The following is a 62337-nucleotide window of genomic DNA, read 5'->3' as shown; positions in this document are numbered from 1 at the left end:
ATGGAAATCAATGGAGATAATCCTGATTTAGGCCAATTGCTGAAAGCAGAAGGTGGCCCCATCTGTAGATACTAAAAGTAGCTTTGATTTTTTCCTCATGGCCAATGATGTCCAGCATCCCCTAGGGATTCTTAATCACAATGGCAGTGTGTTACCTTACAACTAATCAGTTCCCCATGAATCCTGGAAACATATTAATTTGACTCATCTTTCAAGCACCATAAGGCCAGAATGGTGTTTTACACTGTTATGAAGGAAAAGAACACACACAACAGCAAGAAATGAACAGAAGGATCTGAAATCTGCAAATACAAATAATCATGATACCTTTGTATATAGGTTATTGATTATACCTGCAGCTGTATGAAAATGGCAAAAGCAGTTTTAACTATCACTCTAACTACTGTTCATTCCAATTCCAAACTATTAATGAGCTTTAAAGAAAAGTTCAATAAAAGGTTCAACAAAGAGAAATTTTTGGGGAGCAATGCTTTTCATGTTAGAAATTCTCAGGCAGTCATGTTTGCTCATTCATGAACATGGTTATTCATAATTTGTTATCTTAGCTGCTTATGTCACCATACACTAGCTTAGAAGTTTAATATCAAATCTGAAGCTTGAACCCTAGAAGAGAAACAAAGTAGTTTTGCAGTTTGAGTTCTGTCCTCACTGTTAAGAAGGATAAGATATTTTTGCAGTAATTTATAAGAAGACCACAAGTATTTTTTGAGTTTAAATGGACATAGGAACTTAAGGATCCTTTACAAAGGGATCTTACTATCTCTGTGCAGCTGTGTGCCAACTTTTAGCCCCATTCCCCCTTTTCAATGTGTTTCAGTTGGTATTTTCTGAATTGATAAGGTGAATATGGAACCCATTTCAGCTAGATCTAGACTCCTAAAGGTGTTTCATATATATATTCTGCTCTTAGATGACCTTTACTTGAAAAAATATATCTACAGACCAACTTCTCCCATTTTAAGCAAGATAAGAAGTTTTTTGATGTAGCTTAGCTGGAGAAAAAAGCAGACTAGGTCATGTACTTCTAGATGGTAATAACTACATGAGATCAATTCCAGTTATATGTTTACCACCATGGTAATGGTGGTCTCACCAGGAGCCTGTAAGCATGATTGCAATGTAATTTACTTCCCAGCACAAATGTTGTTTTGCTTTTCATGTTCAAAAAATATAAATATTTTAAATAATGAAACCATTTCTGATGTGAAAAACAGTTTTTAAATTCTTTGTGTAATCTGTAAGAATTAATCCAGACAGTTATAAATAGATTCTGTTGCATAGCAAGTTTTTTTGCTAGATCATGTTGACATCAAACTTATATTTTTCCCTCCAGTAAAACTGATTCAAGCTGTAACAAAGACATGTGAGGCCAAGCCACCAGCTGAGGCAAAGGGGCTCAATTGTTTAAAATGAAAGAGTTAAGTTCATTTGCACCACCTAAGGTTTAGACTCTTATGGTATAATGTTGTTTGATTCTTCTCTTCTATGGTTCATAGGAAAAATAAAGCAATGTCAAAATGATTAAGTGTAAACAGTCTTGCATTTGATCATCTTTGTGCTTCCTTATAATTACAGAGTTAAGCCTGACAATAGTCTCTCTATAATTTCTTTATTGACATGTTAAATTTGCACAGTAAATATTTCTTCCCATCACATTTTTTCCCCTTTTCCAACAAGCTCTCAAAGCAACCATTCCAAACTAAATAGCAATTGAACTGGACTCTTATTATGCTGTACATACTAATTCTGCTCCCAGCTATTATTTTTTTTTAAAGCATGAAATTCCCAGATTACAAAGCCTGCTGCATCATGTGAACTCATCTTTGAAATAAGTCCTAACTGTAGATTTCGAAGCTCAATCTGACTTGAAACTGCACTTCCTCATCAAAGATAAATGTTTAGGGCTAGTGTTCTTGTTTGATCCAAGAAATAAGTCCAAGGTCTCAGTCTTCTTGAGTAAAATCTTGATTTAATTCAAGCCAGTAGCAAAATTCCTGTTGTTTGTTAACAAGGTCAGGACTCCAGCACCAGATTTCAGCTCCCTGAAGTTCAGGTGCAGAGGGAGTTCTGAATCCACATTCTGAATTCCAATTGCTCTGTTTGTCAAAAAAAAAAAAAAAAAAAAAAAAAAAGAAAAAAAGAATAAAGCCAGTTCATAAAAAACACCTTTCAAAGAAGGACTTACACAACCTTTGGTGCCAAATGGTATGCCTGAAACTTGGAGTTAAAAGAAAGACCCCTGTTGAATGCAAGAGGCTTTGGATTAGATCCTGTTACCACATAGCTACAAATTGCAAAAGAAAATTAATCACACATAACACATTCCATTCCATAATTTAGACCATCTTTTTGCTTTTGCTTTAATTTCATAATTTTTTCTAGCATAGTTTCCTGTGTGTATCAGCAACATCTTTTTGCAGCCCTGTTGAAGATACATCTACAGAGAAGTTCAAATCTGTCTGCTACTTTGAGATCAGTCACTGAACATGAGTTTGAATCATTCTTTCCCCAGAGAGTCTAGAATTCTAAACCAAACCTAGAAATCTCAAGAATACTGAGGTTTTATTTCTTTTGTAGAAAAAAAAAAAAAAAGGCAAGCAGAGGGAGCTTTGTTTCCTCACCATCCCCATAGTTTTTTGAAAATACTGATATAACAACAATTGCTAATTTAATTTTCTTTTAAGGCTTCAAACATGAGAAGAATTTTTTCCCATGCAGTTATTAGAAACAGATGATGATGAATATTATTATTTCTCTTTTCTTAAATCCCTTTATCCTATCACATGGAAGTTTTTAGATAATGCAATGAGTTTTGATATATTGTTGATGTGATCAGAAGGAAATGATAATGATAAAATGTCACCAGTATGGTTTCACAGAACTTTCACCTATTTGATAACATATAAAAGGCCATGTAAAGAGAAATCCCTGATGATCAGCTTTAATTATTCTCTCTTTGGTAAAGTCAAAAATTATACAGCAAAATTCACAACTGCACTAGGACAAAAAAGAAAAAAAATAGAACTAACCACAGAAAGTGTGGTGTGGCAGATGTGAAATAACCTGTTACAGTCCCAAAATGTGATCCATCCTTTATATCTCATTTCATGTTAGAGAGGACTGTGCCAAGGAAGTCATGGAAGTGTCATGGTTTCATGTCCGTGCTCTACTGTGTGTTCATTGAGTCTCCCTCTTCAAATGCCAGTTGCTACATCACTCAGATCAAGGCAACTATACTTTGGAAAGAAAAAGTGATAAACATAGCTTTGGAACACATGACATTCAAATCGGTGGGTAAAATAGATCTAGTTTTATGTATTAAAAGAATGAAAGGGGAAAACTAGTCCGACACTCCAATGAAAACAATGGCAGCAAATTTGATACTCAAAGAGAAATGGTAACTGCAAGGTGTGTGTGTTTTCTTCACTTTCTCATCTATCCAAAATAGCTAATAAAAAATGCTAAGTCTGATTTTCATCATGGCTCAACCTCACAACCAAAACATTACATAGAGGTAGGCTGTGTAGTATTTTCTTCTGTAGTTAGTGAAAAGAAACAGGTAAATCATCTCTTAATTTCAGCTATATCTCCCATGAGACTGTGCAATGGAAAAGGGACTTGGGAACAGGGGTGCTTTTGATAATTATTTCCACAAAGAATTCTTTCATTTTGTCTTGCAGACACAGAGTTCCTGAAGACACAACAGGTAAGGCAAGGAAAAGATATTAAACTATTACAGTCTGGATAGGGTTATAGGTCATCCTATAAAATATCACATTCTATATAAAAGAAATCTTCAGAGAAAAAAATAAAACTGCACAAGATAGTGTTTGGAGCTGGAGACCTGTGAGTCTCAAGTGAAATTGCTTCCTCAGTTACTCAGCTGAACAGTGGACTTAAATTAAGACTTTAATTTATCAATTTAACAATTGCAGGAGTTACCTATAAGATAAGGACTATGATTTTTGAGGTAGTTTCCATAACAAGGTGAGAACTGTGTGCCCCAACTCCAGAATCTGAGTGAATTGTCCCGGTTTTGTCAAGAAACACAAAGCCTGGGAAGAGGAGAGGAAACACCTTGAATCTAGACTAGATGAGTTTTAGGAGTCCGCTCCATCCCAGGACAGTCTCTGATCCTCTTTAGTCTAAAAAATAAACTCTCACTGATGCATGGGAAATGTTAAAGCATTTGGGGTTGGGATAAAATCATGCTCTGTAGGAATTTAGATACAACTGACATGTGGAAATCTTTACTGTTTTTGAGGGTTTCTTTTCTTATTTTGGTCTTATGCTGTGATTTTATTTTGTGTTAAAATAAGTAAAAAGTTTCTTCTAAGGGCATTGCTTTTGAACCAGACATCTTTTAGTTTATAAACTCAAACTCAATGGCTATAATTTCAATGGATGTATTAGCTGATGTAATTCTTTGTCTTTCTGTCTAAATCAGGTGGAAAAAATCTCAGATTTGTCTGCTTGTTTCTCAGGACACCTTTCAGTAGAGGGTACTAAAATGATTGAATGTTAGACACCTAATCCAAGAAAAGATAAATCCCAATCCAAAATACTCTAACATGAGTCAGAGATAAATACTGCTCCCTTCCCCATATCAGCCTTAATAAAAGTGGAGGAATTTGCTCCTTCTCAAAACAAAGAAAGCTTTGAATCACATGCCATGAATTACTGCTTGAATCTGGGAGGAGGGAAATTTGTAGCAACACAGGCATGAGCTGATGTCTGTGGAGAGTCCTTGGTGGGTGAAGGCTGCATCTTTTTTGGTGATCAATAAGCAATAACAATTTTCTCTCAGGTGTTCTTTAAAACTGTGTTTTCATGACCATGTTAACCCATTTCCTCTTCCTTTTGCTAGTGTGGATAAGGACCAGATTGCATTTTTCCTGTTACATTTGTGCAGCCTCAGTCTCTATATAAACTGAGTCTTTTCCCTTAAAATCCTATGTGACACCATAGTAAAAATTAAGGAATACCATAAACAAAGGAAAAACACGGAACTTCTGTGACTAAACTGGATTCTTTTCTGTCTATGAGGATCCAAGGATTTGCAAGGTCTGGCCACTATATATATAGATATTTATAACATCCAGAGAAACAGAGTTTAATGTAAATATCTCTTAATGCAGATGGTTACATTGCCCTTGGCTCCATATATAATCAATATAATTTGACAGGTATATCTACGTCCTATTCCATTCTAAGATAAAAAAATAAAGATAAATGAATTAGACTTAAAGACAACTATTTCTTTTAATTGAATTATAAGGGAGATCAGGGGGAATTTAGGCTTCATGTGAACACCATCTTATCTTCATTTGACCAGAAAAATTCCACTTTTCTCTTTAGAGGAATATTTCTATTCATTGAAAGTTTAAGCTTTGGAAACACCTCTTCCTAAGAATAATAGGAGTTAAACTCCTAAATGGATTAAACAAGAGGATTGAAAACTTTATGAATAACATATTATCATATAGAAGTCATGCAGTAGAAGGCATATAATCTCAATGGTTTTTCATAAACATATTCATAAATCATCAACAGATGTATAAGAATAACTTTACTAAAGAATTCTGCCATTGATTTATTTTTCCTTTATATATATTTTGAAGAGTTTTAGCACAGCTGAAAATTGTGTCTCTTTCTTTTGGATCAGCTCTATTTAGAACATACTAACAATGGTTCAAGTTGCAGCTTGATAATAATTTGAGACAACCCATTTTAGGCTGAGAATGCTCTTGGAAATTCTTCATGAAGCCCGGTTATTCTAGCCTGGGAATTAGGAAACCATTTTTTCCAGTGTGTATTCTTGCACAGAATGAAGAGTCCAAGGGCTGAAAAAACCTAAAACTTCACAATGAAATTAAATGAAAAGCACCCACCCGGTTTTAAATCAAGGTCATGGGAATCCATGATCCGTGTTCTGGACAACTTCCATGAAGTATTATATCTTTAATAATGATTTGATTCAAAGATGGGTCCCGAACAGTTTAAAAAAGCCTTCCCCACAACAACAACAACAGCAAAAGTACAAACAAAAAAACCCCAACAACAAATACATAATCAAAAAAATCCAACCAATGAACCAGAAAACCTCTCCAAAAAACTTCAACAGAAAACCATGTCTTTTTGATTTTTATCTGATTTAAAAGTGGTAGCAGTTCTGAAATACTTGGGGAAAGACAGGTAAACTGCACTAAGGCTGTAAAGTGTAATTATATTCAAAAACTTTAAGCTGGAGTTGTATGTTTTGAGGATTAGAGCATCACATTAATTATGGTTGAAATAGCAAGAAAACTTCCCTTTCCAGTTTTCAGAATGAAGACACATGTTCAGTTGAGTGACAAGAGGACTAAGGTTAATATTCATTCTAGAAACACCTTGTTAAACACCAACAACAATGGACAAAAATTTAGCATCTTTATTTTCTCCCATATAGATATGATTTGCATGAGCAAGAGATGAAAACATAAGTGAACAGTTATGGGTTTATTCTGACAATATCTAAATTTATACATTTATTTCATGCTAGATCTTCCTGATACTCTTGCATGTGCAACTGTAAATAGACATGAGTGGGTGTGTTGCTGACTACAGATGGAATAACTTAAAAATGTCCAAGGTAATTTTATTTTAAAAAACAGTAAAAAAATAAAATCACTTGCATTCCTGGTCCCAGCCTGAAGCACATTTTTACAGCTGAAAATAGGGGCTTATAATAAAAATGCTGACACAACCTTAACTATCGAGGTACTAGCAGGCAATGCTATAATAAATAATGTGGGAAATATTTTACACTTCAAGGCAATTACATGTTCAGCCACCTTTAGGATTTCTGGGCAATGAAGGGTAGGGATTAGGTGTACTTGACAAGTGTAAAAGACCCATGACTCATGACTGCTAGAAGGCACAAATGAATTACAAAAGCTGAGAGAAAGCTTTGTAATCAGTAAGCATAAGTAATTTTCATTTATTTATTTAGGGATAGATAAGGATCAGGTAGATGTAAAGATACACACTCCAGGTTTCATTCAGCGTGTTTTTTTCAAGATGTGGTAAAAGTTGAGTTAAATCTATTGTCCTAACTCACCTTTATGTATTTTTTGTCTCTCATTTGTGCATTTATGCTACACAAATACAACTTTTAAATGGAAGTTTATACCTGCAGAAGAACAGGACCAAATAGCACCAGTTAGATCATTGAGTAGACTCTGTTTCAGAAGAGCTGAAGAGATTTTAGTAGAGTTTAGATTCACAAAAACCTTTAACAGCCTTGTCAAACTTTATCCACCAGAAATACTCTCAATAACTTATTTGTACACAAAGTACAAGATAAATGTTCCAGGTCTGAAAAATACCTGAGGTGGCAAACATAGAAGCATAGAATCATTAGTGTTGGAAAAGACCTCCAAGATCATCAAGACCAAATTTCTGCATTTGATGCTGCATTCTCTCCAGTTCTGGACTTTGAAGAAATTATGAGTTTCAATAGGCATAAAGACAGGAAATATTGGAACTGCAGATTAAGTACACCTTAAAAGTGAACATCCAAGTCAGTGAGACAGAATCAATTTTTGGTCATTGGGAAGAGGTAGCACATCATGACCTTTGAGAAATACCTTTGACTTCACATGCTATTTTTCAGTGAGAAAAAATTACTTTGTGGAGGTATGTTCCTGTTTCTCTCTGCTTGTTGGGAAGGAAGGTGGAGGCCACACTTCAGACCTGTACATGCCAAGGTTCAGTGGGCCAAGGACCACTCTCCTGGTCTCTTGGTTTATCTGAATTGGCCAGCTGCAGTACAATGATCAAATCATTTTTATGACATCACTGAAACAGGATCTGCAGTCTGAATCTCACAGCAAACAGTTCTTACCTGGGTGGGTAAACCCAAGGTGGCAAACCCACAAGGAGACCAAACTGTTCTGATCTGTCACTTACAGCACCTCTACAACCTTCCCAGAAGTTTTTAAATGCTGAATATTACGGTTTCCAAGAATCTGGTTGAGGAGTGTGTTTTTTCAGAGCTGTTTTTCTGATGTCTGCTTTTTAGAAACAGACTCAAGAATTTCTCATCCTGAGCAAAACCCAAAACACAGCACCACCCTCCTGCCCATTTTGCCTCAAACTGGTAACAGATCTTTAAATCTTGTCTACATCTTAGGCCTAGCATGCCTAAGGTCATGTTTGAGTTCATGAGCTTTATTTCTTCTATACACACCAAATCCGGCAGAACATTAATTTTTAATGGTTTCCCCCTCTACTTATCCGTTTCCACTCTCTTATTTCTGATTTTCATCAGTCTTGGCTATAAGATATACAGTAGATCATGAGGATCAAACATCAAGCAAGCGACTTCTAAAAAAAATAAGTTTGTCTGTCTTTTCCACAAAAAAAGAAAAGAAGAATAATTTAACAGCCTGTAATTTAGAGTACTCCCACAATGAAGGAGGACCAGGGGATGGAGTGGACATTCTGGTCTGTGAAGGTCAACAGGAGCTGTGTAACTGAATATAGTGTTCAGAGTGTTCAATGCTCTCAAATTTTGTTATTTAGGGAATCCTGCCACAATTCAATATTTTTGCATTACTCCTTTTAACTCCAAGTGATTTAACGCTCATTCACTCTCACAATAGAACAGCTACAGTGCAAAATGATGAATATTCAACTTCCACATCAGAACCTGGTATGAATACCAAGATAGATACACACTTTTCAGTATATATCAGGGTTGGGTAGCAGCACGATAGCTTAAGACACTTAAAATAACGTGACACCAATTTATTATCATTAGAAATAAAGCCTTTGGAAAAGACCCTAAGCATTATGTTAGCATTGATATGTCAATCCTGTATTTGAAGGATGGCAAGTCTGAATCCCAGCACAGCCTTAATTAACAGAAAATAATTAGCATCATTTTCCCAGCTGTGAATTTGAGATTTTTTTTTTCCAACAGAATCCATTGATTGATAATTAAGGAGGAGTTAGTTGTAATAAAACTCCCAGTATTGCAATTTCTAATTGGCCTTTAAGGACATTTTACAGTTACAGTTACTTTGTTCCAGGCATTTTCTGGCTTTTTTTTTTTAACCAGATTTAATAAGGAATCCTTACTCAGTGAGGTAAAAAAGATGCAGATGAATAAAAAAACTCCACTGTACTGTTACATTTATGAATTTAAAACCTCTCATATAATACAGTCCATTTGATTTGTTTGGGTAATAATTGATGCTAAGTGAACATAAAAAGCTTTGAAGTTTACTTTGAACAACCTAAGATTTATCCAAGCACTTTAGTCTTTGATTAAACTGCATTATCCCAGAGATTTATGTAAATGCTTAACTTGATGAGTAGTGAATGCTCCTGTTTGCTTCGGTGGGATGGAGCATCATATGTATAGTTAAGCAGATATATGTATATCCTTCAAGGAATGCTGCCCTAGGCTGGAAATCTTATAGGAATGGATTCAGCTCAGGACATGCCTGCTTGTTTCATATTTCCACCCAGTCCACAAATACTGCTCAGGCAATGTCCCCCAAGGCACTCAGATTTTAATCCTACAAGTAGAATTGATTTAAAAGCATCCATTTAATGATTTTTGTAATATCTGTACATTGACATAATTTTGAATTATTTTCCTCAGCTATCTGAAAATTTCAAATGTTGGATGAAGCCATTCAGTGTTTTCTCCATTTCTTTCCCCTCCCTAATTTCTGTTTATTCTCCCACTTGCAAAGAAATATTGAACTGACCAAAAAAAAAAAAAAAAGAAAAAGAAAAAGAAAAAAATCATCTTGTGTATCTAAATACAATAAAAGAAAAAGATATTTTATTTAAATTTCTTTATATACAAAGGTGATATTTTAAGAACAATCTTTGTAAAGAAGAAGTGTCAGATTTTTATGTAGCAGAAAATCAAGGTCTGAACATGCAAACAGAATGTTTCCTAACAAGAAACTTTCATATGTGAAACCAAAGTGGAGATCCAAACTCACCCCTAATGTTCTGAAAGTAGATCTGAATAATCAGACCTGGACCTTCATTGGTGTAATTTGTGGCCAGTACACAATGACTTAAGCTTGCTTAATTCAGACAAATAATTAATGCTTCATTAATGCCTTAATGCATAAATTACTACTGGCAGAAAAAGAGCCACATGATGAGGACTTGTGGTGTTGTTTCCACTGGTTATTCCTGTCTCTTTCTTGCCCTGTAATTTTTTTTTATATGTCTATGCCAATGAAAAAACATCTCTGTATGCTCAGAGTGTCCTGACTATCTTTAGAATCCAGCTCAGCTCAGTTTCTCCATCTTGGGAATGCAATCAGGCTGCCTTTCTGCCTGTCTGAGGAGGATGTCAGATCACTTTGCTGTGACTGCCTTAGATCTTGGCTGGACTAATGCAGCTTTCTCTCTTTGGAGATCATCCAGATAAAATCTACAGTGCTTACAAATTTATTCCAAGTGCATCCGCTGCATTTTGTTAACATGGGCTGGAATGTCCTCCCTAATTTCAGTCACAGAGATCACTGGGATGATTCTTATTTTAAAAGAACCAGCAGAGCTGGACATTGCTACTGCTTCTGCTCAAGAGCCCTTGGTTCTTCCTCTCTCACAGTGCATAAGCACCACTTCAACCACCAGAGGAACAAGAATTACTAAAAATTCATGGGTAGCCTTAGCTGGTACTGGAGCTGCTGGACTGGTTGACATCAGATCAAGGAGGCAAGAATGAATTGGATGGGAAGGGACCTTAAAGACCAACTGCAGCACCCCTGCCATCAACAAGGACATGTTCAACTAGATCAGACTGTTCCAAGCTCCATCCAACCTGGCCTTGAACACTTCCAGGGATGGGGCAGACACAGCTTCTCTGGGCACCCTGGGCCAGGGCCTTACCAGGGAAGAATGTTTTCCCAATATCCAATCTAAACCTGTTGTAGGTCAGTTTGAAGACCTTCTTCCTGTCACTGCACCCCCTTGTCAAAAATCCCTCTCAAATTATTCAAAGTGACACCATATAGAGATGTAAAAGCCCCAACCTAGTTTTACAGATTATCTACACATAAAGAATAGGAACAATTATTCCCACCAACCTTCTAAAACTAGTAGGATCATACCTGTTTGGTTTTGTCTCTTACTGACAGGAATACACTATATTTTCCTAGGCCAGCAGGCTGCTGGAAACAACAAACCCCACACTCCACATCCCACTTTGGCCAGCCTGGAAAGCTGCTGCCACCACAGAGGGAGGGATGAGGGAGCAGAAGGTTGCAGCTCCTGCTTATAGAGAGGACTGACACACGGACAGCAGTCCCCACCTCCCTTTCCCACCTCCCTGGAGGCAACTCGGGCATCAGCTGAAGGAGCACGTGTGTCTGCATCCACAGGGATGCCTGGTGTGGGACACAGCTGGGATAACCACGCATGTCACGGGTGATGCGAGCAGAGCGTGGCTGTCCTTTGCTGCTAAAGAGAAGGATCTGCAAACATCACACGGGGATTTCTCATCGGTGTTTCAGGAGAGAAGTTATCCCAGCTGACCTCAGCCTTCTAAGAGAGGGCTGTCAGGTCTCAGTTAGTCAAAGAGAGGGCTGAGCATGCTGGAGAGCTGTTTGTTGTACTTATTTTAAAGCTATTTTAAGACCAAATCTACACTGACTGCCTTAACAACTTGAATGACACGTTTTGAAACATTATCCTAATTTTCTGACATTATTTTCCCCCTCATATTTGAAAATGACTTGAAAATAATTTCAATCCTGACTAAGTATTGCTTTCTTCAGTGGATTTAACATTCTGTTAAAGAACTTACTGTTTCCTAAACACATTTATCCTTTTGGAAACCTTAACCAAAACACCATTAACCTCCCATCAAATCCTTCTTCAACTAAAAGGTCATATTAAATCCTGGGGTGTGAGAAGGTTAGACCTGCTTGCCAACAGCACTAAGAATCACTTTTATCAGCCTGTCAGTGATTCCTTTCTAGTGGAGAAAGTCTTTCTTCTTAAAATATGTAATTTCAGAGAAATCAAGGTAGGAGGATATTTCAGCACCTTGCTTAGATCATTCTCTTGCCCCAAACAGGATCAGCTACAGTTAAGTGATTCCTGTTAGATGCTTATCTGACTTGTTCTTAAAAACTTGTTAAGCTTCAACAACCCCTCAGGACAATCTGTTTCAGGTCTGCAGTCAGCATATTTTATCTGAGACCTCTCATGAATCTCCCTGGCTTGGCTTTAAGTCTCTTAATTTTCCACTCCTCAGAAAATATCATAGAAACGTGGAATACTTTGGGTTGGAATGGATCTTAAAGATCTGGTTCCAACTACTTGCTGTATAAAGAACAGTTCATTTCCCTCCTTTGCAGAAATGCTTTTACCTCTTCAAAGACAGTCGCTGTGTCTCTGCATAAATTTTTAGTCCATTTTAGACTAAATAAATCCAGTTAAAGATTTCTCCTTAAAGAACAGCACTGTTTGATATGGAGATATTGATAAGGATTGAACAAGAAGCAGTGTGTCCAAGGTGCTGCATACCAACCCAGAAGAGACATTTAGGATCCAAAACACACACTGGCTGGGATGACCTTATTGATTTAGGACAGCAGCAACAGCTTTCACAGGAAACGGCTGAGAAAAGAGGAGCAAAAACTTGGATACTTTGGATACAGTGTTTGGAAAATGCCCATATCAATATATTGCATTTTCACATTTTATAAATTCCAATAGATTTTACATTGAGGTGAACGGGGGAGGAAATTATAAAAATATGCAACAGGAGAACTGGTATATTACCATGAGGTATAATTAAAAGCTGAAGCTGTAATCTAAAGGACATTTCACAAAACATTGATCAAGGTTTTCAAGTACAGGTGCCAAAAATCCAGCTCCAATATTAATATTTAGACAATAAATATTATTAATATAAAGGAGGTCTGACTTCTGAAAGAGGCAATATTTTTGTCAGGTCCATTTAAATTGGGTGGGCATAATTTCTAAAATTGTCCATAGGTCGGGGAAGACAAATATGGATGGAAATGCTAAATTCTGCTTTTGAGAATCTCACCTTAGAGCAGTAGAACATTTGCTGCCTAGATGGAAGTATGAGATCTGTGCTGCTGGCACCCTTCCAAGGGATTTCAATACCAGGTTTTAACAAGCATCAAGCATTTTTTCTTACCTAAACTGTAATGGGAAAATGGTGTGTAAGTAGGTATACCAAGGAATTTCTTCTTTTTATTTCCATATAATATTTTCCCCATTTTCCAACGGAAATGTCAGAGTCTCACAGGTATGTGCAGTGTCCCATTCTTCCAGCATGCTCTTCCATTTCCATGCCATTAGTGCTGAACTGAGGACAAGATGTCAGAGTCTGAGCTCAGAGCCATTTCACTTCACCATGCAGTGATGTAGCACATACATTCCCTACAGAAGCTGGCACTGGGAATCTCCAGGAATCTGAAAATAAGGAACTTCAGCTCTGTAGGATGAGGGAAGAATGAATCTGTCCTGAAATCATTACTCTGCAGGAACCCAGAACAAGTTCAAACCACAACTGATCAGCATGAGCCAAAGGACAGCATAGACAAGGGAAAGGTTCACGAGAGCAACAGGGTTTTGCCAGTGATGACTTTCCCACAGAACCAGTTGGAAACTCAAAGCTTGATTAAAAGTGGTCCATTTTCTTATTTCTGTGATGTTTGGTTTGTGGAGGAAAATTTCTTAACTAAATCACTAAAATGAGAGATGGGCTATAAACCTCTTATCTCTTTTCCTTCCACGCCTGGATAGTTTAAAATCTCTATTACAACCCTGATTGTCAAAATTAAATTTTCTGTTGACCTCACTTTCTGATTTTTTTAAAACAGATTTTTTTCCTTACAGAAAATACTTACTGTGTATTGCTTGGCTGTACAGAAGATCAAGACTTAAAATCTTACTTGGCCACAGGATCCTTTTGCAAGCCAAGGTACTTTTGTCTTTCAGATAATTTCTTTCTCTTCTAAAGATTAATCATGAAAATATGTAGTTTGTAAACCCTTCAGCTGCTGCCAAGATGAGGTCCACGCAGGAAGATCAATCTCTTTTGACCAAGGAAAATGTTGCTGAGGAGAAAATATGCTGATTCATTTCTCTTTATTGCTGCATGGTGGCTCTGGTGTAGTAATGATGCTCTGGAATGCAGAGATGAGAAGCTAAGGTTAATGGGTTGTGAAAATCCATAAGAACCAAAGTACAAAATTTTGTCATCAGCAAATGGGGTGTTTTATAATCACCAAGCAATCTTTTAAACTTAAAAAACTATATTCATCACATGAACCTACCTGAATAATATTTATTAGAAAAAGCAGTAAACTTAACATGCTGGACCCATGGGCACTGATTGAATATAATGATTAAATCTGAAGCTATTGCCAAAGTAAAAGTGTTCAGATGTGATTTTAGAGGAGTTTAGAAGATTTTTATTAATGGTCCCCTTACTGCTTACCCTTTTGGTTTCCAACAGCAATTTCTTTTAATCACTGGACTTAATATACTCCAAGGTGCTGAATTCCATGTCAGCTGTAAACAGACAGCAAAACATTTACATGTTGGCTTCCTTCAGTGCCTCATATTCAATTCAAGGAGTGAACAATGAAGCAGCACTGCTGTGCAAGATCCAAATTGTGCTGCTGGCAAGAAGATTCTCAAATAACTGTGGATCTCTCGGGAGAAGGAATATTATACTATGGAATAGAGAGTATTTGCCATACAGCAAGCTGGTCTATAGCTTTTTTTTCCCCTCTTCTTTCATTGTGTTTATTTATTTGTTTGTACTGTCACAGATGTCATGTGAAGCCAAGAAATGCAATAAGGTTAAATCTATCTCAGGGAATTATTTTGATCTGCCGATTAAATGAACCACTTCACCTTGCCTATGATATGCCATTGTACATTGGTATGAACATTTGGTGCAATCAATCTATTACACTTCAATTTTATGGCTGTATAATGAGGTTTAATTGCTGCTTTATTAGTCTGACTAATATTAAGTGCTGGTAATTGCTTTGCATTCAACTTGACTCCCTCATTTAAATTACACATCCAATATTTAACCATGGATGTAGACCACCTTTTTATCTAATGATTTTTTGCTTTCCTCCTTGTGCTACAAGAAAAGCCCATTTGGGGTGATTTTCCTCCTTTGTACAAGTTTTCTGGCCCTGAGGAGCAGAGGCTGGAAAAGCTAAATGTTGTTCTTGGTAAATGCACAGGCCTTTGGCATTTGAAAAGTGAACTTCAAATTGCCTTTTGACAGAAATATAATACGGTTTTTGTGCACTAATGAGGGAACTGCTAAGGTGTGTAAACACATTTGCAGTCCCACTGAAATCCATGGGACTACTCACAGTCTTTTAAGCTATGCATGGCCTTGGGGGAGTGGTAAAGCCAGTGCTTGCTGCCCTGGGGCACACATGGAAAACAAGTCCAGCAGGATGCAGGATGCATTTTGACTGACAAGCCACAGACCCCAAGCTCCTGCCAGCCACATGTTACTGCACTGCTACAGTCACAGGCTCAGATGCTCAGACCTGGATCTTTGGAAGGACTGAGCTTCAATAAATTCCTTGGTACAAGAGACGAGAAAATGTTTTGCAGACCCAGCCTTGTTCTGTGGCTTCCTCATGTTCACAAGGACCTCATTGAGGTGATGAATTGCTGGATTGTTCAAGTCAGCAGCAGTTTTGTTATTTCACTTGGCTTCTCCTGATTTCCTTTTTTTGTTTGAAATAAACTCCATCTGATTTTGCAGGGATGAGCTCAGCTCGCTGAATAGACATGCCAGTTGCCATTAATATCATCTGATCCTCCAGTGACAGCTGGCTGATACCACCCTGCAAGCACCTCACGAGACAAAAATCAGTCTGTATTTTGGGAAAAGAGGCCTAGTGCTGTGTAGTACTGCAAAATTTTATACATCATTCTGGGGTGAGTCATGTGTCTGCTTCGTAAGTCTTTGGACCTGAAAATTCAGCAATTGAATCAGTAAGAATTTATTGCATTTTATTGAAATTCTCTTCCTGGATCCATTAAATAGTTAATATAGGTAGAGACCTTGTGAGAGTCCAATATCCACCACTGGATGTGTATAGGGTTGCAAACCAATTGCTGAAAAAATCTTAGAATAACAGAATGGTTTGGGTTGGAAAGGACCTTTAAGATCGTCAGCAAATACCTGGAGTTTTCATCTCCAGCCCAGACACTGTTTCTGTTTCTTATCCAAGAATTGATCCAAGAAAACACATTTCAGAGAGCAGGTAGCACCTTGTGTATGAGATCTGGCAGTTGAAATAACTTCAGGCTCAGGTGGGCCCAGGGTTTTGTTCTTCTACCAAGAGTTTACCAAGTGCCAGGCTGTGGTGCTAAAGAGACAGACATTTTTATCAAATCTTTTTTTCTTTTTCTAAGTTTGTTTTAAGTCACCAGTTCTTTCACATTAAACATGTTTCCAAGAAGTCAGTATTGACAGGCAGGCTGGATAGGGCTTGCAGCAACCTGATGTAGTGGAAGGTGTCCCTGCCTTCCACTGGACAGGGAGATGAGCTCTAAGGTCCCTTTCAACCCAAACCATTCTACAGTTTCACAATTCTGGGATCTTGAGCAACCACTGCCACCTCCTCACTTCTACTGGCTCCCTATGGAGTCACCCCAGACTATCCTGAGTCCCCATGGTTAGCTTGAGAAGCCTTGAAGTTTTCCAAGTTTTCAGTGGCATTATCCTTCTCTCCACTGAATTAACAAGAAAGCACAGACACTTAGACCTGCATTCCCTCCTTTTCCCTCTCTCTCCCTCCCGCCCATGAGTATAAATTGTAATCATTGCACCCTGGATACCCTGGATTTCACATTGTGGTCCCTGACACCAGTTGCCTTGACAGCAGCACCTGAGAAGCCAGGTAGGAGCATCTGCTCAATTTTGGGCTCCCCTGCCTTCATTGAAAACCTTCACTGTACTAATGAGGAACTTCAGTGTACACTTGACCTGAAAGTAAAAGAGTGGTATTTCAATAGGGCTGGCACAAATAAATCTCCCTTCTGGGTGCTTCTTATGGTTTCTGAATTTTGGTGCAGCAATAAGGCACAAGGAGCTGCTGTGCATAGTGAGAAAAGGCCATTTTTACACATTGGGTCTGAACTGCATTTGTACCCAGGGCTGTCAGTCATCCACTGCCATGCTGAATCCTCCCCCATGCTGATTCCTGCTCATCCACACTGACTGCCAGCGTGGAGGTCAGGAGTGAGCTCCCCCCTCCCCATGGCAAATTTGCCAGGGCCTTTCCATGTGATGGACTAACCCACCTTCCTTGGGAGCAGTGAGCTGAGGTTCTCAGCCAGGAGCAAAAGGCCAGAACAAAGGTCTGACATTACAGATGGACCAACATTTGCAGCCCTCTGTTGCTTCCTGTGGCTGTTTTAATTTTCTTTGACAGACATTGCCAGACTGTTGCTATTCAGCCCAGCCCAGGTCTCTTTCTGACAGGCAGGAGAGGAGCAGTAGGAGTCTCTTGGGAGCAGGTAGGAACCAGCATCTACCTCAGCTGCACCTTGGACTTTGCACCTTGGACCTCAATTATTTTCATCAGTGTTAAGTTCTGCCCACACATCCTCCCCACATTAACCAGAATGATTTTTCTCTTTTCCAAATACAGATTATCTCTGCAAAAACCCCCAGAATTCAGTTAACGAAACCTTGATTAAGAAGAATCCATCAGCTCCCTTGGAAAGGTCCCTCCCATTACAATCCTCTGCAATGAGCAACAAAAAGTTTAAAGACTTGGGAAAAAGCTGTATTAGGGGCAGTCTTCCAGATCTTGCTGGAGACTAGGTCAAAACCTGAATTTTTCAGAGACTAAGGAAAATCTCAAAAATCTAAAACCATTCCATTTCACTTTGATTTTGATTTAATGATTCTATGATTCTGATGTCTCTAAAGGCTCATTCAAAACCAAAACTTTTCCTGTTTCCATGATTTAGTAGAGCTGAAGGTCCTGATATATGTAGATTCAGACATGAAAGACTCATATTGTCAGTATATAAATTTTTATTTCTAGAGCTTAGGCAATGCCTAAATTTGGGAATTGCTAGAGCCAGAGTCAGGGCACAGAACTTGGCTTTGGAGCTCATTCTTCCAAATTTCTCCATTCACAGCCAAGTCTTTAGCCCAGACAAAATAGTTCCCAGACGTGTTCTGAGAGGTAGTAAGAGCCAGGGACCGTTCTCATGTATGAATATGGATGTGAACAGTTTATTTTGGGAACTAGAACTGTGGTAGTGGTAAACCAAGTCAGGTTGATTCAGTGCCAGAAAACAAGCCCCTGTAGTGATGTTTCTGGCAACAAAGACAAGGTTGTGGGGTGGAGGATTTATTAATTATTCTTGAAATCCAGAAATGAAAAGCTTCCCAGGGCCAGATATGAGGTGGTATAAATCAGTATCAGAACTGTGCTGATTTACACAAACTGAGCAGTTACCTTGCACCCTTAAAAACAAACAACTGGACAAACAGAGCTGCTTATTGTTTTCTTCAAGAGTCATTTCACCCCTCCTTTTCTTCCTTCCCTTCATGTCTGAAAGTCTTTAATGCTGCACAGTGAAAGCAAATAAACAAGGAAGGTTAAAATCTAAAAGCACTCATCCAAGTTAATTAAGTTCAGCCAGCCTCAACTACATCATCTGGTAAGATCTGGCAAGGGTGTGTGTGTGTGTACATGCTTGCCTGTGTATATATTCCTCTCTTCAGGAAGAATCCTCTAAAAGTGCACCCACTTTAAAATACATTATTCCCATGCCTGGCTGTGAGGGATTTTGATTCTTTTTTCTATTTGTTTTTTTTTTTTTTTTTCCTTCTTCTTCTTTTTCCCTTGTCTGTTTCAGATCTTACAGCTGCTTTCATATTTTTCTCCAACTACCCATTATTACATTTTTCTCCTTTTATTTATGATGCCTGATTCCCAGCGTACATTATTGCTGCTCTGCTGGTACTTTATTAAATACGATACAGATACTGGAGTGAGAGTGAGGTTTTATGTCCCACACATGGTGTGTTGTAATTGTGGCATTTTTACTTTCCATTAAGAAGTATCTCCAGGAGGGGAGGATGGGGGACTCGCTTCATTACTTCTATAAACCAAAGAAGAAACCCCAGACAAGCTTGATGAGTTGTTAAGTAGTCTTTAAAGAAGTCTTTAAATCAGGATTAGATGTCTTTCCTAAAGAGACTCCCTAGTTCAGCCACGAGTTAGAGGCCTGATAGAGGGATCACTGCTTAAATCCTGTCTCTTGCAGGAGGGCAAAAAACAAACTATACTGAAATAATGGTTCTTCTGGCCTTCAAATTTATGAGAGTGGAATAAGAAGACAGTGGTTTTAGCTATCTAGGCAAAGATAGTGTAAAACTGTTAATATATTCATGATGAAAATATAAATGCATTTCTTTGATTCTTGGTCTGAAGAAAGGACAATGAACTCAGGGCAAAATGAGCACTGTCTGAGCATTAAAAATATGGCCCTGTAGTCCCTTTCTTCCTGGAATCTATCTCAGAGATTTCTAAGAATCTTTTTTTTCTATGCCACTTTTGAATATTTTGAATTTTGAAATTTTTTTATATGATCATTTCCCCTGTCGGTGAAAGATTGTTCCTACCCCACCTCTAAACTTCATTATGAATACTTTTTATGCAGAGTTGCTCTGTTCAGCCTCTCAGAGTCTAAGCACTAAGCAGAGCTCAGAGGCTTTCAGGTGCATCAGTGCTGGAATCCTGGCATTGCCAGAGAGCAGGGAATGATAATAAATTGGGGTGAATTTGTGTATTCATTTTCCCATGATGAGCACCAGCCCTCATTCAAGGCAGATGGGGGCCAGGAGAGCAGATTGCTTCCGGCCATGGAATGGCCAGATCCATGATTGTCTTGTTGCCAGGGCCCTGGCAAGGCAGAACCTCTGCTGGGAACTAGGTCCTCACTGCATTTTGGCCACTGCCCCTGCTGTCCTTTGCTCAGGACCAGTTTGCATCTGAGGACTTTTCCCATGGTCTGTCCCAACTCAGTATTTCCCTCCAGTTCTTGTCTTTTCTGCCTAAAATTCTGAGAAGGCTTCACTGCTGATAGCATTCGCAGAAGAATCAATACCTAGGTCATCTTGCCATGGTGGGACAAATTTCTCTCACAAATCCAAAGCACAACTCCAGAGACATATTAAATGTTAATATGAAGCTTGGCATGCACATACAAAACCAAAATGAAATAGGCAATAAAAATACTAACTAAGCAATCACAAGGACCTTCCTGACTCCAGTGACTTGAAATGAAGCTGCAATGAGAAAAGAAGTGGTACTAGTTGAGCAATTTGCTTTATTTCTCTATTTTTCTTCCACATTTATAAACCTTTCCTGGTAGAATTGTTGTCTGCGTGAGCCAAAGAAAGCAGGAAAGAGCTTATATAATGCTTTAATAAGAAAATAATGACAATCCTATACTTATGTGCTGCCCCTTTTGTTCACACTTTGCTTTGTTACACCTCTTCATTTAGAGAAGGACAGGTGTACATGTAAGGAATATAATATTGGAAGAAAAAATAGCAAGAACACATTAAAAAAATCAGAAGCAAGGACTCAAAACATGGCTCTCAGATCAGTTTAGTCAGTTGTGGAGTATCCACAAAATACTTAAGGTGGAATGATGGGAATCTGGTTTTGTAGGTGTAAGCTTGATTTGCTTGAAACAACTGAGCAGTGTTGAAGTTCTTAGCCATTATTGTTGAACAGAGTGACTTTGTAACTTCATTTCATGATGGATCAAGAATGGGTTTTCTACTTTCTTGTAAGAAATTTTAATTTTGATTGGTTTACAGGTGTCCTCAAATTCTATCCCCCTGGTTCAAATGAAAGAATGAAGGAGACATAACCTTGGTATTCCCAAAAAAACTTCAGAGTGATAGAGACATGTTCACATTGCACTGAGAATGGTGAGAATCTACAAACCAACATGAAATTGCTAAGTCAAATTGATTTCAGCCCCCAAATGACTTTGAAAGTCTCCACTGGCTCCCAATTCTATGGGCTAGAATGCAATTTCAAACATATTTTCAACCATAATTAGCCTATCAAACTCAGTCATTTCCTTTTGAATCATTTCAGTCATCCTTGTGTAATATTGTACAAATGACTGGAGAATCTATCTTCTCTACTTCCTTTCCTTTTCATCTCCTTCCGTCTCCCCTGTCCCCACACATTCATTCACATAGGATTTAACATTTAAACACTTCAAGCACTTGAGTAGGTCTATTTTTAAAAGCCAACAGAAGACCTCTGGGTAACTGGAGCAGAGGAGTCCAACACCACCACAATTAGAGTGAAAAAAACATCTCCACTATTTGATAGTTCTTACATTCTTGCATCTTCAGTGCTTTCAAGAGAGAAGCTTCTGTGTTTGATGCATTCCCAAAGTGTGGGTCTCACAAACCACTCTTTTCACCAAAGATGTGAGCAGGTGTTTGCTCAAATAAGACAAAATCATAAAATAATAGATTAACCAGATTTGAAAGGGACCCACAAGGACCATTGCAGGTCCTGTGCCCTGCACAGAACAACTTTGAGCATCCCACCATGTGCCTGAAATGTTCCAGAAATTCTTCTAGAAATCTGTCAGGCTGTGACCACTTCCTGGGGAGCCTGTTCCAGTGCCCAACCACCCTCTGGGTGAAGAATCTTTTCCCTAATATTCAACCTATATGTCCCCTGATACAACTTCAGGCCACTCCCCTGGGTCCTGTCACTAGGAACCAGAGAGGAGATCAGTTCCTGCTCCTCCTCTCCCCCTTGAGAGGAAGCTGTAGATCATGAAAAAAAAGGAACTTTTACAATGCTCAGGCAAAAATACACTGAGGAACCCAAAGCAAACAGCAATAAGAGCTCCAGATCCCACTGAAATGATGGAGAAGGAATCCCAATAAATGGTACAAACTACTTAGAGGTGGAGGTAATATCCTCTGTGCTGTTGTCAGCCCCTTTCCCAGTTATCAGCAGCAGAACCGACGCTGTCTGCTGAATAACACATTTGTTTATACAGTAGATTGAGAATGTTTGTGAGCGCAGCAAACTCCTTGGGGGTATGAACAATGTGTTTCTGAAGAGTTCCAGTGCCATTAGAATAATCAAGACTTGTAGTATGATAAACAGAGCCACAAACACAAAGCACTACACAGGCTCTCGAGCGCGGTGCCGCGTTCGGTGTCGAGTCCCCAGGACGATCTGTTCAAACAGCTTTTCCTGTGGTGCAGACACAGGTTGCTACACGTGTTACAGAGGAACAGAGGGCGAGACATGGTCATGGTGCATTTTGGATGAGCCCTCATCAGCAGCATGCTGGCATGCAGCAGAAATCTCCTTTTCATTTCAAAAGGCCCAGATCCTTTCATTTATGCAAACCGTGTGAAATCTATCAAAGTGGAAAGATGTCCATTTGGTTTATCAAGGAGACCAGACCAAAGCCAAATTATTTTTTTTTTGTATTTTCATATTTTCCTCATATTCTGTATCAAGGATACTCTCTCCTCTCATCTAAATTACATCAGAGAGTCAGAGAATATTCTAAATTGGAAGAGACCCACAAGGATCATCAAAATCCAGCTCCTGGCCCTGCACAGGACATCCCAACAATCCTACCACTTGCCTGAGAGCTTTGTCCAAACATTTCTTAATCTCTGATAGGCTGTGCCCACTCCCCTGGGGAGTCTGTTCAGTGCCCAAGCACTCTCTGGGGGAAGAAAATCTTCCTAACACCCACCCTAAACCTCTTCTGACACAGCTGCATTGTGTCTACAGCACTCTAAACATTTAATGTGGACCAGAATTTGGCCTGGAAGTATCAGCATCAAAAATGCTGTTTCTGTGGTCCTGTGACATCTTTAATTTTGTGACACTCCTTTTGAACACAAAGGGTGACAAACAGCAAGAGGAATGTGCACATCTCTGGTAGTGCTCAAGGCCAGGCTGGACAGGGCTTGGAGCACCCTGGGACAGTGGGAGGTGTCCCTGCCCATGGCAAAGTTTGGAACAAGATGAGCTTTAAGGGTCCTTCTGACTCAAATATTCTGTGAGCCTGTGATTCTGTGAAATAAGATATAGCTCCAGGGATGGCTAAATGTGATTTAATCCTGGTTTCCCTGTCTCATGAAAAGTAGAAAATGTATAAAAATACAAATGAAAAAATAGACTACTTTAAAGAAAGTGCATAGAATCTGAAGTTGGCTCATGAGTGAAAGGTGAGAAACAACGGGATGAGGAATGTTATATTGATGAGGAATTAACAAAATTCTGGGAGAAGAACAGAGACATACAGAATCTGTGCTTTGGTTACAGACACAATGATAAGGAATTCACCAATTTGAGGCCTATTCCTTCAATAACACAAAGAAAATCTTGCCTCCTATTTCACAAGTTGTATCAAATGAAATTAATTGTTCCCATACTGTCATGAAGTAGTTGCCCTCAGAACAATGAACTGAAGAAGTTCATTATTGTCACTTCAATTTTTTTTTCAATAGTAAGACCCCAAGTAGGCAGCATAACCAAAATTTTCCTTTTACACATAGATTTATTTGGTGTCAATAACTTGGTGAGCTGATTCATGCAGCCATAATGAGCTCGTCAAGAAAAAAAGAAAGGAAGATGAAGAGACATAAAATTAGTAAACACCTGCCTAAGGCTTTTGACTTCTTGAATTCGGCCTCCTTCTCACAGCACTGTGATGAGTGACACAAGTCCTCTGAAGCCTGTTAATTTACTTTTATTCCTTCTGTCCTGTTTTTTCCACTTCACTTAATGCAGGTTCTTGCTCTGAAGGTTAAAGATCTCTCTTTAACTATATTGCACCTGTTCACTTGTAGAAACACCATATTCTCAAAATTCATGGGCAGTTAATGGAGATTTCTCAGTCTCCTGCTCCTAGTCTCTCACTCTTTTCCTTTGCCCCTCTCCCATCCTTCCCATTGTCCATCCTGAAAACAACCAAAAGGCAGATGTCAAAGAAATTTTGTCAGGAAAGTATTCAGGTGAATGGGATAGTTGTTCTGCTGTCTTCAGGAAATGTATCCCTAAAAAAAAAATATAAATAAAACTTTATCTAATCCAGGGATGTTTCTCCAACACCTTCCATGATTTATCTGGATAAAAGACAAAAAATCCAGAGTAATTGTTAAGTTTGGTTTGGGACCTTTTTTGTTTGTTTGTTGTTTTGGTGGTTGTTGTTGTTCTTACCTCCAAACCTATACTGCCCAAATTGCATTTGATTTCTCTTCACTTCTCTAATACTCAACATACTTCAGACTTGTTCTCTTTCCCTGATACCATTTAGAGTCATAGAATGGTTTGGATTGGAAAGGACTTTAAAGATAATTTAATCTTTATACTCCTTAGATCTGTACCATATAACCCTTGTGATTCAAACTCTTTCCACAAATTCACTTCCCTGAGCTTTCCCATTTCACATATCAGGAAAGTGCTTCTACCTTATCTGTGGCTGAAATATTGTATGTTGTCTCTCCCAGTCTTTTCACTGTGTGTGCCTGCAAGAGCAGAGGCCAACAGGCAAAAATAATCTCACAATTTTGAGATATTGTCCCAATGATTTCCATCTTCCCCAGTTTGTACTTTTGTCTGTGTCAGCTTTGAGCCCACACCAGCTGCATGTGGAAGCTGAGGAGAAAGGAACCAGCTCCTGTCTCAACTTTAACTACAGCAGGATGCCAATATAACTCTTTAGGATGCTCTGGCTGTCATTAAACTGAATTAAACAAGTCCAGGGTACATTTCTGACTCTCAGTCATAGGCACTGCTAAACTGCTAACACATTCCCTGCTGTGATTTTGACTTCTGCTAATTCAGATGAATGAAATTGTTTCCTGCTCTTCAAATCTGCAGGCACATGCAACCAACAGTAACCACCTAATTTGACTTTCCCAAATATGTAGCCTGTGGGATTTCTCCCAGAGGAATGCATCTTGTCAGAAGATGTTTCATTTGAATCTTTGCACTGCCTGAATGACACTGTAGTTCAAAATAATGGATAAAATAAAAGTTAATGTGAAGGCATGAGAGGTTTGGGATTTTTCCATGTTATATATATCAGCAAGTTTTGTTCTGGACAAAATATATCACTCTGTGTCTTAGATTCCACTTTCCTTGAAAAAAGATACAAAATTCATCTGGTGTAAAATACTCATATCCTTCCCATATTCCTGCTATTTATGTACAGAGTAGGAAACACATGTGAGCAAACTCCTGTAAGAAATAAACAACAAAACAGAGAAAGACTTTCAGTGTGGAGAATGGGGAAAAGGGGGAAAGTTTGACTCCCTGATGTTCACTTTGGTCAGTGGTAAAATGGCTGCACATTTCAATTAGATAGCTGCTGCACCAGCTCCTGTGCACAAAAGCTGTAAAGCCAAAGAAGTTTGTGCTGACCTAAATTCCCCCTGTGCTGTCACCAGCTCCCTGAGTTATTGACACAAGATGGTTCTTTGTGCTTTCCCTAATTTCTGCCTTCCCATCCCTCCACTACTGGTAGTATGGCATTTGCTGCACAGATGTTTCTCCCAAGCCATTGCAAGGTTATTTTTCAAGTGACTTCTTCCAGCAGATGTTCCCCAGTCCCCAGGTGTGTGTGTTGTCCTCTCCACTGAGCCGAAACTCGGCGGTGCCCTCGACATATTGGAGCTGCAGGGTCCATGGCAAGGCACAGCACTGACAGCTCTGCTCCTACCAGGCTGCTTGGTGACACTTCCCCTCAGCAACAGGCCTCCCTGCTCCCCTCCTGGCTGGTTACAAACCCACTACCTGGGCTGCACAAAGCAGCTTTCTGCGCTGCCTGAAATGAACTTGTATAATTGCTGCCGAGCGTGTGCCCAAAAAGAAGAATTAATTTCACCTATTATTCAGGCAGCCAGGTTCTATTTCCCTGTAGAACCAGAGAGGAAAGCCAGATGCAATAGCTAAAGGACATTTATAAACAATGTTTTGAATACAAGACCTTCTTCTTGCTGGTACCTGGGGAGACAGGGTGATGCAACCAGGTGCTGTAAGAAAGTTGGAAAAACCAGTGAGCTCTTTCCCTCAGAGCCCATAATCCAAGTCCACCTTAGCAGATTACTAAATATAGGTATTTTTCCCTGTCTTCCTCAGCAATCCCTGTTTTCCTGTACAGTTCAGATGCTTTCCTAGTGTTCATGTCTTTCATCTCTTGGCATTAATTTAACTTTTTTTTTTTTTTTTTAACATCGGAGGGGTGCAGACTGGCTTGCAATGACAGCCCTGTTTGGTTCAGCTAATATCTGGGCTAGCTTTAGCCTCAGGCTATAGAACAACTCCTTGTGAGCCTTCTGTGAGATAAAATGATAAGTATCATCTTTAATTATTATTATTTTTAAATGGATACTATAACTTAAATTTGAAGAAACAGAACTCTGTATTTAATTAGAGAGAGAAGAAAACCTGAAAGGAAATTTCTTCCCTCCACCCCTTTCCATCATTTCTCCCATCTGAAATCAGTCTCTCATTCAGGTGGCCATGGGCAGAAAAAAGATGAAGCTAAATCCTCAAGAAAACCCCCTGTAGATAGACAATCTTGGGCCATATTAGGAACAGGACTATAGTCAGTGGATGCTAATGGGTTTTTTTTCAAGCTCTCTGTCTCAGATTGGCTCCTTCACTCCATTTCTTCCCATCATGATGAAGGCACAGACCTCTCCTCATTCTTGGATCAACAAAATTCAATGTTTTTGTTCCTCACTGCTGAGCCACAGCAGAGGAGAAAGGAACTTGTGTGCTTACTGCCAGGCAAGCCTGCAGAAGTGCGACCAAGACAAATCTCCTGCCAGACATTTTGGCTGCATCTCTGCTCGTCAGCTAAGGAAGTGTCAGGATCAGCTCTCCATCCCTGAGGCCAGCTGGCACAATCCAGACATTTCCTTAGTATTAAACAACCTCCCCTCCAAAATAAAATAGCCAATTCCAACCTGCCTACCAGGGACAGTGCCTGGTGCATGCTGGCTCCTGAGCCATGCCTGGGAATTCTCTGGGACAGCACAGGCTACCGTGGACTGGCAACGTGCCACAGACATCTGACTAGTCCCAAAGTCTGTCACATTCCAGTGTTTACCTCTGTGCCACGGTGCTGGTTTGTTTATTGGCACTAAGCCCAGGCAGATATGCACAAATCCATGGCTGGACCTGATGACCTTAAAGCTTTTTTCCAACCTTAAGGATGTTGTGATGTTAAATACAGGCACACACAACACACACACATGTGTACATTCATCAGGGAGAAGCATGTGACATTTCCTAAGCAATTCCAGCCACAGCCTCTCCCCCTTCCCACCAGCTTGTGGAAGGCACACTACTTGAACATGGGGGAGCAGTTGCTTTTTACAGGCAAGATTTACATGTTGTTGACTACTTGATTTATTTTTTGATTCTTTTTTTTATCTCCTTGTAATTCACAATATTGGTGCCCATTCTTTTTAAAATCTGTTCTACATCTTTATGAATCCTTATATTAGCAGCTTTCCAGTACCTGAAGGTAACATACAGGAAGGATGGAGAGACAATATTTACAAGGCCCTGGTGTGACAGGAGGAGAAGAATGGCTTCAAAAAGACAGAGTAGGCTTAAATTGATTATTAGGAAGAAATTCTTCTCTGTGATGGTGGTGAGGACCTGGCATGGGCTGCCCAGAGAAGCTGTGGCTGCCCCATCCCTGCAAGTGTCCAAGGCCATGTTGGAGGAGGCTTGGAGCAACCTGGGATAGTGGAAGATGTCCCTGCCCATGGCAGGGGGCTGGAACTGGGTGATTTTTAAGGTCCCTTCCAACCCAAACCATTCTATGCTTCCATGATTATGACATCTGGAGCTGAATGTTTGGAAGTTAAACCAGCAGGAACCAGGAGAGCCTGAACACCAGTGCTCCACCATGAACTATGACTTGACCTCCCTCAGGCACATGCAGGCGGGGAAAGGTATAACACCTGTATGGAAAGGTGCAGACAGCTGCAAACTTGCATTTTAGACTCTCCTTACATGAGCCAGCTGCTGCCTGCAATATGATGGACACCAGCATGAGCTGAGCCTGCATTTCCATGGCAGCCTAAGCCAGCCTGGTTATATCTGTACCAAGGAAATCCACCATCAGCTGAGTACAGGCATCACTCTCTGCCCCTTTTCACCTCTACGAGACCTTAAAATTAATCTATTTCCAACTTTTCTGCCATGGGCAGGGATACCTCCCACTAGGCCAGGTTCCTCCAAGCCCCATCCAGCCTGGCCTTGAAGATTTCCAGGATGGTATCATTCTGGACTTGGATTAATTTAACCTTTCCTGTGTGTGGGGTGGGGCCTGACTAGAAGAACTGAGCAGCCGCAAAGATGCTGTGGAAAGTTGTGTTCACTGCATCAGCCAGTGGCTTTTTAAAGAATAATACTTCCTTTGGACACCCTCCATCAGCCTAAATAAAATCACACATATTTTTATGGCTAGATAAGCACAGCTCTAGGTTTTGGCCAAACTGCCTTGCCCTTTAACAGGCTTTGTAATCACAGGTTTGACATTGCTTCAAGTGCTCAAGACCTTGAAGTGACTCTGTATACACAAACAGAGAGACAGAAAGAAAAAGTAGTTTAAAGAAATTCTCGTTCTGCTCTCACATACAAATGCATCCAAATATACATTAAAAAAACATTTTTGAAGTGTATTTATAAATGTAAATATATATCACAAGTATTTAAACACCAGGACTGAAATATTTCCTTAAGCAAACTGACTCCCACTAAAGAGATGCTTAACAAAATTATGGGAAAATGGACAACATTTGAAATGGAGAGTTTGAGTCTCTTGGTTTGTCATATTTGACTGGAAACAACATTAAAACACAGCCAAATAAAAAGATTCAGGTGTTCCAAGAAACTCTTGTACTCACAGGAGAAGTAGCAGAAGAGAAGGGCTAGAACAGATAGCTATTAGAAGCAAAATATGTTATCATTACTATTTTACTATTACTATTAATAATAAATGCTACTACTTCCCACCACTAATTTATACCAATCATATACAAGTAGAAAATTAAATCAGTGCAGCTCTATTTTTTAACCATTACAAAATAATGTCTTTGGTGTCTTCACGTTTCCCCTCCCCCAGGTGTTCTGGAAATAAATAAAAAAATATTTTCATATATTCTTAGATTTTTAAGGCTAGAAGGGACCATTGCAATCATCTTTCCTAAAGACATTATAATTTTATTCTTATTCCTGGCCCAAAAATTTTCTGAGTTACACTGTACCTTTCAATCTGCAAATTGTTCTAATTTAAGCACTTCAAGCAATACACAGTCCCCTCTATTCCTGGTTGAGTTGATTTGATAGCTAGTTATGATCATTGGTAAGCATTTTGTTGTTGTTTACAGTCTGAAATCACCTAGACTCCACTCCAGGGATTTTGGGAAGCATTTTTTTGCTAAATCACAGAGTCCTCAGCCCTCTATAAATAAGTCATGTCCATCTGCAAAATTTTTGGCCTTTTTTTTCTAGTGACGAAAATCACATTAATTCTGTCATTGTGTTTAATCAGGCTTTTAATTTTACAACTCTCTTTACAGCACTCTTTGAGCACTAAAGGAGTCAGTTTTATCCAGAGAGATTGTGGAGTCCCATCCCTGGAAATGTTCAAGGCCAGGTTGGACAGGGCTTGGAGCAACCTGGGATAGTGGAAGGGGTCTCTCCCCAAATCATTCTGTGATTCTATGTTCCAAAATACCTATAAATCCATGAAAACTCACCAGGCTGCCCATGGAAGTAGTGGAATAACCATTCCTGGAATTGTTCAGAAAAACCACATGTATGCGGCATTTTTTGAATCTTTGCTCATCATACACAGACCACAGAAAGAAAATTCCTGGATCATTAAAAAAAATTATTTTTGAAGGCTCATATAATGTGAGAAATAATCATTAATCATTAATCCCTTCAGTTCTTTCTCATGCTTGCCCTAAAACAGAGGGAAAGGAAAGAGTATATAGTAAACTTGAACTCAAGATTTGAAGATTTAATGAGGAAAATGTCTAGTTCTGTGGTTTTTTGAGACCCACTGAGAAGAATTTCACTTCGGAAGTATGATTAACGCCAAATGACTGAAAAACCACATATAAGGTTTTGCAGAATGACAACTGTTGATACAAGTTTCTACATATGCATAAAACCCAGATACGAGTATGAGTAGTGTGTGAAAACAGAAGGTATTAATTGCCACAGAAGACATTAATCCTTTCTAACTTTAGCAGTTAAAATTTTAGGAATTTCACTTGAGTCAGTGTTTTGGAGATGAGCTGAACTCTCTCACAGGGTTGTTTGCCCATCCTAAAATAAATTTCTTGAAGGGATAAGGTAAAAAAGTCTCTGGAGAAACATTACTTTTACCTTTTCAATAACGGGATCCTAATTAGAGAGTCTAATTTAGCCTGAATGGACGAACTAACAGCAAGTAATCTCATATCTAGCTCTGGACATTCAGTGGTGACTTAAATTTTTGTATTTAACCTCAGATCTGCAGATCTGTTCTGCTGCAGAACAGGCTGAAGTCGTCCACTCAATAGTATCAGTAGTATTAATAATAATTAGCATTATTATGTGTTATGTAACAACAACAATAATATTAACAGTTAAATATTAGGGATACCATCTCTTGAAAAAACCAGCTTAATACCAGAAAAATTACAAGAATTATTCTACAGAAGGGAAACACAGTTGAAAAACAACTCAGTGCAGCTGAACAAAGAACACTTACAAGATTGAGGCTGGCCCCAGTGCAAATTATATGATAGCATCTTCTGATTACTGTGTGTCTGACACAGTTTTAGCCTAGGATACAATCTGTCATGCTGGATTGCCACTGTGTGTTCTACACCAGGGAAAAATGTATATCAGTAAAATTTGCCATCTGTGTCATTATGTGACTACATTAATTTCAATCTCAACATATTTGTTAGTTTTAATTCCCAGATATATATATTTTTGTCACTAAAGCTGTTATTAATATTAGCTTTCATTGTATAAATCATGCAAATTCTTTAGTGACCTTCTTCAGATGTCAGAAAAATAATCTGAAACCTGTATTATTTGTAAACCTGGGGTCAGGGAGTGCAGTACTTTAACCTTTATGATTTCTTTTTTTTTAAAAGTCCATCCTTGCAATTAAAACTGACGCCAAAAGGTCAAAGATCACGGCACTTATGGTAGGTTAAAGCTTAGCTAATCACTCCCTCCTACTCTCCCTCTCATTATGTCACACTTTCTGATGGATTTCCACGCCAGAAACACCATTTGATTAACCTTCCCCATGCTCTAACACCTACCTGAGAAGAGACAGGGGCTGCTGCACCACCAGGAATGTGGAAAAGTCAGTGGAGGTTTAATCGGATTAATCTCTGTGCTCTGCACATGTACGGGTGCCTCTGGTGACAGCTCAGCGAACACTAATGTGCAACAAAGGGATCTGGCATTCAGCAGGGTCCCACACCTTAGCTGGGGGGGATGCACCTGGGGAAGCCTCGGTGTGCAAGAGTTACAGGCAGCTGATAACAGCCCTGCTCTGACATTGTCACAAATTGCTGGGCCTGGAGAGCACTTTTTGATGAAACTCGTGCTCATTTGGTGGTTCAAAGGGATGGCTTTCAGCTACAAGCTCCTGCCAGGCATGAGCTCTGCACAGCACCTCGTCTCCATTCCTGGGGAAAGCGGAGTCCTGCTGGGAGCTGGTCTGGAGGCGTTTACACGGTTTCTGTGGGAGGAAGAGTTGGTGCAGATCAGGAGGGATGCCCAATATGACAGAATCATTCAGGGAAAAGCCCATGCCTTACTGGCTCCCAAGGAGTAACACAGCTGTGGCCACACTGGATGGAGAAGGCAATGCCACCCTGGATTCCAGGTGGCCCTTTGTCCCACACCCTCAGGCACCAGGCAGAGCCCAGAACATACAAATAGGGTAGACCTATCTTCCTATAGACATGAGCCAGGGGGAAACCCTTGTTGTAAGAGCAACCATGTCCCATGGGGTGACAAGGAATGCATTTTACCCTGCTATGGACCTCCTAATCCCAGACCTTTTTCTGCTTAAAGCTGACCCATAATGAAGATACATCTGTGCTGATCTTCTTGACCTTTGTGAAATCCAGTGATTGCAATCCTACACAGCATAGGTTTACTGAAGTCCTCTTCTTTCCTGAGGGCATAGGACTCAATTCCAGATTAAGTCTGCCACTTCCCTGACTTGGCTGGTCTGCCTCTGACCCATCTAAATGGATTGACTGGTTTTACTTCAAAAAGTGCTGGCTTTATCTAAATACAGGGTCCAGTTTTATTCCAGCCACTGCAGACCTACTGAAGAGCTTGAAAAAAGCAAACAGACTAATTCAAATGATCTGATTTCATTGTGCCAGATGTTTTATAGGTTTCAGCTTTCCAGATTCTGCTGAAGTTCATATTCCTGAGAGCTGAAAAGATTCCCTACATGGTTGTCTTCTACTGGCACCCATAAAGAGTTAAAGCAAAGCACACTCTTCAAATCCAGAGAGTGTGAGATTCATTCATCTCACTGTTGGAAATTGAAATAATATATATATATAGAGCAATTATGGTCTTTATATGAAGTCAACACCTGTCATTGGACACCTGCTGACAGCCATGGGATGGGACAATGGAGACTTCATACTTCTGGACCAGGAACTGAAGGCCAGAAGAGGTTTCACTTCTGGAGTTATCCATCTTCTTTCCTGGTTTATAGTCTAAAATTAATTACTTGGAGCAGTTGCCTAACTTTCCTTCTATTCCTTTACATTTTATACCTGAATAAAGCAATTTTCCCTTGATATCAGTTCCAACAACTCAGAAATATCACTGGTCACTACAGTGAAGGCAAAGTGCTCTATTTGAGCTCCCCAAACCATCCATTCTGAGGATCAATGACCCAGGTAGCAGCTGTAGAAAGAGTAAAAAATTATTCCTATTGGGGCACAGCTGTGTCTTTATGCTGTTGCATAAGTCCTTTCTAGAAGATGAAAGATGAAAAAAGCAGGCACTGAAATCAGATTCCTTCTCCCTTTCTGGATCTCATTCCATGTTCCTCTCTGAGACTCAATTAAACTTATTGGGTGCTTTAATAACAAGTTAAATGCAAGTTAACCAGTGCCAGGACAGATTTGGTGCCTTTTACCCACATAATTTATTAGCTTATTTTAACCTCCAAAAGAAGATGATCATATACGTGTACCCACTGAAAAAAAGGCCCTTCACTGTGTTAATTCCCAAACTGAATGGTTTAGAAGAAGGTCAGTTGCATGTGCTAAAAACAGAACAGGCATAAACCTCCCATTTTAACAGGAACATCCAAGCTAATTTCCCCATGTTCACAGATTAGCACTTTTTTACTTCCCAGGGTAGATGTAGCTGTATATTCATTATCATATTATGATCCATTCATATCTCCACAGCATCACTGCAAGTAATTCCCAGCTCATGCAGGTCCCAACCCCATCTAAGCATCCTTTCCTATTGTTATGGTGCTACTTCAGAGCAGGCTGTCATGTTTTGTAAGACATTCCAAATCCTCCAGCCTAGAAAAGACATCAAGCTCCTTTCAGCCCTGTGCCTCTGCTACTTTCGTAGCTTTAGTGAACCTCTCATGGTTTCTGGTCTCACGTCCTTTGGGACTTTCTTAATCTTTTCTCTAGCAGTTCTCCATTTCCTGCCTCAGAGCTTTTTGTAATAACTTCCTACCTGAGAAGAAGTTTTGCTGTTGCTGTTGAACAAAAAATCCCCCCAACATACTAAAATGTAAATGTGTGCTATCAGCTTAATGTAAGACATAGAATATCAACCATAAATTCATATGAAAATTTAGACTGGAAGGAACTTCTGAATACTGCATGATACAATCAACCATCAACACATGCAGTCCAACTATTAGGCTGTTTTGGGTCATGCTCAGTTCTTGGGCCTCAGTGAGTTCTTTATCCACACTGCCTCTGATAGGTGTCCACTTTGGATTAGAAATGAAGGCATGTGAGGGATTGGCTCTAGGACTGGAATTTATTGAAGAAGTTATGGAATTAGTAACACAGATCAACATTGAGACAGAAGGCAGCTCTTGCTGAGCAAAGAATTGCAAACATTTTGAGACTTCATGTTAATCTTAGACATGAATTTGATTATATGTAAACTTCAAGCCTGTCTTACTGCACAGTGAATTGAGACTGGGCTCTCAATGGAAAAAAAAGTGGCAGTGGTGGGTAGAAGGTGCTGGCAGTAAAGTTCAGTACATGGGAGACAACACATTTCAGCACCTGCACTCCCAGGCTTGTATCTCCAATATCTCAAGGGTTTTGATCTTCAGACCATGACAGGAGGTGCCCATTTTCACTCCTCTCCCAAAAAAAAAGTGAACTTGAAAGCGCCGGTTTTATAGGGTTAAACGGGGCTTGTATTTTGCTGGCTTATTTTTTTAATTAACCTTTTAACCTGTACATTAATTGCAAGAGGTGAAAGGGAGGGAGATTTCTCAAAACACAGGTTTGGATAGAAGCCCTGAACCAAAGCAGAGCAGTAGTAACAACTCGTGAGTTTACAGACATCCAGAAATTATGAGCACATTGCACTTTCGGAAAATATATTAGGTGAGGGATAGCTTTATCCCTCAGGTGAGTGTTCAGCTTCTTTAGTGACCCATAACTCAGGAGTGTGGCAGGCATTAGCTCTTTACAAAACATCTTCATCCTTCCTGGCTGAGACAGAAGCCGTAGCATGCTGAGTATTTTACTTATTCAGCAGTGATTTGAGTAATTTTATTTTAAACACTGACTTGATGTGGTCAGTATAATGGATGAAGGAAAAACAAAAAAATGAAAAGTGAGGCAGTAGAAGTGTATCTAATTTTTTATTAAATATATCACTGTTGCAATCTGGCTTGTAGTGTAAGGGAAAATTACACACCATAAAGCAGTACAGAGAATGGATCTGATGCATAATACAGGAGTCTGCCTGCAGAAGAAGCCGTGTCACATAAAACTGTAAATATATCCATAGAAATTCAGACACATTGGGAAAACAGAGGGATTTTTGCACTGTGTCTTGAATCAAGAGAAGGGAAATGCATTGGTGTGTCTTTTTTACCTGCCCTAATCTCTGTTTGCCAATATCAGAGGCCATCCCCTCATCTTTATTATCATAGTCACTGAAACATTAGAACAGAAAAGAAGTGGTTTCTGTTGATGCACAGGAACACCTGAAACTGCTCCTGTTCCCAGAAAACAAGTTGGTTGGTTTTTAGCATCTTAGGCTCCTTTCCTGACCTTTTTTATTTTAGGTGCCAGAAAACCAACAGTGCTTCAAAGAAACCCCAGTAATAGTTTAAGTTCTGAGGGAAGGTAAGTAATTTTTTGGTTAACACATCAAACAGTCTTAGGAAGATCTCTCTCTATGAAATATATAATAATGGATTATACTTGTTATAATATATTTATGATATAATAATTCTCAGCGTTTCCTGAATTGGATCTTTGAAGGGAAGTTTTGAATCAAAGCTTCTTAAAAAAACCTTAATAATATCAGCGAATAATGAAATTTGTCATACTTTTATTTTTTGGGATGATGCACATATGTAAAGAAAATCTATAAACTGAAAATATATTACCATAATTATTTTCTACTTAGAAGGCTCTTCAATTTAAATTATTATATAAATAATGTTACAAGTTTAGAATTAACATAATTTTTCAGAAGTGAAATTGTAGTTTCTTTATTTATGTAAAACAGTTCAGTTTGTTCAACTCAATGTAAAAAGCACATTTCCATTTTATTTTCTTGATATATTATTTTCCTCAGACATTTTCCTTTATACATATATCATCAAACTCTAAAAAGCCACTGCTTGGCCAGCCCTAGTTTTGTGGCCAGCCCACATTTTTCTGACTTTAAACTTTACATTGTTCCCTCACTTTTCAATATTTTTCACTTATTGAATTATTTTAATTATTGAATTTAATCCTGAATGCTTAAAGATCCTGTGACTTCCATTACAGGATTGGGAAACATATATTTGGTGTTTTAGGTACTTAAGTGGTCCTCATGCATAGATGCATTGTAGTTTATCTATCAAATTAAGGCCTGAAAGCTTGGTATCAGTAATTAACATGAGGGTTTCAGCAATTAACAAAAAAAATGCTTTTTTCCCTGTGAAACTTTTTAAAAGCATTTTTACCTCTAAATGTACTCTCAAGAGTCATCTGTTTTGAGACAGAAAACAAACCAAAGCAAAGCAAAAACAACAAAACAAGCTTGTTTTGACAGTGGAAAACAACATTTTTTTTATTATTATTCAATGAGATGAATATTTTCCATAAACATTCTCTCTCTGAACAAAGAGACAATTTCCATTCAAAGCTGTTTAAAGGGAAATGTTCAGAGCAGTCTAAGCAGCCTTAGGTGACTGCCTTTCACTGATGGGTGAAGAGAATGCTTAAGAGATGTCACTTTCAGAAAGCTTTATAGGATCCTTGGGAATGGCAGTCGCTTGCTAAATATTAGGGTCTAGTGTTTAATATTATTTTATCTTTGCTTTCTTCCTTTCCTTTTCATGAGTCAGAGCCATACAGAAGGAATGTGCACATACATGTGAAATCTGCTCAATTCAGATCATGCTGGGACTGTGCAGAAATTGATTATCTCAATTTATCTTTTAAGAGATAAACACGAGCTGGATAGATCAGTTATGACACTGTCATATCAACAACATTCGAGGGGCAGCAGAAGATAGGAGATCTTTAATTTTAAGTGATTAATTTTAATGGCATGCAGACTCACATTAATCTTCCTTGCGCTGCCTGCCTTCCCTGGCCTTAATCCCACAAGCACCAAAGTTCAGCTCTAGTTTACTCACAGAGGCAGGAGAGCTGGGACTGGGTGCAGAGAGCACAGACCTCTGCTCAGGAAAGTTTAGCACCTGAAGAAAACTCCATCAGTCTTACCACTTTCAAGAAAAATCTTTTTTTTTTTTTTTTTTTTTTTTTTTTTTTTTTTTTTTTCCCCGACACAATAAGGATCAAGAATTCCTGATTTATGTGATTTTCCCAGCAGTGATTTTGTATCCTGGCAGAACAAAATTTTCAGGGACACAGATTTTTTCAGAATAATTCCCTGGTCATAATGTCAGTGTGTCATGGGTTCTTCAATGGTATCACTAATCATGGAGTTAATTTTCTTGCAGTGAAATTAACTGTATAACACTGTAAAAGAACAAGCCACAACAAGCCATATATAAACTGCAAATACAGAAAGAAGTATGATAGCAGACATTTTCTCACCAGTATCTAGGTGAATGCATTCTGTTAAACCCTATTAAAAGTCTAATTTTCAAAACCTGAACTGAGAGCGTAAATGCACATTTTTTGCTCCTGTACTCTTCTTTAGCACCAGTTTCTGCAACTGGCTTGTTTTACCAATGAACTATTTTGTCTGTCAGCTTATATTAGGTCAAATTAGTTCTCATTTCAATAACTGACAAAGATCATCTTTGACAACATCAGTGACCTCACATGTCCTGACAAGGGCACATAGTCAAAGTCTATAGAAAAAGAAGGAAAGTTTTATAAATTGTGTGCCAGAGGAATGTTAGTATTAGGAGAACACTTAGGTTCCTTGGATATGTGAAATCCTGAATGAGAGCTTTGTGTTTTTAGCTGTATTTCATATGTGGTTTTAAGATTTATAGATAGATAGCTGGGTAGACACACAGGCAGAAGAAGCAAGAAAGCAGACAAAGATGAGATAAACTGGAAAATAATTAATAAATTCACTAACTGGTGTCACAAATGTCCTGCATGTCAACAATTGTAACTAGTTTAAATTTTTTTTCACCATTACTAATGCAGAATTCAGGTGCATTATTTTAATAAGAAAATCTGTATGTCAGTTTAGGCAGTTCCAAAGTCGATCCCATCACATGGTGGGATGAAACAGTCTGGAAGTTGTAAATGTATAGAGGTACTTTTCTCACTTGGGGAATTTATTATTGATATAATAGAAACCCTTTAAGTTGAGCACCTCAGTTGCTTTACTGAAGAAAAATTATGGGACAATTTTGGCAAGATGAAACCCACTCTGGTGCACATGCCCTTCTGGAGAGTTCCAAAGAAGTTTGTGCCACATCTGTGGTGCAAAAGCCTTTGTACAGGACCCATGCATGAGGGGTAGATGTCATTTCCAATAGAGTAAGTTGCTCAAGGAGGCAGAGGAATGCTTGTCATTTCTGTTCCTCCTGACTATACCTGACATTCATCTGGTGGTGTCAGGGATGGTTTAAGGATTGTGAAATGCATCTTCTGTCCTCCCATCATTCAAACAAACTGAATGCCTGATAATCCCTTAACCAAGAAGCTGCTTCATAGCAAATGTGATAAAGTCCTCAAAATAGGAGGATTTTAAGACAAAGGCTTTTCTTATCTCTCACTATAAATCCACATATTTGTCTTCTCTTTGGAAATAACACATATCTCAAAAATTTTTAACTGTCAACACTCAATTATTTACATTTTTTTTTGCCTCCCATATCCCATCTCATTATTTCGGGGTATATGAAGAGTTTGCTCCTTCCATCACTAAGACATGGTAATCTCAGCCTGAAAGAATTGTTGTGTTCCATAGAATACCTAACACATTAACATTAACAGATTTGCCTAAACCAAGATGGTATTATATCTAACAGAAGTTTCAGGATCTGGTATGTATCCATAAATGTTAGGAGTTATCTTCTATAACTGTTCTTTGAAATCTAGAAACTGAAAAATTTCAGATTCCAAATATAACCCAAAAAACACTGTCACATTGATTAAGAGTTACTTATTTTCAAATGGGAATGAATGGATCTACTTGCACAAATGTATGTAAATTTTATAGAAGTGTTTTATTATGCAGTGTATAATACAGAATGGAATGAAAATCCAGCATGGTTTCATGCTGGAGAAGAGAGATTCACCTACTTTGTGCTTAAGATCAGGTTTGCATGGGTTGAGGTAGTAGTGCCTTTCTTATTTAATCATGTCACTGATTCCTGACAACCCCAGACTTCTAATCTTATGTGTCTGATTTCTAGTTCACATATAATTGTCATATATCCAAGAATGCAGCTTGACATTTCCCTGCTCATGGAGCCTGGATCTTTAATATTATGAGCTTGGATCTTAATACTAAGATAATATAAATATTCCAGAACTAATTGCAGAAATATTGTGTATTCTGCTCAGTATTTAGCATAACTCCTATTGATGGAGATCTGATTGCTCACCACCTTTGAACAAGCACCCAAGACAAACTTGCAAACTTCCCAATCTCTGGAAGTGTTCAGGGGCAGGTTGTACAGGGCTCGGAGCAACCTGGGACAGTGGGAGGTATCCCTGCCCATGGCAGGGTTTTGGATTTCAAGGTCCTTTCCAACCCAAACCACTCCGTTATTCCATAGTTTACCACCTTACACACTTATCATTGAATATGACAAGAAAAGTTCTGTAAAAACCTTAGGAAAGAGTTTGCAATACACAAAGTTTCACATTCTTTTCAAGTGGTGCCTTCAATTTGCTGTGAGTTTACCTAGTTTTTTGTTTTTTATTGTTTGTATTCCTAAAGTGCATGTGGCACCCAGAAAAATGTTGACATGTAAATTATTAATTAGGCTGAATCACTTATCAGATTTTGATACATTTGGAGATTCATTTCCTTTCCCCAATTAACCCATTAACCCCTCAACTACCATTTCATTAAGTAAACAGGAGGGCTGTGTAAATCAGTGAATATTTATTAACAGAGTTGTGCCAATTAGTAAGGAATATATTTTTCCAAGGCAAGGGCTAAACAGCCCTCCAGTCTTCTTTTGTATACCCATGTCTCCATTTCATTTGGATAGTGGAAGTAGCAGGTGTTGAAGGCTAAGTGCTGTATCCAATTTGAGGCTGTTCAAGTCTGCTGATTAGGTGATCAGATGAATTTTCTCCATGGAAGGCAGGATACCTTCATTTTGGTCAGTCTATAAATAGTACTTTTGGTAGTAATATCCTTGCTGAACTTTGCTGCATTGCACATCAACAACTTCTATTTATCCCAAATGGGCACATTTTGAAATGATGATCTTCACAATAAAGGCATGTACACAAAATATTGCATAAAAGGGCTCAGTGCCTCTGACAAAGATCAAATAAAACTTGGTTGGTTGATCTGTCCATGCCTATAGGGTATTAGTGATTATAATATTGCGCTTTAATGGACTATGGACCCAATTTACATAACATTTACATGTCATCTACATACTCTTTATGGAATAAAAACCCAGTGATTCAGACAGAAAAAATATCTAAGACGTACAGATGCACTTTTCAAGTTGATTTTTTTTTTTTCCTCTTCAGCTTGAAACTGAGAGTTTTGACTTTACCTACTCCCTCTGGAAGCCAAAGCAGAGCAGAAGGATCACTGCAGCCACACTCCCAGTACTCTCAGTGGGACAATGCCCATTAAGAGCCCATCAAACCCAACCAGCATTTCATTTGCACAGAAATGACTCTTTGAATAAAAGTGTGAATGTATTAAAATGTCCCCCTTTTTGAGAAATTTCTACTTTTCTGTGTTTCCTACCTGGAGAATCTTTAGCATGGTTGAATACAGAGATTTTTAAGTGTCTTCACAATAATCCTGTACTTCTGCTTTGCAGTTTGGTATAAAGGAATGGGGAGGACAGAATTGTGGCTCAACCACAATGCAGAATTTCTGTGTGACACTGCCAATCACAGAGACCATTTAGGCTTTTCTGTTCAAGAAAGAAATGTTAAGAAACCCTTTATTAAATTCCTGGCAAGTCTTGTTCATTTACCGCTTTGGGAAGGAGTGACCAGATGTCCTAAAATGCTGAGATGTTCAGAAATATTCTAGTGATGCTGCCTTGGCCCTGGAGGCCTGAAATATGGGAGGAATCCACAGAAGTCACACAGAAGCTCTCCAAGGCCACTGAGTCTCTTCTGAGGTAAAAATAAAATGGGCATTTCAGGGCAATATTTTATGTTTTAATCAACCTTTGTATCTATAATAGCTCTGATAATAATTAGAAAGGGGAAATGTCAGGGCCAAAGTGATACCGCATTAACCAAGACACATCCTGTGCCCAGGATGAAGGTCCATTTGTTTATAAGCACAAAACAAAAATAATTTTAGAAGTCAGACAGGAACTGAGAATTTTGGGTCCTAGGTCTTCCTGATCTGTGTTTGGGACCCGTGCATTTTATGAAATATATGAAGAATTGTAGTTCTTCTACTGGAAAAGGAACAAGAAAAAACAAGAAAGGAGAAAGAAGAAAGAAGAAAGAAGAAAGGAGAAGGAAAGTAAAAAAAAAAAAAATTAAAATAATTTAGGACCAGTGGTGAGGACCTTCTGCTAGCCATGAACAGGAAGTTAAGGAAAAAAGTCAAAAGCAGACTTTTGTTTTGATATTCTCATGATAAATTAAACAAAGAAAGTTAAGCCAACACCTTGGATTTGAAGTCAGAGCCAACACTGCTTGAGATCCTTGGCCAGACATACTCTTCATAGCATTAGTTGGCACTGTTCCCAAAAGTTTGATTTGTGTTTTTGGCTTTGCCATTTCTCACAGAGAAACCTGGCAGAATCTATTGACTCAAGGTCACCAAAAGAGACTGTTTCAATTCATCTAGAACATCCAACCAAGGCCAGGTTAGGTGGGATATAGAGAAACCTGTCCTGGTGAAAGGAGTCCCTGCCCATGGCAGGGGGGTGGAACTAGATGAAGTTTAAGGTTCTTTCCAACCCAAACCATTCTGTGATTCTGTAATAGGGCCGGCTTTGTATAGCAGGACCTACAGACCTGTGCATGAACAAGCCATGAAAATCTTTGCATGAACACAAATCCTTCCAAGTGGAGCCTGCTGCAAGGGGCTGCATTTTCTGCATTGTGTTGTACATGGTGATAGTTTATCTGCAGGCATAATGACCAAAACAAAAAAGATATGGTCGAATAAGTAATAAGTCTGAAAGTAAGTGCATTAGAATTGTGACACTGAGCATTAAACTGTCAGTGGAAGGGTCAAATGAGCTGGGAGGTGCCATTTGGTAGAAGCTGTTTCAGCACAGATGAAAGACAGTTCTAACAGGGCAGAAGGATACTCCTGGATACAAAGATGACCTGAGACAGGGCATGATCTAAGAGATCAAATATCTTTAATTCAGGATGTTTTGATAACCACTGAAAAAGAAGAGCATAAGAAACTGAGCAGATGACTGTAAAAGTATGAAAACAAGGCAGAATAAGAGTTTCTTTGTTGGAAGACTGAGTTGGAAAACAAGTTTTCTGAAGGAAAGAACCATGGAAATAATAGGTAGAAAAACAGGTGGAAAAGAAAAAAAAAGCAGAACAATTCTGTTGCACAAGAAGAGATTAAGAGACAGTGGCAAAAATCTTAAGAATAAATGGTGTGCAGCTGGTTGTGAGAGAACAGAAAAAAGGGAAGTCCTTTGGACAGAAGGAGGAACAGAAGAGACAGATTGTGGTTCACAGAGTTCATGGTAGCTCCACAGAGCCATGTGTGTGGTTGTGGACTTTTGTTGGGGAAAATTACAAGACCTATTGTGTGGGTAGAGAGAACAAAAGGCCGGGTCTTCTGCCAGGAAATAGCACACAAGGGGTAAAAAATAAACAGTGCTAGTAGTTATCCATTCTCCTGTATTTCCTGGGTCCTGGATAGGGAAAAGAGACCCGTGGATTAATCAGTGTGTGCTTTCCAGACTAGAGACATGTATGAGGTTGTGGGGAGGGATGGTTTGACCTCTTCTCCCAGGCAACTCATGATAGCACAAGGGGATATGGTCTAAAGATGGGCCAGCAGAGGTCCAGGTTGGATATCAGAAAAAAATTTCCTCTCTGGAAGAATGGTGAAGCATTGGAGCAGGCTGCCCAGGGAGGCATTACTATCCCTGGGAATGTACAAAAAATGAATAGAGAGATATGGTTTAGTGGGCACGGGGATAAATGGTCTTAAGGTTGGAATTGATGATCTTGAAGGCTGTTTCCCACCTTAGTGATTCTGTGTTTTCTGAGGAAAAAACTGCTGTCTAACTTTGGGCTCAAAACTGTGCTCAGTAAACATAGCTCTGGTCATGCTTCCTCTAGTGACAAATGTTCAAGTTCTGTCCCATTTTTAACAGTGATGCCAATACTCTACTATTATTATTACTGTCCACTGGGGGTATTTTGACAACCCAACACAAGCTGCTGACTTTGAAAATCCGATTAGCATATTAATTTCAATCATTTGCACACGAATAAACCTTTGTACTTTTTTAGAGGGAGAACATAAATTGTCCCCTGTATTGCATGCAGCATATCTACAACAATGTTCACCACCACCACCACCATACTTGTTCTGCTTTACAAACCAGACCCTTGATATAGATTTCAAAGAGCTTTCATCTAAAATCCTTCTTCACCTTGTTGCATTGTCAACAGAAAACAGCCTTTATGTACAGTCTCTGGTGGCTTTCTTTCTGTTTCATATTTTTTTAAACATCAATATATAATGATATAAAAGGATTTCTGATAATATAATTTTTTGACTAGCAGCAAAATAGCTGCCACTTCACTCCACTGCATATTATTATTATGTGTTTATTATCTTGTCATATTTTTCTATCTTTTTTCCCTCTTTATGGAAAAGGTTGTTTCTAATGTCCTTTTAACTGGAAAACATTCTCAAGCCCTTTTTGCATTTGCTTAGCCTCCACTTATTAATTTTTCTGTTAGCAGGCAAGGAAGAGAGGAATAAAAAGGCTTCTGGTTGTTCCTAGAAAGAAAGTATGTGTGTTTTTTAGTCAGAGAAGGAGTGGAAAAAAGTGGGCTCTTGGGCTCCAATCCATTCTACTGTGAGTTAAGGACATAATTTCACTCACTTTAGTTTGGATTAAGGCTGTGTGTTTGTATTTCTGTGATGACTGCAGCAGCACCGACCCATTCAGGTTGGGATCTTTCAAGTGGAATGAAATGCATGATTCAAATCCCTTGCTCCATCAGAGCTTTGTGTGTGGGTCTGTCGTGCACAGCAGCGACGTGAGGATTCTTTGAGCAGAGCTGAGCTGAGTGGAATTGTGATAGTGTGGGTCTCTGCCCAGGTGATTTACCCCACTGTGTGTGATGCACATTTTCCCTATCTTACTCTACCATTGCAGTTACTTTCTGTCTTCTCTTTCCCCCTTCAAATCAGGACAGATTCTTGCCATTCATTTGAGCACTTACCTTCCCCCAGCACTTCAGTGGTGCAAGTTTGGTAATAACCCCGCCTGCATTTGAGGATATCTGCTCCCTCTGCCAAAAAAGATACAAAGAAATCAGAAAAGTATGTTTACGTGCATCAAATTCCTCATATAGGAATTGTTCTTTATAACAGAATGTCTGTGTTAGGTGAGATTGAAGGTCCAGCCAACCCCATCATTTCATAGAATCACTAAGGTTGGAAAAGACTTCCAATATCATCAAATGCAACCTTTGCCCAAACTCCACCATGTTCACTAAACCATACAACAAAGTGCCAATTTTGAACACATCCAAGGATGGTGAGCCTGCCACTTCCCTGGAGAGCCTGTTCCAAAGTTCAGATAAGCCCTTTGTTCCCAAAAGGAGAAATTCCGGTGCAGTTCACGTCCCAAGGGAAGAACTCTTCCAGGAAATTTGTACCATTGCTTTGAGCTGCTGTCCTTCTCCAGAAGATGTTGCACCCAGGAAGAAAAAAAATAGAGGTAGAATCAATAATTTCAGCATATTTCTCTCATAATTTTGGTGCTTTCCCTTTGCTTTTTAATTGTCATCTTTCCAACCAAGTGGCTTAACTCAGTGTGACTTTTTAGCTTTTTGTTGGTGGGGACAATTTGTTTCACATAGTGTAGTGCAGGACTAAACTCAGTTTTCAAGCTTGTCTATACCAGTGGCTTCTATGTTCCCTTGAAAAAGTGGGGGAAAATGGTTCAGATTCTTTCAGGCTACAGACAGACCAGGAACTGAACCTATACCTTGGTGTATAAATTCCAAGGATTAAATTCTTCTGGTCACCCATTGAATAGAAGAACTAGATCCACAAATTCATCCCTTGCAAGGACGTGGACAGTGAACAGTGATTTTGACTAAAATGCATAACTTTGATCAAAAAGCTATGATTTGTCTTAGTCCAGAATATCAGTGTAACTGCTTTTATCCCTTTCCTTTTTTTTCTTTACCCTCAAAGGGATCAAACAATGCCCAGACCAAGATCCACCATTATAAGCATCTGCTGGAGGTCTGCAGCCTTTTCTTTTGTGCTGTAAATGCTATTAAACATTTCCTTTTATGTGTTCCACATCTTCTAAAGCAACTCTCTTTTAAAACAATAAAATTTGGAGGGGAGGGGAGGGGACAACCGACCCCAAACAACGAACTATTCTGTGTAGAAAGGGCCACAGTCCTGTTAATTCAAATGACATTTTGACAGTAGCATGCTGTCAGCCCAATGGTTTGACCTATACAACAACCTCTAATTATTACTAATTAAAGAATTAATTATTCATGGCAGCACGCGCTATTAGCATAGCAGAGATGTGTTGGAATATGAGTTATGCGCGGTTTATGAATCTTCAGAAAATAGATTCTTTAATAAATTAATAAAGGGGCTCTGGGGTTTCATTAAAAGGTGGCTGGAGGGGTTGCAAGCCAGTTTCCAAGGAGACCACAGGTGGTTTGCTTGGATTTTTTTTTTAGTTAAACTTGTTTGGACCAGATGATTTCCCTTCCCCCCTCCCCCTCTCACTCTGTCCTCACTGCTCTTTCCTCAGGCAGCGAGGAGAACATTTTAATGAAACCCCTGTTGTCCTCATATCGCTTTGATCCCCGTGTGGTCTCCAACCTCCATGTTGGCCAGTTGGAGGATAGTGCAGTTGTTTAGGGTTTTTTTCTTTTTTTTCTTCTATTCTGATATTTTTTTCTTTTTTTTTTTTGATTGAAAGCTCCAACCAGCTCCACCATGAATAAACAACAGAAATTATAAAAGCACACGGGTAAAGGAGAATAGAACAAACAAAGGAGAAAATAAAGGAAATTGCATAAATTCAAAAGAAACCATCAGGATGGGAGCAGAGTTAATTACCTTGTTTTCTGTCTGAAGAGCAGATTTGGTGGTTGTTCTTGTTACTATTTTTATATCCATGTTTGTTTCTAACATGATTTTTTTATTCTTTGGGCTGCTTTATAGATGTTATTGTTACTATAAAAACAGGAGACAGAACATTTTTCCCTTATTTTTATTTTTTTGTTTTCATTCTGTCATGACCAATGTTTCCCAACATTTATTTCACTCTAATAATGCAGAAGATGATATTAATACCTCCCACTACTGCTAACTAAACAGTGATATAAATAGCAATAACAATGCTTCCAAGCTTTTTCTCCAACTTTTAGATCACATTAAAATTCCATCCTTGATTAAGAAAAGCCTCAACAAAATAGCAGCTACATTAAAAGGATAAAATTAAATGGTTCAGCCTCATTTTATGAAAGCTTGTCTTCCATCCAGTGAAGGGCATAACCACGAAATGGAGTAATCCTTGCTGCTACACAAATCCCACCACAACTACCAGTACTGCTGTCAGGGCCAAACAGGTTCATCATCTTGATGGTTCACAGCTCCATGAAGAAAACCATGAGGGAGGATTCATTTCCTCTTCTGCTGCTCACCAAAATGTTAGGAAAAGGGCATTCAATTGGAAGTGATCCCATCTAGCTGAGACACTGCTGTTAGGAAAAAAGTTACCTCCACAGGCTGTTGGGAAAATGTGGTGTTGCATGCACAACTTATCAACAAGGTGCAAGATGAGTGTCACTCCTCGTACCTGCAAGTTCTTGCATGAAGCCCATCACTTATTCAGCAGAAACACAGCTGTCAGAGAGACACTGCTATTTCTTAGTTTCAGATTGCACTTGAAGATGAATTTATTTGTATTCCTGGTAAATTCTTCCACAAAGTATCTACTGTAGAGGTTATGTGTTCTTGTATTAATTCCTGTTGTGCTTAGGAAGGAATTTCACTCTGTGAGGGTGGTGAGGCCTTGGTACAGGGTGGCTGCCCCTGGATCCCCTGAAGTGTCCACAGCCAGGTTGGATAGGGCTTGGATCAACCTGGTCTGGTGGAATGTGTCATGGTTTAGGAATGATATTCTCCTATTTAGTGTTCCCACTTAAAACACTCCAAGCCATGTGCTACTCACTCACTTCTCTCTCCCCTTCTGCTGCAGAGGGCTGGAGAGAATTGGAGGCGCAGAAGGTGAAGAGAGTGGGTTGAGGTAAGAACAGCAGTGAGGTAAGCAAATGAACATTAACAACCACAAAACTGTGATGACAGAGGGTACAAGAAAGGAACTGTTACTGCTCAAGCCTGAGGAACCCCCCCTAAAGTAGAAAATACCTAACCTCTCCCACACTACGCCAGCCTGGAAGGAAACTTGTGTCCCATTCCCAGATAATGGTGCGAGGATATATAGAATCACCTCTAAGTCCTGGTTGTCACCTTCTCCTTCCTGGCTGCTGAAAAAATTAACCTTCTCCTGGCCAGAACCAGGATAAAGGTGTCCCTGCTCAAGGCAGAGGACTGGAACTAGGTGGTCTTTAAGGTGCCTTCTTACCCAAACCATTCCATGATTCTGTGATTTTTATGGGCAGTGACCACTTATTACTGCATCTACATGCATTGTCTAAAGCAATAAAGTTTCAATCACAGGAGAAGCTGTGGCTGCTCTGATAATCCAGCTCTAAATTTCTCTTGCCTTTTTGATGGTTTTAACTTTATTGCAGCACTCAGAGACTCTAATAAGGAACTGAGGTTCCACTTTGCTATGTGTGGTATGCACACATAAATGGGATCACATTACAACCTTGCAGCAGTTGGATAAACTTGATCTCCCTGTGTCTGTTTGGCAAACTGACAGGCAAAACCCATTCCTGTTGAAAACAGATCTTTCAAACAGTGTGGATGATCCCAAGTAATTAACCTAATAGGTCATAAAATACCAATTCCAAGACCCCAGAAATCCGAATAAAACATTGTGTTTGGAACAGACCAGCTATTTAAGACCAAGTTCCCACAGAAATGTATCATGTGTCATGCTACATATTTTGGAATAACTCCTCAAGTCTAGCAAAGAGTTCTGTGGTCAAATTTACCAATTAAAATGTACTCAGTTTATGATATCAATATCCCAGTAATAATACCAATACCAATTATACCAATAGCTCAGTAATAATATCAGTAACCAAAGCCAGCTGGGATACCCCAGTTTACTCAAATAAAAGCAAAATTGTGCATCTGGTGCCCACTTCCCAGATAAGCATATGAAGCTTTAGAGAAAGGAAGTGCATCTTATTTTGCCCTGAGAAAAAAAGTGAAAAACTTTTAGTTTCAAATGAAAACACATGCTGAAATTTCCATGTTAAAATATGCAGGATAATTCTTGTTTTCCTATATGGATTAAGTCCCTGTCCTGAACAAGATATCTGTCTGGGATTCTCTATAATAATTTTGCTCTTGGCAAGTTTAGAAATAAGATCAGGACATAATTCAGAATTGAGTTCCTAATCCAAATTGGGATTTAAAATATAAAAAGGAAAAGTCTCAGTTTAACCCAGACATGGATGATGCTGCTACACTGATCACCTAAAGTTTTAATGAAGTTTAAAGCAAATTGACTGAGAAGATTCTTAGAAAACCTGGCCAATTTTATTTAAATACCTTAAAAATAATTTATATGTTTAACTTCAGGCACAAAGGTTTGAAAACCTAATTGTCTCAGCCAATATTACACAGAAAATTAGCATTACACTTTTCTGTCTATCGCAGTTAACAGGATCCAGCACAGACTGAGATACTTTTCCAAGGTCTGATATAGATTGTAACTGTTGGCTTGTTCTCTGTCAAGGTTTTGGACAAATCTGCCTGGCAGTAATCCAAAAAATGACCAGGAAGAGGCTGAGAGTTCACACATAAAAATCCAGGATGCTGCATGCTCAAAAGAGATCCTTGCAACACCTTTACTGTGAGTAAAAAGAAAGACATAATTGAGAAAAAAATATTTGACCAGACAGGATGGTTTGAAAATATCCCCTGCTCATTTTTCTTAGAACTGTTAGAACAGTTCTAGTATTTTACATTAGTGAGATATTTAAATTTTTCAGAATTTTGCAAATATTTTTTCATAGTAAGTCATCTATAGGAAATATTTCCTTTAGGAAAGGACTGAGAAAAAAAGAGTTTAATTATATAAAACAACACACAGAGTTCTGCATTTCTCATTAAATATGCACGCTACAAATCTGTAGACAGGGGACATAGACATAAGAATATGCATTGGTATGCTAATATTTGATAATACAGGAAAAAATATTAACATTTAATTTTTTTTTTATATTTTGTATTGGTCCTTCACATGACCAGTAAAGTATTTTCAGTTTCCTCTGCACCACTTGGTAATATTTATTTCCTCCATTCTGTTCCTCACCTGTCTTTGAGATACATTTACCACCTGTCAGTGAAACACTTTCAACACTGGTGACTGCAAAATCTCTCTGGGTTTTTCAGAACAATATTTGGAAATTTCACAGTGATCCTTACTCCTTCAATATATTTTCCTCTTTCCTCCAGATTTATGTGCTGGGATTATTTATTTATGGTTTCATCAGATATTTTCAATCAGGCTTCTTTAATGGAGGAAGGAATTTCACTTGCTTCCTCATGCCTCTTGTGCTTTGCTTATCAGTTTGTGCTTACAGATTTATATACTAGAAGCCTTTTTTGTGCATTATGAACATTTTTTCCCTGAAATGGTTATTTTTATTCATCCTTTCCCCCCCCCTTTTTTTTGTTCTTTATATATTTTTTAATGTTATTGCAGCCTAACGAAAACTCTATTTTTATTTCCTGGAGAAATTCAACATTCTTAATTTTGGGTTCACTAGCCTCAAAATATATGAATGTTTTATAAAATTTTTCTCTGTCCAGGTCATCTGCCCAAAAGCAAACGTCTGGAGTGATCTGCAAGCCCAGCTGTGGTGCAAATAGAGATCAGCTATGGCTCAGCTTTAACTGAAAAACAATTGTCCAAACAGTTCTATCAGGGCTATTATGGTGCTGCTCATTTAACAATGATCTGGACTGGAACATGAAATCAGGAGAAATAAATGGATACCAAAACACTGAAGTTAATTACTAACACAAATGGATGTTTACTAATATATATTGTAGAAGCAGTTTTCACTCTAGGAAAATATTATCAGACCCTATGGGCATCCATTCCCTACTTTTTTTTTTTTTTTTCTTTAATGAGCTCAGGAAAGATTAAAGCCCTAATTAAACACATATTTTATTTCTGTATTTAGGGTTTTGTTTTGTTTTTTAAACTACATCCTTTTAATGTAAAACCGACATTCTGGCATTGCTCATATGCCCAGAAGAATTAGATAATCAACAGCAGTTTATAATAAGAGTGAACCAGAACAGAGCATGAAGTTCAATAAAAAGGGGATATTTTTCTTCACAAGGTTTGGAGAGATCAGATTTTCTTCTGGGTTTGGAATTTTATTCTGCAAGTCAGGTTGAGAATTGCAAATGGATTACACTTAGAAACCATTTATTTTAACTGCAGTGAAAGTTGGGAGCCAATTGGTGACAGACATAATTTTAAAAGTATAGGTTAAATAAATCAAAATGTAATTAAAATGAAATTAAATCTGAGCGGGATAGTGACTCCACATATAGAAAACTACATCCAGTGTAATCATTGAGCTGTGACTCTCCCAACTCCAGACACATATGATATTTATTCCCACATGAGTATTTTGGATCCCAGTTTCAGTCTAAGAGTGAGTTAATTCATCAATAGTATGGGAAGAATTTCACAGTGAATCCTGAAGGAGGACTCTACATTCACACAGCTGAACTGCCCTCCAAAATCTGCCTCAGTGTCACTGACAAAAGTGGGGCACTGTGAAAACACCTGTGAGTGATTAAAAATGTGATGCTTGAAACCACCATCCTCAGAACAGAGCTGATGCTTTAGAGAAGTTAAAAGGAGATGAGGCAAATGGCTGAGATACAAAAATGCATTTCTGTGGCTGGTGGAGTCAGCTGAAGTTGATCCCTATCTTCCTGTCCCAAATACCATCATATCCTATTGGCACGTGGGTGGAATAGGCAATGTTAGAAATTCATAACATACCAGTAAAATGATGGGTAAATGTATTTAAACAATGGATAAGGAACAGAAAAGCTGCCTGTAAGTAAGCAACAGGAAAGTCTAAGAACTTCTTAAATGAAATAATTATTCTGTTACCCAAATCATGCTGTTCATTTGGTGATGGATGAGGAAAGAGAGGAGTTCGGGGAGACCTAACAGCACCTCCCAATATATCAAGAGAACCTTTAATATGTCTGTAAAAGGAGTTTTTGCAAGAGCAAACTCTGCCAGGACAAGGGGGAATGGCCTAAAGCTGAAGGAGGGTAGATTTAGATGGGATATTAGGAAGAAATTCTTCCCAGGGTGGTGAGGCCCTGACACAGGGTGCCCAGAGAAACTGTGACTGCCTCATCACTGGAAGTGTCCAGGGCCAGGCTGGATAGGGCTTGGAGCAACCTGGGATAGTGGAAGGTGTCCCTGCCCATAGCAGGGAGCTGAAAGGAGATGACCTTCAAGGTCCCTTCCAACTCAAACCATTCTGTGATTCTCAGATTTGGTGGGGTGAGATTCTGGAGCATCCTGACCTTACCAAAAACCTGTGGACCACGCTCATGGTAGTACTGCCCAAGAGCAGCAGTGGATGAAAAGTGAAGAACAGCATGGAATCTTCTGATTGTGTGAGCCTACGTGAGAGCTGGTACTAATAATGTGCCTGGGGGTGAATTACTACTGTTTATTATGTACATTATTCCTGGTGTTGTATAAAGAAGTGCTCCTTTTTGTTCCTTGTTATGGGTAAGAGCCACAAAATAACCAAAATTTCTCCAATGATTTTACATCCTACAAAGTTTTAACTCTCACTGTCTTATTTCACCCTGGGTGAGCTTTTTTTCCTTAAAAAAACAACAAAAACAACAAACTCTTTCTATCAATGAATGCAAAACACAGTAAATATTTGAAAGAATAGCAATGCATGGATATTATCTGCCTTGCAATTCACATGTAGTAGCTGGAAGGAAATTCTCAGAATTTCTGTAAGGAATTTTCAGATAGGTGGTAAGGCCATACCTTTTCACAACCACAACTTTTTATTGGAAGAATTCATAATTTATACATGTACACAAATATGCAGGAGAGATCCATGATGTTATCAAATAATTCTTCAGTGCATTCCCACTTACTAGTGTATTACCCAGGCAATATCATAGGCAAGACATGAAAAGTACTTTTATTAAAGTCAAACGCTTTATTGGAGGATCCAAATATTAAAAAGAATCAGCAATATTTTTTCTGGCTCTGCAAATAGCTTAAACTAATGTGAGTGGAAACACCTCTGTCACTGAACTACCAGGCCAGATGTATCACACAGCAAATGTCCAGGTGCTAAACTTTTATGTAAAGCACTAAAACCACAGGGGATTCACATCAAGAGGTATAAATTATGAATAATGTTGTCTCCCTGTATAGATAATGAAATACAAATACCTCTGTTGTCTCCAGTGCTGTACATAGTTGGCTCACACCAGATGAGCATCCAGAGTCTTCTTACACCTGAAAAAAACAATCTGAGTCAGCTCTTGCTGACTTGACTGTGAGACCTCAGGTCTAATTCAGCAGGTTTAAATCTAGATCAGCTCTGTGTAAAATGGGATCCAAATTGGCTGTGGCTGAGGGATTTACCTCATGTTCCAGTTGAGTTTGATTTGCCCACAATGCCTCTGATTCCTAAAATATTAATGGAAATGGAAAGAAAAAAATTCTTGCTGCAACCACTAATGAAAACCACTGTGGAGAGAAGTGCCAAGGCTGAGTGGTAAAACTTCTGGGATGTAACATGACAATGTTTATTAATCTACTTAATATTTGTGATTTATTCCTATTGTTACAGGTTCTGTGATGCTTCAGTTTTGCTTTGTGCTGCATTTCCTTAGCGAGAACATCCTTCTACACAATACAAATTATTTAACTCACATGGGTTCCACTTAGTGTCCTCCATAGGTGCAACACTGAATGGAAACTCACCTGGAAGTTGACATTTTAGCTATCCTTGCTCTGAGGATAGTATTCATACCTGAGGATTATTTGCCCATACATTTGTTTTTCTATCCATAGGCTGTCTTTTCCTAACCAGGGAAATTTTCCTCAACAACAGCATGTGCTGCTCAGTGATGGTCAAAAAGCCAAAATACCTTGACTTCCTGTAGTAAGATTAAAAGGTATTGGTCTCGCTCAGATGAAGAAATTTTAAGTCAAATTCTTAAATATCTTTCCCTTTAAATAGAACATGCAGTCTATTAGCCATCAGCTTTCTGTAAGATCCTACAGGGGAAGTGCAGAGAACTTAAGCAGAACATTTAAACTACTGAAAAGAGAGAGTGGAACAGAGGTGGGAGTTGGTCTCTTCTCCCAGGGTGTCAGAATGATACACAGCACCAAATAGTTAGATTTATCTTGGAATTGTAGTTACAAACACTGGTTACACATAGTAATCATTGTAAGGATGCTATTTTATCTATCTCTGTGTTCTTTATAGAACTAAGTTTTGTGTCATTTCTTTTACTTTCTGAGAAGCTTTTTTATGATCACATTCATGCAACCAAGTGATCCTCTAATAAAGGGAAGGGGTGGATAAGTGATGAGGTATTTTATAATTAGAGTTGCTTGAATTCTCTAATTACTTCATGCAAAACTTCCCATTTCCATGGAGGGAGTTGTATTAGATCCTCAACCTTGACCTTTCTCTGCATTACATTTTGCCTTCCTTCTGTTACCCTCACACTAATCGTGGTGGCTGATCCCCCCTTTTGTCACACTGTCATAGATTTATGGAATCATCAGACATGCCCAAAACTCTCCTCTCTCCCACCTCCCAGTAATCTTAAACATTGATAGGATTTCACACAAGCTTTTCCAATAGATGTCTTCAAATGGTGCTGAATTTCAGACATGCTGTGAAGGCTTTTTCCTCCCTTTCAGGGTGGAACACACTCAATCCATCCTATTTTTTATGATGTGCTGTTGTCCCTTTCAGACCCTGCTGGAGGATCTCAATGCATGGCACAGCTCCTCTGAATGAGCCTGTTGTCTGAGGGGGAGAGACAATGGGCCTTATTTAATGAGATTAGTTACAATAGGAAAAACAGCTAAAAGGAAAAAAAAAAAGGAAAATGAAAGAAAAAAGAAGCAGCAGTTATAGCAATTGGAGTGACTGTTAAACCATTCTTTTATGCAAGCTTGGCACCAGCCATACCTTTTCCTGGACATTTGCCAACATCCTTCACAGTTTAGACTCAGTCGTTGATTTTTTTTTTTGTTACAATTTCCGCTCGACTTTACAGTTGCATGGCCCATGGTGTAATTCATTTCCGCTGTGAAAATGCTCCAGTATATTAACACTTCTCCCTGCTTGTAACTTGATCAAAGCCCACGTATCTGCTTTAATTTACTCTTAACGGTGGCTTTTTTCTTTTTTTTTTTTTTTTTAAGTAACGTAGATTTATTTCAAGCTGTGTCACCACTCAGAATGGGAACCTTGTTTTCAGCAGAGAACCAACAGCAAATCCACTTAAGGAATATGTTCAGATATGGAGGAACGACTGCAAATGCAGCTGTCCCATGAAAATATCCTGGTGCTCTTTTCAAGGACATGGGCACCTTTCAGAAGGTGATTTCTGTATTGCTACCTCTAAACAGCTGTCTGTGTCACTGGGTAGGAAAAGCAAAATTTATATATAACTGATAATTGGCATTGGGAGTGGCTACAACTAATTTATTTTCCTTTTCTTCAGTTTTCTGAGGAAAGAAGCTGCAGTTTTTGGGGCATGTGAGAAGCCTAGTAGCCAAGTGCCTCCTCTTTGAAACAGAACATGGATAGACTCAGAACTACAGAGAAAAATTAGTGGGTTCATTTGGATGGCAACAGACACAAATTTCAGCTAATAAAAATTTTAAGCAAATAAAGAATCTTCCCAGAATGCTAAATATGAAAATTCTGAAATTTAGCAGTTCCAGGATGAAGGTTGCCAGCATACAACTACTCCTTAAAATATTTTTAAAAGATCTGACAGCATAGAATCATAGATTCAGAGAAAGATTTGGGTTGGAAGGTATATAATCAGTATATTCTCTCATTCCACCCCCTCTGCCATGGGCAGGGACATCTTCCACTAGACCATTTTGCTCCAAGATGTATTCAACTTGGCCTTGAGCAGGGACAGCCACAGCTTCTCTGGGCACCCTGTGCCAGGGCCTCACCACCCTCACAGGGAAGAATTCTTTCCCAATATCCCATCTGTCCCTGCCCTCTGGCAGAGGGAAGACATTCCCTTGTCCTGTCCCTCCATCTCTTGTCCCAAGTCCCTCTCCAGCTCTCCCGGAGCCCCTTTAGGCACTGGAAGGGTCACTAAAGTGTCCCCTTGGCCTTCTTCTTTCCAGGCTGGACACTCCCAGCTCTCAGCTTGTCTCCAGGGCAGAGTGGCTCCAGCACTCAGAGCATGTTTGTGTTCTCCCCTGAACTGGCTCCAACAGCATGTTGTGGTTTGGTTTCCATAAAAAAAACCAACCTGAATTATTTCTCAGTCCAGGTGATCACCTAAGGTTTAAAACCTAGAAACAACAACAAAATCAGACTTGTATTTCTACATCACATAATTTTTAATGGACTCTGCAGTTTCTTTTTTCTTCCTCTGATCTGCACTCAGGCAGCACAAAGCTACCCACAGGAATCAACCCCAGCTCCCATTGACAGAGGTATCCAGCAGCAAGAGTTGGCTGCAGCTCTCTACCACCACATCAAAAGCCCCCTGCTAAACTGCTCATAAGGTTTTCCCTTGTCTACATGTACTTTACAGTCTTCCAGTCCCAGGCTGCCCAGCCCTGAGACCAAGGGGCTGAGAAAAGCAGACAAGGATCTACAGTCTTCCAGGAGACGTGAGAGGCTGAATCACGCTGAGTTCAGACTAAACCACTGGATAATTGCACTGTCTTATTACTGAGCAGTTTCCAAAAGCTTACAGTTTGGCCAAATCTGGGAAGGTTTCACATGAACAACATCCCTGATCTTGTTTTAAGTGATTCTTCAAGCAGGACTAATAATATCTTCATGATTCTTTCTTCTTGTTCTTTTCAATAGTAAGGTCTTTTAGTATAAACATTTCAAAGGATTAAAAAAAAATCAGATTTACTACCCTTCAAGAGGAAAAAGGTTAAACAAAAATAAAAAGCAAGCAGCTGGATGTAAACTCTGGACAAATAAATTTCTAGCCAAATATCTCAACTTTGGCAAAATTACAAATAAAGAATTGTAGGTTTTTATATATTAGGGTACAATCTAATATGATTCCCATCTATACCTATCCTAAAAAATGATAAATAAGTCTCTGGTTCTTATTCACCCACATTAAGCACTACATCCCTTTCAAGTATTGGTAGTATTTGGTTGGAGAAGACAGTGAGAATTTGGTCTTAATTCTCATAGGTGGTGAATCTGTCCCTGAACAAATAAATTATCTTAAGGTACAGCCTTGGGCTGATTAAACTGGGTTATTGACTGTAGTTTATTAGAATCACAGAATCATAAAGTGATTTAGGTTGGAAGGGATCTTAAAGTTCATCTTGTTTCACCCCCACTGCCACGGGCAGAGACACCTTCCATTATCCCACGTTGCTCAAAGCCCCATCCAACCTGGCCTTGAACACTTCCCAGGATGGGACAGGCCCAGCTTCCCTGGGCAACCTCTGCCAGGTCCTCACCACCCTCTGAATAAAGAATTTCCTCCTAATATCCTGTCTAAACCTACCCTCAGTCTGAAGCCATTCCGCTCTGGCTTATCACTGCATGCCCCTGAAAACAGACTGTCTTCACCTCTCCTGTCAGCTCCTTCAGGTACCGGAAGGGTACATTCAGGTCACCCTGAAGCCTTCTCTTCTCCCAGCCAAAGAATCCCAATTCTCTCAGCTTTTCCTCATAGTGGAGACAATCCATCCTTCTGATAATCTTAGTGGCCATGTCAGGTCCATGTCCTTCTGTGCTGGGACCCCCGGGCTGGAGGCAGCTCTGCAGGTGGGGTCTCACCTGATCAGAGCAGAGGGGCAGAATTCCCCCCTCCCCTGCTGCCCACACTGGGGGATCAGCCCAGGACATGGGGGTTTCTGGGTCCCAGAGCACACAGATGGGACATGGCCAGCTCTCACCTACCAGCACCTCCAAACATCCCAAGCACCCCAAGTCCTCCTTGGCAGTTCAGCTCTTGATCTGTTCATTCCCCAGCCTGCAGAGGACTTAGCCTGATATTGCCTGGTGCATTTATAAAGTTGCATCTTGGGTAATTAGTAGGTGACACCCAAAATCTGCTCATATGAATGACAACTGAATGTCTGCAAAGAAGGAGGGACACTGGGAGAAAATAAAAATCTGTATTTCTGTGCAGTCACCATGTAAATATGAACTGGGGCGTTAATATGACGGTACCATAAGGACATTAATTCAGCATAGTAAACTTGTTCCATTGCATTGTTATTTTTATTTTATATCTCCCTTTACTGTTTTATTGCATTTTTTTGTTGGCAGCATTAGAAAGTACCCACAGAGGAGGAGATTGCGTTACAGGCAGTGCCACTCTGGCCCTTGATGCAAATAAAGGACATGAACACACAAAGAGGAAAGTTTAATCAGCGCATCATGAGAAATGTGCATTTCTCAGCTTGCCCCTGAAATCTCACTCAGCTCCAGGGGTAGCAATTTTGGTTTGCTCCAGGGAAACGGGGAGACAGTTATTTTTCCCACTGCTGTTCAGCATCTGCCCGCGGTCAGGCAAAAGGGAAGAGCGTGAATTTACGCTTCCGGTTCGTTTGAACAGAAATAATGAAACTGTCAACGAGTTATGAAAAAGGGGAAAATCTGTGCAGGGCTGTTCATGCTCATCAAACCTCTTTATTCAATCAGTGAAAGAACTGATGGAAAAAGAAGGTGGTTATAAACACCTGGAGAGAATATGAAGGTATAGGAAGTATTTGAGGGTGGTGAGGCAATGGCACAGGTTGCCCAGAGAAGCTGTGGCTGCCCCTGGATCCCTGTAAGTGTCCAAGGCCAGGCTGGTTGGAGCTTGCAGCAACCTGGGATAGAGGAAGATGTCCCTACCCATGGCAGGGTATGAAATGAGATCACCTTTAAGGTCCCTTCCAATCCAAACCATCGTATGATCCTGGCCTCAGATATTTCTGGGGATGGGGCAGCCACAACTTTTCTGGGCTTCACCACCCTCAGAGGAAAGAATTTATTCCTCATCTATAATCCAACCCTGCAATCTGTAGGTTTGAAGCCACTCTCCCATGTCTTGTCACTCCATGTCCTTGTTCAAAGTCCCTTTCCAGTTCACTTGGAGTCCCTTTAGGCACTGGAAGGGGCTCTATAATTTCCCTGCAGCTTTCTCTTCTCCAGGCTGAACAACCCCAACTCTCTTTTTTTCAATCAATCTGAATACAACCCTCAGTGTTTGTTTTGGGTTTTTTTTCCCAGAACTAAACCCTCACATTTTAATTCCAAAGCCCTACTCCTCAGATTTACCTATACAATTTACTGCTTAAATCAGTTCCTTAGGAAAGTATCATGTTTTCTGGGTTTCTTGAAAAAGAGCACATTTTCAAATTTATGTTTTTTAGAGATCGCAAAATGAAATAAGAGAAGATAAAACAAAAAAAACCCCACCAAAAACAACAACAACAAAACAAAACAAAACAAAACAAAAACAACAACAAAAAAAAAAAAAAAAAAAAAAAAAAAAAAAAAACCAAGAAAAACCAACCCTCAACCCAAATGAAACTAGAATCTTCATACTGTGGAATTAGACAGTGTGAGTCAGTGCACTTTTGTCCAGTACATCTCTCTGTTTTAAAGAGCTAAAATACTGAATTTTCCATTTTCATGAAGAATGAAAACCATTTTGCAGCTAAGGCAGGACAGTGACTGTCATGTCAGCTGCCAGTGCTGTGAGCCTGTGCCCGAAAACCCATTATGGAAATCAGTCCCAATAAATTATTTGCTTTGACTTTTCCCATCTCATACAAAGTAACTGTTCATTGTCCAGCTAATAAAAGAGAGAGAGATTTAGAAAGCCCTTAATAACCAGTAATTAGCTTTCTATTTCCTGTTATAAAAATTGAACGCAGGAAAGAACTGAGTCATTCCTACCATTTTCAAGGAAGGAATTGTCATTTCTCTTATGGATCCTCCCACAAAATTGTAATTAATTTTAGCATCCAGATTCTAAATGACGGCCAGGATTGTCATCATCATGGAAGCCAAGAGGATGTAGGAAATGGGAGGAGGAAATAGAAATGCTTCTTAGTTTTGTTTGAGATTATGAATTATAAGAACCAAAAAGCCAGTGAACCAAACAACTTTAAAAACCCCCAAAAAGCAAAATTAAAAAAAAAAATCAAAAAAATTAAGGAAAAGAAGACAAATCTAAGCAAATGTGGAAGAAAGATAGTTCCTCCAAGAGGCTGCTATCCACCCTCAACTTTGGCAGGCAAGGAAATCATTAATAGCAACAAGGGAGCATTCATTGTTGTACAGCTATGTAGATTCGTGGCTCTGTGCTGCATGGAGAGAGAGAGACTGATGCTGAAAAAAAACCCCACAAAACACTTCTAATATTTCCTTCCTCCATAGTAGAAACCATCTGAAATTAATGAGTCTTATTAATGTAAATTGCACCACGCTGTCAGACATAAATATCCCAATACCAAAGGGGCCCATTACCATTAACATCAGAAATGATCAACAAATAAAACTGTTAATGCCACAATATTTACTGGACAAATTGACTACACTCCAAGATAGGCTTATGATCGTGTCTTGCTGTTCGATTTCATTTCCCTGCAAGATGCACTAATGCATGTTGTTATGTGCAGCTGTGGCCGCCTTCCATAAAAAATATCTGTTTTCTATTGAGAGGTGTAGAGCTCAACTTAATCACTGCTATTTTCTCCCCCTCGTCAAAATGGAACGTTTGGGTCTCTTCAAAACTGATAGAGGAAAATCTGAGATTTTTATTAGAAAGGATAGAAACAAGACTGAAGTTCGGTTCTCAAGAGAGAAAAAAAGAAAAAAGAAAAAAAGAAGCAAAACAAAAACACCAGACTAATGACTTAAGTCAATCACAAACAGATGTTCTCCTAAAGAGCTAATAAATTTTTTTTCATGATTTTTTTTTCATCAGAAATGCAAAACACAACAGCCTTTGAGTAAAATATCAGGTTTTTCTGCTGACATTTTCTCAAACATGAATTTTTAAAAGACACCAGATTTTTAACAAGAAAGGTCTGGTTTATCACCGGTTAAAACAAACAGAATTAACTTTTTAAATATAACATTAATATGAAAAAACTCATGTAAGTATATTTAAAATCTATGAAAAAAATAAAGACATAAATTTTTAACTTTTTTTAGGGTTTTGCATAACTATTCCTCTGGTTTCAAAACAACTGAATTTGAACTTTTAAGATATTCTCCAAAAGTTCAAGATGTAGTTCTACTTAATCAGAATGTCATGTGGAATGAGTCTGATCGGAAAAAAAAAAAAAAAATCTATTTCTCTAGGAGAACTAGCCCTGTTCTACCCAAATTTTGTCTTTAAACACCTAATTCCCATTAACTTTTGTAGGGCTTTGGAAGATCTAGCTCCTTTTACAAACCTCAGGCCTGTGAATGTGATTAATTCCTTAATTTTATCATTAAAACACCAGGCATACATTCCAAGCAACTCATCTGGGCTCCCTTAATGGTTGATAGAGGAGGATGTGCACATCCAGAAGGAAATTTGTCCCATCTGGAGAGACACATCTAAGAGATGTGGGGCAAATTTTCTTCTGAAGAAGGCTGTCTCTCCTTCCACTGTAGCAGCTGTTGAGTTAATGGCACATGCCTAAATTTTAGACTCAATGAAATCAATCTTTAATAAAATGTAAATAATGAAGCATCACTATGGTCCCAAAATTTTTGGCATTCTATTTATTTAAAAAATAATAAATCCAGTCAAAACAATACAAAGATCCATACCTGTAGAGCAGCCAAGCAGAATGCCTGCATTTTGCTGATCTTTAGGTTAATAAGTAATTTTTGTCCACCATAAATTCAGGAACCTCTGTTTTCAATAGGAGACATCTGAGTATAGAGTAAACAGATACCACAGAGCTACACTGGATTTTCTTCAGCTTCATATGTTGGATATTTAAACAGAGCCAGGGATCATTCTGAGAGTCAGAGCACCTGGCACAGCAGTGTTTACATCCACACACACAGTCACCATCACCCTCAAATCCAAATTGCTGATGGGGAGTGCTCCAGTGCAGTTGCCCAAATCATTTGTGTGAGTTTTCTGTAAAAATACAGCTAAACGCAATCCAGCGGCTGTGCTAAGGATTTAATGGGAGGAGATACACTGTGCCACTGACCTGCTGCTGCAGGTTTGCTAATTCAAACACAGCCTCAGAGTCTAAAAAGCTGCATCAAACGACTCATCTGTAGCAGCACAATCAAGGAAGCCTTGACACAGTTATTAACACAGTGATCCACAGCCAGGGGTGAAAGGATTGCTTGACAGAGCCTTGCTGGTGGAACAGAGTGTTCCCAGGCATCATCCTATCCATGTTTGATTGCACACTACAAATATTGCCTTTCCCAGCCTATGGGCCTTACTGCAATTCATACTAATAACAATCATTGTATTTTTTTCTTCTCTTTTATCCACCTCATTTTAAACAACTTAGTCTCTCCACTTGTGTGCCTGCTGTATGTGTAATTACTGAAGGTCACAGCAAAAGCCTGGAGCAGAAGGAAGAGATAACTCAACTGGTGGGGCCCCCAATTGACATCAGTTGACCTAATTTTCCTGAAGTCAATGAAGCTGGCAACAGTTGAGGGTTTAGCTCATTTTTCCT

The 62337-nt window shown here is 39.0% G+C and overlaps 1 long non-coding RNA gene across 2 annotated transcripts; it reads left to right on the top strand.

Annotated features, from left to right (window-relative positions):
• The first annotated feature begins 27635 nt into the window (after positions 1 to 27635).
• LOC135297859 (uncharacterized) lies at positions 27636 to 40689 on the top strand. 2 transcript variants are annotated; one of them, XR_010359781.1, is made up of 3 exons: positions 27642 to 28084; positions 35473 to 35533; positions 40559 to 40689. It is a non-coding gene; the product is annotated as an uncharacterized LOC135297859 (long non-coding RNA). The 2 variants fall into 2 exon arrangements; XR_010359780.1 differs by lacking the exons at positions 35473 to 35533; positions 40559 to 40689 and adding an exon at positions 29717 to 30052 and having other exon boundaries at positions 27636 to 28084.
• The last annotated feature ends 21648 nt before the right edge of the window (positions 40690 to 62337 follow it).

Source organism: Passer domesticus, chromosome 3, assembly GCF_036417665.1.
Source record: "Passer domesticus isolate bPasDom1 chromosome 3, bPasDom1.hap1, whole genome shotgun sequence".
NCBI lineage: Eukaryota > Metazoa > Chordata > Aves > Passeriformes > Passeridae > Passer > Passer domesticus.
This window is presented reverse-complemented; position numbering and strand designations above follow the sequence as displayed.